The 72,089-nt window shown below is 45.1% G+C and overlaps 2 protein-coding genes, 1 long non-coding RNA gene and 3 pseudogenes across 3 annotated transcripts; 1 reads left to right on the top strand and 5 right to left on the bottom strand.

The window, feature by feature from the left end:
* Window positions 1-43,237: 43,237 nt before the first annotated feature.
* Window positions 43,238-45,591, bottom strand: LOC125516364 (uncharacterized; annotated as a pseudogene).
* Window positions 45,592-45,648: 57 nt separating this feature from the next.
* LOC125512519 (uncharacterized) lies at window positions 45,649-46,633 on the bottom strand. Its single transcript, XR_015614951.1, has 3 exons — window positions 46,356-46,633; window positions 46,118-46,271; window positions 45,649-46,018 (listed from the first exon to the last, which is right to left on the bottom strand). It is a non-coding gene; the product is annotated as an uncharacterized LOC125512519 (long non-coding RNA).
* A 2,995-nt stretch (window positions 46,634-49,628) lies between these two features.
* Window positions 49,629-51,421, bottom strand: LOC147983274 (uncharacterized; annotated as a pseudogene).
* Window positions 51,422-58,087: 6,666 nt separating this feature from the next.
* On the bottom strand, window positions 58,088-60,413 carry LOC147983273 (disease resistance protein Pik-2-like). Its single transcript, XM_087539475.1, has one exon. It carries the CDS (start codon window positions 60,411-60,413, stop codon window positions 58,257-58,259), a length of 2,157 nt encoding a protein of 718 aa, XP_087395601.1. The 3' UTR covers window positions 58,088-58,256.
* On the bottom strand, window positions 58,088-60,881 carry LOC125535287 (disease resistance protein PIK6-NP). The gene has a single exon (XM_048698343.2). The coding sequence runs from the start codon at window positions 60,879-60,881 to the stop codon at window positions 60,594-60,596; it is 288 nt and encodes a 95-aa protein (XP_048554300.2). The 3' UTR covers window positions 58,088-60,593.
* A 1,512-nt stretch (window positions 60,882-62,393) lies between these two features.
* LOC147983272 (L-lactate dehydrogenase B pseudogene) lies at window positions 62,394-66,498 on the top strand (annotated as a pseudogene).
* Window positions 66,499-72,089: the final 5,591 nt, after the last annotated feature.

Here is a 72,089-nt window from a genome sequence, read left to right as displayed (position 1 = left end):
CTACTTTCCAATAAGGGAGAAGGTACAATTACCTTATCAAGTTTTCTAGTTTCCTCCCACTCACTTCTTTCGAGAGAAACTCCTTCTCTAGAAAGGATCCATTCTTAGCAACGAATGTCTTGCCTTCGGATCTGTGATAGAAGGTGTACCCAACATTTTTCTTTTTGGGTATCCTATGAAGACGCACTTCTCCGATTTGGGTTTGAGCTTATCAGGTTGAAACTTTTTCACATAAGCATTGCAACCTCAAACTTTTAAGAAACGACAACTTAGGTTTCTTGCCAAACCATAGTTCATACGGTGTCGTCTCAACGGATTTAGATGGTGCCCTATTTAACGTGAATGCAGCTGTCTCTAATGCATAACCCCAAAACAATAGTGGTAGATTGGTAAGAGACATCATAGATTGCACCATATCTAATAAAGTATGGTTATGACGTTCGGACACATCATTATGTTGTGGTGTTCCAGGTGGCATGAGTTTGTGAAACTATTCCACATTGTTTTAATTGAAGACCAAACTCGTAACTCAAATATTCGTCTCTGCGATCAGATCGTAGAAACTTTATTTTCTTGTCACGATGATTTTCCACTTCACTCTGAAATACTTTGAACTTTTCAGACTTATGTTTCATCAAGTAGATATACTCATATCTGCTTAAATCATCTGTGAAGGTCAGAAAATAATGATACTTGTCGCGAGCTTTAATATTCATCGGACTACATTGTTCCTCGCTCCATTGTTTCGGAGAACGGAGTCTTTAGTCATCTTGCCCATAAGGCATGGTTCGCAAGCACCAAGTGATTCATAATCAAGTGATTCCAAAATCCCATCAACATGGAGTTTCTTCATGTGCTTTACATCAATATGATCTAAACGGCAGTGCCACAAATAAGTTGCACTATCATTATTAACTTTGCATCTTTTGGTTTCAATATTATGAAAATGTGTATCACTATGATCGAGATCCAATGAACCATTTTCATTGGGTATGTAACCATATAAGGTTTTATTCATGTAAACAGAACAACAATTTATTCTCTTACTTAAATGAATAACCGTATTACAATAAACATGATCAAATCATATTCATGCTCAACGCAAACACCAAATAACACTTATTTACGTTCAACACTAATCCCGAAAGTATAGGGAGTGTCCGATGATGATCATATCAATCTTGGAACCAATTCCAACACACATCGTCACTTCACCCTTAACTAGTCTCTGTTTATTCTGCAACTCCCATTTCGAGTTACTAATCTTAGCAACTGAACTAGTATCTAATACTGAGGGGTTGCTATAAACACTATTAAAGTACACATCAATAACATGTATATCAAATATACTTATGTTCACTTTGCCATCCTTCTTATCCGACAATCACTTGGGGTAGTTTCGCTTCCAGTGACCAGTCCCTTTGCAGTAGAAGCACTTAGTCTCAGGCTTAGGATCAGACTTGGGCTTCTTCACTTGAGCAGCAACTTGCTTGCAGTTTTTCTTGAAGTTCCCCTTTTTTTCCTTTGCCCTTTTCTTGAAACTAGTGATCTTGTCAACCACCAACACTTGATGCTCTTTCTTGATTTCTACCTTCATCGATTTCATCATCATGAAAAGCTCGGGAGTCGTTTTCATCATCCCTTTCATACTATAGTTCATCATGAAGTTCTACTAACTTGGTGATGGTGACTAGAGAATTTTGTCAATCACTATCTTATCTAGAAGATTAACTCCCACTTGATTCAAGCGATTGTAGTACCCAGACTATCTGAGCACTTGCTCACTAGTTGAGCGATTCTCCTCCATCTTTTAGCTATAGAACTTGTTGGAGACTTCATATCTTTCAACTCGGGTATTTGCTTGAAATATTAACTTCAACTCCTAGAACATCTCATATGGTCCATGACGTTCAAAACGTCTTTGAAGTCCCGATTCTAAGCCATTAAGCATGGTGCACTAAACTATCAAGTAGTCATCATATTGAGCTAGCAAACGTTCATAACGTCTGCATCTGCTCCTCCAATAGGTCTGTCACCTAGCGGTGCATCAAGGACATAATTCTTCTGTGCAGCAATGAGGATAAACCTCAGATCGTGGATCCAATCCGCATCATTGCTACTAACATTTTTCAACACGATTTTCTCTAGGAACATATCAAAATAAACACAGGGAAGCAACAACGCGAGCTATTGATCTACAACATAATTTGCAAAATACTACCAGGACTAAGTTCATGATAAATTTAAGTTCAATTAATCATATTACTTAAGAACTCACACTTAGATAGACATCCCTCTAATCCTCTAAGTGATCACGTGATCCAAATCAACTAAACCATGTCCGATCATCACGTGAGATGGAGTAGTTTCATTGGTGAACATCACTATGTTGATCATATCTACTATATGATTCACGCTCAACCTTTCGGTCTCCGTGTTCCAAGGCCATATCTGTATATGCTTGGCTCGTCAAGTATAACCTGAGTATTCCGCGTGTGCAACTGTTTTGCACCCGTTGTATTTGAACGTAGAGCCTATCACACCCGATCATCACGTGGTGTCTCAGCACGAAGAACTTTCGCAACGGTGCATACTCAGGGAGAACACTTCTTGATAATTAGTGAGAGATCATCTTATAATGCTACCGTCAATCAAAGCAAGATAAGATGCATAAAAGATAAACATCACATGCAATCAATATAAGTGATATGATATGGCCATCATCATCTTGTGCTTGTGATCTCCATCTTCGAAGCACCGTCGTGATCACCATCGTCACCGGCGCGACACCTTGATCTCCATCGTAGCATCGTTGTCGTCTCGCCAATTTTATGCTTCCACGACTATCGCTACCGCTTAGTGATAAAGTAAAGCATTACAGCGCGATTGCATTGCATACAATAAAGCGACAACCATATGGCTCCTGCCAGTTGCCGATAACTCGGTTACAAAACATGATCATCTCATACAATAAAATTTAGCATCATGTCTTGACCATATCACATCACAACATGCCCTGGAAAAACAAGTTAGACATCCTCTACTTTGTTGTTTGCAAGTTTTACGTGGCTGCTACGGGCTTAAGCAAGAACCAATCTTACCTATGCATCAAAACCACAACGGTAGTTTGTCAAGTTGGTGCTGTTTTAACCTTCGCAAGGACTGTGCGTAGCCATACTCGGTTCAACTAAAGTTGGAGAAACTATCACCCGCAAGCCACCTATGTGCAAAGCACGTCGGGAGAACCGGTCTTGCGTAAGCGTACGCGTAATGTCGGTCCGGGCCGCTTCGTCCAACAATACCGCCGAACCAAAGTATGACATGCTGGTAAGCAGTATGACTTATATCGCCCACAACTCACTTGTGTTCTACTCGTGCATATAACATCAACATATAAAACCTAGGCTCGGATGCCACTGTTGGGGAACGTAGTAATTTCAAAAAAATTCCTACGCACACGCAATATCATGGTGATGCATAGCAATGAGAGGGGAGAGTGTGATCAACGTACCCTTGTAGACCGACAGCGGAAGCGTTAGCACAACGCGGTTGATGTAGTCGTACGTCTTCACGGCCCGACCGATCAAGCACCGAAACTACGACACCTGCGAGTTTTAGCACACGTTCAGCTCGATGACGATCCCCGGACTCCGATCCAGCAAAGTGTCGGGGAAGAGTTCCGTCAGCACGATGGCATGGTGACGATCTTGATGTTCTACCATCGCAGGGCTTCGCCTAAGCACCGCTACAATATTATCGAGGATTATGGTGGAAGGGGGCACCGCACACGGCTAAGAATATGATCACGTGGATCAACTTGTGTGTCTAGGGGTGCCCCCTGCCCCCGTATATAAAGGATCAAGGGGAGGAGGCTGGCCCTAGGAGGGGCGCGCCAGGGAGTAGGATTCCTACTCCTAGTTGGAGTAGGTTTCCTCCTTTCCTAGTCCAACTAGGAGAAGGGGGGAAGAGGGGAAGGAAGGGAGAGAGGGGCCGCGCCCCAAACCCCTTGTCCAATTCGGACTGGGCTTGGGAGGGGCGCGCGCCACCTCCTGGTCCTGTCCACTAAGGCCCATTAAGGCCCATTGCTTCTTCCTCGTATTCCCGTAACTCCCCGATACCTCCGAAAATACCCGAATCACTCGGAACCTTTCCGATGTCCGAATATAGTCGTCCAATATATCGATTTTTACATCTCAACCATTTCGAGACTCCTCGTCATGTCCCCGATCTCATCCGGGACTCCGAACTCCTTCGGTACATCAAAACTCATAAACTCATAATATAACTGTCATCAAAACCTTAAGTGTGCGGACCCTACGGGTTCGAGAACAATGTAGACATGACCGAGACACGTCTCCGGTCAATAACCAATAGCGGAACCTGGATGCTCATATTGGCTCCCACATATTCTATGAAGATCTTTATCGGTCAGACCGCATAACAACATACGTTGTTCCCTTTGTCATCGGTATGTTACTTGCCCGAGATTCGATCGTCGGTATCTTAATACCTAGTTCAATCTCGTTATCGGCAAGTCTCTTTACTCGTTTCATAATACATCATCTTGCAACTAACTTATTAGTTGTAATGCTTGCAAGGCTTATGTGATGTTCATTACCGAGAGGGCCCAGAGATACCTCTCCGACAATCGGAGTGACAAATCGTAATCTCGAAATACGCCAACCCAACATTCACCTTTGGAGACACCTGTAGAGCTCCTTTATAATCACCCAGTTACGTTGTGACGTTTGGTAGCACACAAAGTGTTCCTCCGGTAAACGGGAGTTGCATAATCTCATAGTCATAGGAACATGTATAAGTCATGAAGAAAGCAATAGCAACATACTAAACGATCGAGTGCTAAGCTAACGGAATGGGTCAAGTCAATCACATCATTCTTCTAATGATGTGATCCCGTTAATCAAATAACAACTCTTTTGTTCATGGTTAGGAAACATAACCATCTTCGATTAACGAGCTAGTCTAGTAGAGGCATACTAGTGACACTCTGTTTGTCTATGTATTCACACATGTAGTATGTTTCCGGTTAATACAATTCTAGCATGAATAATAAACATTTATCATGATATAAGGAAATAAATAATAACTTTATTATTGCCTCTAGGGAATATTTCCTTCAACACGCTCTTCAGAATCCATCATCTGGCTGCTACGTGCTCTGGCTTGTTTGGTGGAAGCTATCTTCCCTGGTCTCTTCCTCTCCTTTTTCTTGGGAACACCTTCCAGACCCTTCCTTAACCCCTGCCCCAGTGTTCCCAGGCTAAGCACTGTACGACCCACAGATAGTTGAGCCCGTGTTGAGGCGGCATCTTCAGGCATGTCCTGTGAGGATTTCATGAAGAGATTCTTTTTGCAATCCCTGCTACGACCTTCCTTCCCGGGCAGATCATCCATATCCTCATTAGCATGCTGATAGCCCGATTCGTCATATGGTTGACTCATCATATCTATGTCACAATCATACGCGTTTGTATTGAGGAAACCCATTGGGTCGACCTCCGTCTCATCATCCATTATATGTTCTACAGGACCGATTACATCAGCCAGTACTATTGCACCCCCTTCATCACATCGTCTGCCGCTCTCACCTGACACTACAGGAGCTGATAATTGCGTAGGCGGGGTGGTGGTCTCCGCACATGGTTGTTGATGTGTGGTTATTGGTGTGCTCTCGGCCGGCTCCAGACGAATAAGATTCTTCGGCCATAGCAGCACCCAACCCTTGCAGTTTCCAATCCGCGGCGGGGTCTTGTCATCCTCTCCCACGGGCTTTACTGGAGGAGGCAAATGCTCGTGCCCCGATTTCACGTTGGACAAGTTAACTCTGAAGTGCCCAGCGAGGATCGGGTGGTTGTGGAACGTGTGTTGCAAGGGGTTCCTTATCATCCCCTTTCGCACGTCCACCTTCCGGCCTTTGATCAAGTAGAGTATGGTGCACGGGGTTTCTTCGGCCTGCAAACACATGTCTGTGTCGTAAAACATCCGAAAGGCAACGAAAATGGAATATTCTATGTTTGTGCGACATGTAATTACTGTGATGGCGTCGAGCTCAGCCAAAGGCGAAGGCCCACCTAGGATGCCAGAGACTGAAGACGGGCTGCTATGAGCGGGAGTGACTGCGAGAGGAGACCCGGTTGCGTGAGCTAGTGATGGTGTGGTGGTGTAGTTGTTCAGGGAGTTGCTCCCGACAAAACTTGGCAACGAGAAATCATGTACCATCTTGTCTGGATTTCCTTCGTCCAGTTGATGATAGCTGGAACCAAGTTAGTAGCGAAATCATTTCTGCAGGCAGTTATAGCTGCATTGACTGCATGCAGTAGCAACTCATTTTTCTCAACCGCAAGCTTCACCTTCTCATCGATGTCCGCCTGACTAAACTTCTTTTTCTGCTTCTTGGCCTCCGGGCCCTCGTTGTAAAACACCTTCCACGTGGCGCCGTCTCCAGCGTCGTGCATACGACCATATTGTGGTCGCTGGACCAAAGGGAGTCCCTTAGGTTCGTTCAAGGCCCGGTTGAGAGGGGTGTCCCACTTGGACCTCATCGAAAAAGTAGGGCTTTCGGCTGCAAGCTGGTGTTGCTTCTCCTGCAGAAGGAGCGTGAACCGTTTAGAAATGTGTAGTCGACTAGATCTGGAGGTAAATGTAAGGTGGTAAAAGAATAATTACCATTAGTCTAATCAATTTCCTCATGCTCTGGTCCGTGTAAAAAACTTTCTTTTCCTTGTCCCACTTGTAGCGGGCCCTGATGAAGTCACGCTCCAAGGGGTTGGTGAACTTCGCGAAGGGGTCTGGGATACCCGCACTTCACGTTCCGCGTCCTCCTTAACCCATATGGGCCTTTTACCGAGGTAGCCATGGCTTCTGAGGCGATGCTTCCCCGTGTTCCTTTGCTGAAGTCTCTTGAATTTTGCAGCCTTAGACTTGGCTGCCTTGGTAGCGCAAGTGTCCTTGAACTTTTCGAACTCCTCTACCGTAAGTGTCGGATTTTCTTCTAGAATCTTGGACAGGGGTTCCTCAGCCTCAATAGCTCGTTTCACCCTCCCTTTCCAGGAGGCCAAATCATTGTTGAACATGCCGATGGCATGATTGTTAATATTTTTCATCTTCGGATCATCCCACGGTTCTTCTATGTTATCAACCAGGTCTGGGAACTTGAATCTCTTGAGAAACTTCGTCAGGAGCAACTGCGTCAAATGTTCTTCACTCCTTAAGTCATCGTCGTTGATGCTCGCGCATTCCCATAGGATGCGTCCTACTTGGTTCCATAGCACTGGCGAGGTTCTTTCGACTCTAACGGCTCAAACTTTCCAGGTGCCATCTTTGTGATCACCAGTCGTCCAATCCCTAGTTTGTTAGGTTTTCCTATCCTCTGCTTCTTCTATTCGGTAGCGGCATCGGCGCGATACCTTCCCAGTCGGTATCTTCCTCGCTGGTACCTTCCCCGCCGGTCTCAGCGCCGCCATCGGTGTCGGGGTCGTCGGTGTCGATGTCGGTGTCAGTACCACCATCGAGGCCGACCTGCAAACCTTGACTTTGCATTTTCTTAGCAGTCAAATAGTCGAGGTACTCTTCTTCACCCTCATAATCCATCTCGTCTGCATCTTGGTCAGAAGGCCCAGTTTCTTCGTTGTTCGACATGTTTCCTATGATTAAGTCTCCTCGTTTAATTCTAAAACTATGAGAAAATGAGAAGTGAGATAAAAAAGAAATCTATGTTTGCCGGAATGTTGTTTCCGAGCATTCGATATGCCAACTATCTAGCATAGATCATGCCAAAATTCACGGAAAATTTCGGCATGACCTTTGCTAAAAAATGGACATATCGAGTGCCTGAAATTCACCAGAACGGAAATGAATCAACATTCCGGTGTAACATAGGCCACTCGGATCATTTATCCTGCACATAATTATCATGTCCAAATGACATGTCCAAATTTCCAAATATGACATGTCCAAAACATCACATGTCCACATATATACCTAATTAACCACCTGCCCTAACTAAAACCTAACTAAATTAACCAAAAAACCTAGCTACCAGAGAGAGGAGGAGAGATGGGGGGCTTACAGAGGGTGGAGGCCCGACGACGGCCGAGGTTGGGAGGGGTCGGGGTCGGGGTCGAGCGTCGGGGCCGGAGCCGGGGTCGGGGTCGGGGCCGGGGCCCTGGGCGAGCTCCGGGGTCGGGGTCGGGGGCCGTGGGCGAGCGCCGGGGTCGGGGTCGGGGGCCGAAGCCGGCGTGGGGGTCGGTCGGCGTCGGGGTCGGGGACGAGCGCAGAGGCGCGGCGATGGCTCCGGCTGCGCGACGGGGGAAGAGAGAGTGTGGGGATTTGGGGGAAAAGAGGCAGGATGAAGAGAGGAGTGGGGATTTTCGGGGTTAAGTGGGCATAGTAGTGGCGCGTTTAGGCAAAACGCGCTATAGCTACTCGAGGTAGCTATAGCGGTTTCATGTAGAAACCGCTACTGCTACCTTGACTAGCTGTAGCTCTTTTCTAAAAAACGCGCTGCTGCTATAACCAGTAACAATTTTTCGTCCGTTTTCCTTTTTTCTCACTTTTTTTCCGAGAGCAGTTAACTAAGTATGTGTACAAAATAGGAACATATATATTACATCATCTGCCCTAACATACGGTTGCTCAGCGTTGAAGTTTTCGTTTTTGAGTCAGCTTCTTTCGCTTCTTGTTTGTTGAAGAATAATTGAGCACCTCATTGTGACTTTGCCTTTTCCATGGAGTACAATTTTTCTTAGGTAATGCAGTATTGATTCTTGTTTTGACATATACTTCATCATCATCATCATCTTCCCTCATTGGTTGTTGTACCGATCGTAGTTTTCCTCATTGGCGACTCTGTCCGTTCCAATGAAGTTCCTTTTGCCTCTTCTCACGACAACATGGCTGGGATTGCGCGGGTCGGTTATGAAGAAGCATTGTCTCACGTGCTTAGCGTGTACCCATGGCTCATTTTTTGCGATAGCATTCACGGTAGCGCTCTTGGCGTCGGGTATAGTCATGGTAGTGAAATTCCGGTTTTCTCTTTTGACATTCTTAGCCCATCTTACACGGAACATCGTCGTGTTGTGTAGTCCAGAGTAGTCAAGCTCCCAGATCTCCTCGACCCTTTCGTAAAATCTTTTAGTTGCGCCGTTGTTGCTGCCGGTCATGCATTCCATCGTCAATCCCTGAGTTCTGATCATCACTGTCCATATCTCTGGCCTCCGTGTAGAACGTGTATCTGTTGATATCGTACGCCTGATAGGTTAGGAGGTTGGGCGTGGGGGCATGTGTCAAGGCGTATATGAGCAATCTGTCCTTAGATGCACCATCACGTCGAAGAACGCGGGCGAGAAGTACATCTCAAGCTCATTCAGTATCATAACGACATCTTCCTGTAGCCTTCGGACCTGCTTCGGACTGGTCGACTTTCGAGATATGATGTCGAAAAAGATGCAGAGACCAATAAGCGTGTCACGGACGTGCTTGTCCATTATCCCTCTAAGGGCAACAGGTAGTATCTGCGTCATCATCACATGACAGTCATGGGACTTCATCTCGCTGAACCTTTTCTTGTTCGTGTCTAGATATCTGCTTATCATGCCACTGTAACCGGAACTAACTTTGACTCCGGTAAGGCACTTAAAGAATTGATCGATCTCAGCCTGACTTAAGATGAAGCAAGAAGGGGGGCAATAATCCTCTTTCTTTATTTTCTTGCCCTTCTTGTCCTGTGCCTCTGTCTCCATCTCCGTCTCGTCTGACTGTTTACGGGGCGGCATGTGCAGATCTTCCCTGATTTTCAAATCTTGCAAGTCTTTTCTGTCCTTCGGCCCATCGTTGGTCTTATCCGGCATGTTCATCAGTGTCGCGAGCAAACTCTCAAGGACATTCTTACAGATGTGCATTTGATCAAGGCAATGAGGTGTATCGAGTTTGTGCCAGTACTCCAAGTCCAAGAACACATACCTCGTCTTCCATATCTTCAGCAGCGGCTCTGGCGCCTTTTTCATCATCTTTCTCGGCGCGGGGCACTCCTTCCAGTTTCTCAACAACTCATCGATTTCGGCACCGCTCCGCTTACGTGGAGGTCCTCCTTGCTCAGAATGACCATTGAACAGATCTCCACGGTTTCTCCATAGGTCGTCCTGTTCGAGCCATCTTTGATGCCCCATGTACACGATTTTCCCAGACCCGCCATCTTTCCTTGACGTTAACTGCTGAGACGTCGTATCATCCATGCACCGCATGCATCCGCAATATCCATGGCACACCTGGCTTGCGACATATCCGTAACCAAGATAATGGTGCACCGTCGTGATCAGCGCGGCTCTCATGTAGAAATACTTGCCTTTGCTGGCGTCCCATGTCTTGGCCGGTGTTTTCCATAAAGTGTCTAACTCCTCTTGAAGTAGCCTCAGATACAAATTATTATTATTTCCTGGTTGTTTCGGCCCATGAATAAGCATGCTCATGTGAATGTACTTCAACTTCATGCACAACCAGGGGGGAGGTTGTACAACCATACAAACACGGGCCATGTGCTATGGTTGGTGCTCTGGTTGCCAAACGGATTCATGCCATCGGTACACGCGCCAAGCACGATGTTCCTTGCATCACTTTCAAAATACCGATAGAAGTTGTTCAACGCTCTCCACTGGCTTCCATCCTTGATGTGTCTTAGCTTCAGATCATCTCCATCGTCGGGCTTCTTCCTCTCCACGTGCCAGCGCATTAGCTTTGCTTCCTTGGGATCTATGAAATACCGCTGGAGACGGGGAGTGATCGGTAAGTACCATACAACTTTAGGGGACATTTCTTCCCGGCCTTCTTGTATCGAGAAGCATTGCACACCGGACAGCTTGTTTTTTTCGCGTGGACCTTCTGATAAATTATGCAATCGTTGATGCATGCATGGTATCTAACATGCGGCAGATCAAGAGGGCACACGATCTTCTTGGCCTCATGAACACTAGTAGGACATAGATTCCCCGCGGGAAGAACATCCTTTAGGTAGTTGAGATGCTCATCGAGGCTAGCGTCGGTCCATTTGTTTTTAGCCTTCGTCTTCAGGAGTTGGAGCGTGAAACTCAAGCAGGTCACCTCAGGATTGCAACCATCATACAATGGAGTGTTCGAGTCTACCACCAGTTGCCCCAGCTTAGCCTCCTCTCTAGAAGCAGCTCTTTGAGTACTCGTCTCGATTAAACTTAGTACCGACGAACTCTACTGCGTGGAGTCCACATTCTCTCCGCCGCCATGTCCGGCCCATTCTACTCCGCCTTGTCCGGCCCTTCTCCGCCGCCATGTCCGGCCCCTTCTCCGCCGCCATGTCCGGCCTCTTCCCCGCCACCATTATCGATCATCTCTTCGTCTTGCCCCGTGTCGTCATCGCCTGCCCCATCGGCGTCCTCAACATCGTCATCCTCATCTTCAATTATCCATTGAGTATAGCCATCCATGAAACCAGTCATGAGCAGGTGCGCTCCAACACGACCATCATCATAGGGGTCGAGCCAAACTGTTCCTTTGCATTTTGGACACGGACATAAAACCTCTGTCCGGTTATTTTCTTTCATGTCCTGCACCGCCGACCGCAACCACCTGTCCTCCATCGTTCCACTAACCATCATGAACGTCTGCACGGTAATAATAAACAAATTGATTATAAAATGCATGCATGCATCAAAGTCATACAAAAATTCGGCACGACCTTCCCTAAAAATAGGACATATACACATCTAGAGTTTGCCCGGAATTCGCCGAAACGGAAATAAATCGACATTTTGGCAAAACATAGGCAACTCAAAAGCACAATTTGGCGTCAACACATGCCACACACACAGTTTCCATCATATTGCCCACTTATCATATCACACACACATACACATGTTTCCATTTTGCAAAAGCATGAAATTTTAATAACCTCTATCTCAAGATCGAGCACACGGTGGAGATGATGATGTAGGGAGATCAAAAGTGCACACAGCTCTTCTTGACAAAGATAGATCTAGTTAGGGGGAAAATAGGTCACTTAACTAAGTGCTACATCTACCTAGCTAGCTAATTTTGGAGGAGACAACTTCAACTAGTGGAGGGGGAAGGAAAAAGAGAAAGAAGATGCATTAATAGAGGTGGTGTAGTTAGCTAGGAGTAATGAAGAGAGAGAAAGGTAGGTAGAAGAGGGAGAGTAATAGGGGGAGAAGTATTGAGGAATAAGAAGAGTGAGAGAGGAGGATGTGGGAGGTAGGGGAAAGGGAGGAGAGGAGATGGGGGAGGGGAGGAGTGGTGGAAAAAGGTGGTGGGGCTGCGTCTTAGCAGTAGCGCGGGAGGAAAAACACGCTACTGCTAAGAGCATAGCAGCAGCGCGCTTTCCTCACACGCACTACTGCTAAACGGGCCAACCGTGTGCGCAATTTCAAAATTAGCAGTAGCGACATGAGTAAAAAGCGCGCTACTACTATTGCATTAGCATTAGGGCGCTTCGTGACGCCGCGCTGCTGGTAAACTTAGGTCGGTGTGTACTGTCGGTCGATTTTTGTAGCAGCGCGGTTTAGATATCACGCGCTACTGCTAAATATACATCAGTAGCGCGGTTTTCCTAAGCTCGCTACTGCTAATTAGCAGTAGCCTCTTTTTGTGTCGTGCTGCTGCTAAGGTTCTGTGTATAAGGTTTTTCCTAGTAGTGATGGCCAAATCAAGCTCAGAGTTCACATATTATTGTGCTAGTAAAGACCTTGATCTCATTCCTATTTGAAGGAAGTTCTAAAAATATGTGTCAAAGGATTGTAAAATTCATGTATTTTTCCAATATAATTGTTATTAGAGGAATTTTCATCCATTTAATCTACCCTATGTTCCATTGAACCAAAGGGATGAATAATGTCACTTTTCATATGAATGTGGGAAATACACCTTGACATGCATGACACATGCTACTGCAAACTGAAAATAATTAAACAACTGAACTTTGCGAGTAGCTTTCCACGTCTATATTAGACACAACCTACAACGTCACAAGCTCCGCAGGAAGGAATTATATGCCTACTGTTGCTAATAATCTCTCGCTAAACTCTAGCCATAAATTTTGTAAGCATCCAACTATTGAAATAATTTGGTTGATATTGGTCATGTAGAACCTCACCACTTCCAATCTGCAAACTGTTAGGATATGTATTGGAGTGATCTAATCAAAGTACTATATTCCAGGTACAAATTTTGGGTGCATGTTTCTAAAATGGCAAAATAACAGTAAGTAGTTAGCTGATTCGGTAACTGTTTGGCAGTACACTTGCATATGATACTAAGTCCAAAAGGTTATTGGTTGAATATTCATGATATCAATATGATTAACGGTCGAGTATTTATGCAGGATGAGGATGTATATTTTTTTTCTAAAAAAGCACAATGACTAAAAGAAAACATGTCGGTAACGGTTATTCTTCTAACGATTTGGATGAAAATTGAATCTATGTTGAAATTAGTTCAACACGATGACCACCCTAGTCTTTGATAAATGTGGTGTATGGGTGGTGGTGGTGGTGGTGGTTTACACGTCGTATATAGTGTTTGTGTTTGCAAAAGAATTTTTTTCCTCCAAAACGAAATGCCCTGAGGAAGTCAAGGTCATAGATGTGTTGCATATTCAAAAAACAAAAACCATCAACGCTAACATGTTATGGTCTTCATGTCGGACAATATTGGGTCACTCGTGGCATTCAGATAGATTAAGCTAGTATGTATCTAAAACATCACAGTCAAATTAATTGTGTGATATCCACATAACCGATGGCTACATTTTTTTCAAGGATTTTCTACCTTATTTATCTTCTTTCCTCCATGACATGTTGCACCTAGCATGTCAGATATCGTAGCAAGTTGACCACATATGAAATGGGGAAGTATGGAGTAGACAGTACTGTCCGAAGAAGAGAGGGATTTGGTGGAATAGTTGTATATATTGCTTGAGCCTCGTGGGCAATATATAGGAGTACATGATCTACTTGGAGTACAAGGGAAGCCAGAATATTTCCTAGTCTAACCTATATTTCCTAATACAATCACGTTACTCAACATCCCCCCGGAGTCATAATGGTAGCGACGCAGACGGTGAGACTGGAGAAGAATCCGAAGGCAAGCCGACGGACAACCCCCCACAGTCGTAACGGTCGACGCATCACGGAGTCGTGGCTGGAGTAAAAACCGACGAGGTTGCTCAAGCAAGGCGATAGCCCTTTGTGCCGTTTGTCGATGTAGCCAAGAGCCGAGGGTGGTGTCGCCGTGGTCGAGGTAGCCGCGCGAAGATTGTCGTGGTCGATGTCGAGTTGGGTAGCCGGTGTCCAGGTTGTCATCGTCGAGCCGCGGGCACAAGGAGGCGCCGAGTTAGCATCGGCGCATTGGTGTCGAAGTGGTGGTGCGCCGGGAAGAAGATGTTGTTGACGACGCGTCGCGGCGGGTTTGCCAAGCCCGGGGACACATCATAGACGAAGGCACACATCGGTGTTGCCAGCACCGGGCATGCGTAGACGGACGAAGACGAAGTTGACGAAGTGCCCCACCAGGCTTGCCACGCCCGGGGACACACTAGTGCATAACCAGGCTTTAGCGCCGGTTCGTAAGGGCCTTTAGTGTCGGTTCCACAACCGGCACTAAAGAGTGGGGACTAAAGGTCCCCCCTTTAGTACCGGTTCATCACGAACCGGCACTAAAGTGCCACCATGTGGCACGAGCCAGGTCCGGGTGCATGTAGGACATTAGTACCAGTTGGTAACACCAATCGACACTAAATGTTTGGGGTGGTTTTGGTTTTATTATTTATTTTTCCATTAATTTTGTGTGTTCCATTTAATTCTTTTTTGTTTGCTGGTATTTTACGATACTACGTATTGTACACGTTTTGCATATATATAAATAGATTTTATCGTAGAACCGATCATATATATATATATATATATATATATATATATATATATATATATATCATTGAATGTCTCACAACTACCATTAATTATTCACACATACACATGTATATATATATATACAATTTCTCCTACATATTGCCTTGGTGCCTTCGGAGCATGATAACAAGTTGTTCATGGGGGCGGTAGCGGGTAATAGTATTCTCCTTTGGGATCTATGACCTGGTCGAGCAAAAATCCCGCTATTTCCTCTTGAAGTGCTAGTATGCGCTCCGTTGTTAGGAGCTTCTCCCGCACCTCTTTGAAATTTTAATAAATAGATCAATATGCATGTGTATTAGTTGTGTGACTAGATATCGATAATGATGTAAATATTGTGAATAGTGTTCTGGCAAATGTACCCATTCCTGTTTTTGAGATTTGCTCCGTTCGGACGCCATCATGTGAATATTCTCGCAAACGTAGTATGCACACAAATTATTCCCCGGAGCCTGCCTCAGGGCCTTTACAAGAACGGAATTTAATCATGTAATAATTAATCAAGCATGATAATTAATTAATCGTATTGAAACAAGACTTAAAGAGATGGTAAGCTAGCTAGTAATACTTAATTACTTACCTTGGGTCGATACCAATACATCTTTTGTCGCCATTTGCCTGGAGTCACCTTGATGAACTTTGCCCAAGCCCTGCCCGCCAGCAAAGAAAATGAATAAAGGGGTTATTAAATAGTTGATATCAGGAAATGACGAACTAATTAAATAGGCCGAGATATAGTTAATAATGATTGAAATTACCTGCCGACTATCCCCTTCGGGGTGGCGAAGTCACTTTTATGTCTTAAGTAGTGAGTCCAATACTTCAACTGTTCCTTTATCAACTTTAATGATTAACAAGATCCAGTGGAAACTGCATGCGCACACGTTTGCATGTCTTAATTAAGCGGGCATGTGCACAACACTAATCAACTAGCCTAAACCCTATACACTTAATTATTAACATATAGCTAGCTAGTAAGCAAAAACAGAATTTGTAGTACAAGACAGTATGACTCAAAGGAAGTTGTAAGGAAGTAGTATATCTTCATTGCTATTGAGGCGCTTGAAGAACTCTAGCATGCTTTCCTCTAAACTTGCTCGACAACTTTAAATATTCCATGTGTACTCATTAACCGTATTAGGGTTAATGAACCCAATGCCATAGCGTCCAGATTTTTCATTTAATACATCTTCATCCTGCATAATACCATAGAAAAGAATATAGTAAGGATAATTACAGGTTATGATTGATAAAAATGATCACTACAGCTAGCTTGAGCCTTAAATTACAGAAAAAATCACTTACAGACAATAGCAACTGACGAGAGATTTGTCGAGTGCGTCTTGATTGTATAACTGAAATAGTTCTGAATACTCAACGGAAATAGCTTTCTCATGGTAGTAATGCTCCTCCTAGACATTTACCATGAGGGACTCTTGATTGGAAATCTTGGTAATGTTCATGTACCACTGATGCAATTCATACATTCTAGTTGGGAGGTTCTTGACCTCCTCGGGCTTGACCAAAGGTTGGCCGCGGACATATTGCCGTTTTATTTCCTCCTCTCTAAGAGGAGACATGGGCTCGATGTCGAGGAGTTGTCCAACACTGATACCGAGCATTTTAGCCTGCCTTAAATGCTCCTTGGTTATTACCATACTGTTCAGCTGGGGAACAGTTTGCCCACAATAATATACGGTACGCGTACTCTCATGTGTTGTTGGCACAACAAGCGGGGGGATCGATTGCGCCGCCTGTTCTCCCAGCTGGGGAACGGTTTTCCCGCATTTTTTGGCAGCTGCTTGTTGGCTCGAACTCGAGCTCGCTTCCCTCTGTAGTCGTGCTCGATGTGCCTTCCTGAGTTGGCGCTCGTAGTCAGAGTCAACAGGCTTGGGAGCTGGTGCTCTAGCCATACAAATGAAGTGGTCAATCTTTTCCTCAGGCACTTTCTCCCTTGGCGGCGGTGCCGGTTTCAGTCCAAAATGGGCGTCCACTTGGGCCTTCACTATGGCTTTGTTTTGCTCCTCGGTCATGTCGTAAGGCCTCTGAGGAAGAGGAGCGAGGCTACTTGTACCATATTTATATCGCTTGCCTCTGCCTATACTTCCTATACTACCTCAACTCGTATCGCTATGCGCCATAGCTGCGGCGTGTCTCTTCTGCGATTGCTGTGGCGGCAGGGACGGCTGGCGTGGCTGAGTTGGAGCAGGAGTCTGCTCACGCATTGGTGGGCTTGAGGAGCGGGAGTCTGCTGACATGGTGGCGGACTTCGAGGAGGAGTCGGCCAAACACCCGGAGTAGTGCGACGACTGGATTACATGTCAACACATCAGGACTTTCAGCAGTTGGTTGGAAACACGTCTCAGAGGTGACAACACTGTTTGTGATGAGTTGTACTTGTTGTCCAGGGGACCATCTTTGACTGTATTGACTTACAAAGGATACGAGATAAATGGGAATACATTTTACACGATTGCCCAAGATCAAAAGAGCACCAACCAAAACAGCGGTGTCCGCTTTGATGCAGCAACCGAGAGCGGAAAGGACACATATTATGGTTACATAGTGGACATATGGGAACTTGACTACGGACCTGATTTTAAGGTCCCTTTGTTTAAGTGCAAATGGGTCAATCTGTTAGGCGGCGGGGTACAGGTAGACCCACAGTATGGAATGACAACAGTGGATCTGAAAAATCTTGGGTACACTGACGAACCGTTCGTCCTAGCCAATGATGTGGCACAGGTTATCTATGTGAAGGACATGTCTACCAAACCGAGAAAACGAAAAGATAAGGAAGCGAATACATCATACGATGGGCCAAAGCGCGACATAGTTCTTTCAGGAAAAAGGGACATCCTGATAGTGGACGGCAAGACAGACATGTCTGAAGATTATGAAAAGTTTCATGAAATTCCTTCCTTCAATGTCAAGGCTGACCCAAGCATCCTGATAAACAATGAAGATTATCCATGGTTACGGCGCAATAAGCAAATGACACAACCGAAGAAAAAGTGAAGACTTTCTCCCGCAACTATTATGATGATACCATGCCAAATTAGTAACAGACGAACATGCTACCATTGTCCGTTTTGTACATGCACATGCTATGTGGGTGAAATTATGATACCATCCCAACTTTCAACTTTTTCAGAGTTCATTTGAAATGCTTTCCTGTCTTATGGTTCGAAACTTTGATACTTCGAAAGTGATTGTCCATTTTGTACACGAAGTGCATCAAGTTTTTGTCATAACCCTCTCTACTGTTTGGAACATGCTATGTGGGTGAAATGATGATACCATGCCAACTTTCAACCTTTTCAGAGTTCATTTTGAAATGCTTTCCAATTTCAGAGTCATTTAGCTCAAAGAATGAATTAATAGCAAACAGAATGAACTACAAAACTTTTATGAAAATAAAAACAATCAATTAAAATAATATGTCATGATCAACTAAAATAAAACTATAATATTCTTCAATAGCAAAAAGAATATAATTTTTGTGACCTAAAATCAAACTATAAGTATTTAATTGTAAGTATAAATAAAAAATAAATAGCAAAGAAGAAAAAAATTCTATTTTTATAGTAAAGTTATTCATAAACTAGTGATTCACACAAATTTTTAAAAATTCAAATTTAAACTATTCAAAATTTAAAACTAATGGCACTAACAGAAAGTTTATAATTTTTGTGACCTAAAATCAAAAAGAAATCACTAAAAAACTATAAGTATTTAGTTGTAAGTATAAATAAAAAATAAATAGAAAATAATTCTATTTTTCTAGTAAAGTTATTCATAAACTAGTGATTCACACAAATTTTTAAAAATTCAAATTTAAACTATTCAAAATTTAAAACTAATGGCACTAACAGAAAGTTTATAATTTTTGTGACCTAAAAGGAAAAAGAAATCACTAAAAAACTGTAAGTATTTAGTTGTAAGTAGAAATAAAAAAATAAAAAACCAAAAAAATGTAGAAATAAAAAAGAAAAAACCAAAAAAAATAGCTCCTACTGGGCCTCCACGTCCTGAATACGACTAGAAACCCTACATGGGCCAGGATTCAGGCCCGCAGAAGGCCCAATAGGCCCACAGGCAGTAGCAAGTTTAGGCCCGAAAGCCTGCATTAGAGAGGAGCTCAAATGGGGAGGCACACCCGCGCTTATAAACCAGTGCCGGCGCCCTTCAGCTAGCGATGTGGGACTAAACTTTTGAGCGCAGGACAGCAAAGGCCATTGGTCCCGGTTGGTAGCACCAACCGGGACTAAAGGGGGCATTGGTCCCGGTTCGTGCCACGAACCGGGACCAATGCCCCCTTTAGTCCCGGTTGGTGCCACCAACCGGGACCACAGGCCGCCGCTTCCCGCCCTTTCGGCTGTTGAAAATTGGCCTTTGGTCCCGGTTCGTGGCACCAACCGGGACCAAAGAGGGGCATTCGTCCCGGTTGGTGTCACGAACCGGGACCATTGCTCTGGCTATATAAGCCAACACTTTGGCCAACCGCTCCCATTCGCCCCCAGGCCGTTCGTCGTCGTCGTCGTCGCCGCCCCGAGCCCGTCGTCGCCCCGCGCCGCCCCTTCCCTGACCCCGTCGCCGTCACCGTCGCCCCGCGTCCGCCGCCGTCGCCCCGCCCCGTCCCTGAGCCCGTCGTCGAGCCCGTCGTCGCCCCGCCACGTCCCCGAGCCTGCCCCGCCCCGTCCCCGAGCCCGCCCCGTCCCCGCGCCGTCGCCCCGCCCCGTCCCCGCGTCGTCGCCCCGCCCCGTCCCCGAGCCCGTCGTCGCCCCGCCCCGTCCCCGAGCCCGCCCCGCCCCGCGCCCGCCGCGCGCCGCCCCTTCCCTGACCCCGTCGCCGTCGCCGCGCGTGCCGCCCCTTCCCCAACCCCGTCGCCGTCGCCCCGACCACACGCCGCCACTTTCGGTCCGGCCGCCGGCGCCCTTTTTATCACTGATTTTAGGTTGATGATATGATGATGTTTTTTTTCTGTTGATGATATGATGATGTTTTTTTCTGTTGATGATATGATGATGTTTTTTTTCATATATGCATTTTTTCATATATGTACTAATTTTTTTAAGTTGTTAGTAGATATCGATTTTAGGTTAGTGCATTTTATCACTGATTTTAGGTTAGTTGATCGATTTAGTGCATTTTATGTTTGTTGCATTTTAGGTTAGTGCATTTTATGTTAGCGGAGAGGAAGAAGGAGAAGACGAGGAGAGGAAGAAAAGGAAGAGGAGAAGAAGAAAGGAATAGAGGAGAAGAAGAAAAAATAGAAAAAATTTCTATTTTTTCTTCTTCTCCTCTAATTTCTATTTTTTCTTCTTCTCCTCTATTCCTTTCTTCTTCTCCTCTTTTTTTTCTTCTTTTTTTCTTCGATCTTCTCCCCCTCCCGATAGGAAAGTTTTATATAGAAAGTTACAATTTTAGAAGAGTTTTATATATGCAAAAGTTACAATTTTAGAAAAAGAAGGATAGGAAAGAAGAAAATAAGAAGAGGAAAGAAGAAGAAGAGGAGAGGAAAAGAAGAGGAGAAATAAATAAGAAGAAGAAAAAAGAAGAAAAAGAAGAGGAGAAGAAGAAAGGAATAGTGGAGAAGAAGAGAAAATAGAATAGGGGCCGTCTAGGGGTCGAGGGTTCCAGGGTCGTCGAGGGTTCGAGGGGTCGAGGATCGCCGAGGGGTCGAGAGAGGTTTCCTAGTGTCAAAGTATTGAAGAAATCCATGCCTTCATCATTAGCCGGAAGTAATCAGGGCATGTTGGTACGAAGTTCTGCAAAGTTGTTCTGGAATGGAGTCCCGGATAGAATAATCCGCCTTTTGGTACGAATTCAGCAAAGGCCTTCCAAATAGCGATATTCGGAAGGCTCTTTCTGAACTTTGTACCAAAAAGCGAATTATCCTATCTGGGACTCCGTTCTGGAACAACTTTGAAGAGATTCGTACCATCATGCACATGTTACTTTCGCCTAATGATGAAGACATGGTTTTGTTGAATCCTTTGACACTAGGCAACCTCCCGACCCCTCGGCGATCCTCTCGAACATGAGAGGAAGAAGAGGATAAAAAAAGAAGAGGGACAAGAAAAAAAAGAGGAGAAGAAAGAATAGAGGAGATTCTTCTCCTCTATTCTTTCTTCTCCTCTTTTTTTTCTTCTTCTTCCTCTTTTTTTTATCGGGAACGAGGGTCGTCGAGGGACATAGATGTAGTGTCGTCGTTGTCGATATATACCCCCTCCCGATAGCTTACTATGATTAGGTAGCTAGTTCTACGTTTGGCACTAATATATCCATCTGTCATGTTTGAATAATAATTGCCATGTTGTAAATATTTGTAGAAACTATGGACACCGCCCTAGACGAAGCAACAAAAGAAGCGTTGTTGAGGGACATAATCGCAGAAGGAAGTGATGCCATCTCGTTGTTTCTCAATGAAACCGATGGTCTGGAAGGAGAGGGTGAACAAGCTAGCTACGGTGACCTAATGCCGGTGCAAGAAGAAGAACATGAGGACGGCTCCGGTGACCCAATGCCGGTGCAAGAAGGAGACCGTGATGATGGCTCCGATGACCGAACCGAGTCCGGCCAGGTATATATATTATTTAATCCTATGCTGACTAGCTGATTGATGCATTCATTGTTTTGGTATGTACACATATTAATTAAGTCTTTGTTCTTTTTTCTAGCCCTCCGAATCGAGCACAACTTCGGTAAAGAGACGAGGCCCGAAGAAAAAGTTGAGCTCGGATGAAAAGTTTGAGATCATAGCAATCGCGCCCGACGGCCAACCTATTGAACCCCTCCGGACAAAGAGCGCATTTTTTGCTCAGTGCGGGGTTCTGGTTAGGGGCAAGATCCCGATAAGCATCCAACAATGGTTTAAGCCGGCTACAGAAGACCCTAAGGTGTCTTATGTCAATGATATGCAGAAAAAAGATCTTTGGACTGAGCTGAAGTCAAATTTCACCCTACCGCCTGAGGATAATCCAGAGAACCCAGTTAAAGAGAAATTAATCAAGTCTTTTGCTCTGAAGAGGATGGCAGAACTATTCAGGAGGTGGAAGAAAGAGCTGAATAAGTTTGTCGAAAATAATGAGACACCAGAATTCAAGGGCAGATATGAGAAGATCAGAGATCACTGGCCCGCATTTGTGGCCCACAAGACATCAGAAAAGAGTAAGAAGATGTCGGCGACAAACAAGCAAAATGCTGCGAAGAAGAAGCTTCACCATCGCACGGGGTCAGGTGGCTACCTCGTAGCCCGGCCTAAGTGGTCCAAGACTGAGAATGATCTGGTTCATAAAGGGATGGAACCAGAGACAATTAACTGGCCAGACCGTTGCCGGACTTGGTTCTTCGGGGCTGGCGGAACCCTGGACCCTGTAACAGGGAAGTGCATTTGGACGAACGATCAAATGGACATACCAGTCAGTAAGCTTAAGCAGTATATCGAAGCAGCGCAGGAAGGGACGTTCTTTCCAGACAGAGAGAACGACGAGCTCACAATGGCCCTCGGGAATCCGGAGCACCCTGGACGGACACGAGGCACGCCAGGCTCCATTCCGTGGAAGGTTGGGTTTCCGGATGCAGGCGGTTACAAATCCCATGAGAGGAGGAAAAAAGTGCAGCAGACCCAAATACAGGCGCTGCAAGCAAGGGTAGACGCGATAGAGGAACGAGAAGCAAATCGCAGCAAACGTACTGCCGAAGCCTCCCCCAAAGCTACCCCGCCATCTCAGCGCAGAAGCAGCGTGACTTCCACCGAGCTGCTTCAGCTGGAGCATGCCTTGACGGCTCCTGCCAGCTATCCCGTGGATGCTATAACGGAGTCTCAAAATTGCCACCTTATGACGCAATGGATGAATTTGAAGGTCAAGGCGGCTGTTGGCTCTGTTTATCCTACTGAAGCCGGCGCAACTTTTCACTGCCGACCGATTCCAGAAGGATATGCTAGGGTGATGGTGGATGAGATAACAGAGGGATTTGAGGACCTCCAGCTTGACCACCCTACCGGTGAAGGGGAGACTCGGCTGGGGTCTTCTCTGAAGACTCCATGCCTATGGCGGAAGGAGCTCATCAACCTTCCGAACTGGACGCCACCGCCTCCTCCTCCTCCTCCGGCGAGTCAGGGCACTCCGCCTCCACCGCCTCCTCCTCCGGCGAGTGACGATCAGGGCCCTCGGCCGGCTCCTTCTCCGGCGCGTGGCGGCACTCCGCCTACTTCTCCGCCTGCGCCGACGCGCCCGAGCAGCCAGCCTCCTCCTTCTCCGCCTCGTCAGCAAGGGCGGAAGAGACCTGCCGCCGCTCCAGCTGCTCCGGCGCGTCGTAGTCCTTCTCCTCCGCCTCTTAAGCAAGTAAAGAAAACAACCGCTCCGTCTTCTCGGTCGGCGTCTAGCAGTACAACCGGAGGCGGGAGGACATACAGATTCGGTCCTTCTCTGAAGACTCCAGAGAAGTTACCATACGAGAGGACCCAGGAGGAGAACGCCGAGATCGCGCGAGAAGAAGTGAAGAAATTCTTTGAAGGGGTGAAAGCAAAGAAACATCCACCTCCGGAGGAGAAGGTAGATCGGGTGAAAGTGAAGCGCACTCTGGCTGCCCTGACAAAACCACCGAAGTCTGATTCGCCGAAAGGAAACTATGACCGCATTATTGGAAAGGAATTTGCCGAAGCGGAGCGGTCGGGAAGTACTGTCAGTGATCAAAGGCTGAAACAACGACGAGCTGGGAAACAAATTGCCCAGCTCAGCGAACAAGCGAAGCAATCGTGCCCCCCGCTCAAGGTGCCTAGCCACAACGTCGATAATGATCCGAGGATGGTGCCCGGTTATAGCAATCCTGCAGATTACCTGCCCGACGAAGTACATTATGACCCCATGGACGTGCAGGTACAAAGATACGAGTATGGGAAGCCTCTCGTCAAAGATGAAAGATCTCTATCAACGATGATGCGAAGATTGCATGATTGGTACTTGAAAATCTGCAGAGACTCTGGGGGAGGAGTACTTTGTATGTGAAAGTTAAAAAGGAGTATGACCTCGTTGGAATTGATCTGTTGCCTGTTCCATTTGAGGAGTTCTATCAGTTTTTCAATCAATTGTCCCTCGATAAAACAACGGTCGCCTGCTACTGTCTGTAAGTAGTACTACTTCTGTCATTAAGTTTCTCTATATAGCTTAGCTCTTTCATTGCATGTATTTATAATCATCCTCACTATATTATGCAGATTGAAGATCGCCGAATTGAAGAAAAGACAAGTCGGTGATATTGGGTTCATTAACACAAATCTCATAGATGCAACTCAGGTTAAACTTCATGCCGCAGCTACCGAGGCCAACTTGCTACGATCGTTCGTAATAAATCAAAACAAAGATATAATACTCTTTCCTTACAACTTCAGGTGAGTGTTACTGTCTTGTGCGTATTCGGTTTCCCTTATATATTAGTCAAGGTTATAGTAATGTAATTCATAAGTTATGCATGTGTGTGCAGTTTCCACTATATTCTCCTAGAGATTAAGCTTGAGCAGGGAGTAGTAACCGTCTTGGACTCTAAACGAAAAGATCCCCAGGAGTATGCGGACATGACTGAAATCCTCAAGAAGTAAGTTAAATCGATCATTATCCACCATATCAGCAACTTTGTTCATTTCCTGATATCAAGTAATTGTTTTCTTTGTCCGGCAGGGTTTGGAGAAAATTCACCAAAACAGTTTCGGGACTGCCGAAGGAGCTGGAATTTAGACACCCGAAAGTAAGTACTATAGTAGCATGTTCCGCGCATCTCCTAGTGATTCAAGCGCTAGTTTCATCAATACCATTTAGCATTCTTGCTTATCAGTTTGATTGACCTCTATTTCTTGTAAAGTGGTTGTGGCAGCAACAAGGGAATGATTTCTGTGGATACTACATCTGTGAGTCCATCCGCCACACGACCTGTGAGCGGGGCGGGTACTCTAACGAACAATATGAAGTACGTAAATAACAACATTCACAATTTTATTTTATTACCATCATTTGTGTTGAGTTTCATTCATTTATATATATATATATATATATATATATGTATTGACCCACTTCTTCAAATTAGATGTTTCGGAAGCGGGATGAACTCCTAGCACCAGCTCGCATGCGAGCAATTCAAGAGGAATTGGCGGCATTCTTTCTTGACCACGTGATCCCTGAAGACGGAGAATTCTATGTGGACCCTGAGTCCGTATGATTATATTTGTAAGAGATAATTATTGTATATATGTAGCCGGTAGTGTCAGATAGATATACGAGAACTTGTTGTTCGACCAATCTCTCGGAAAAGGAGAGGTGGTCGATATCACTTCTCTTTGTATGCATATATGTTCATGACGATCTTCTGTTTCCTTCGTTTGCTTACTAGCTAGCTAGCGTGTCTAGTCCTCTCTATACGTATGTATAGTACGTAGCGTCGACCAAGCACGGACATAACAGAGGACACTTCTCTCTATTAATTATAGCTATCTAACACAATATATGAAACACCTAAATTAAACCCCCAAAACCCCCAACCCCCCCCCCCTTTCGAAAAAAAAAACAAAAACCCCAGCCACAGAAGTGCTGACGCGTGGATGCCTATTGGTCCCGGTTGGTGCCACCAACCGGGACCAAAGGGTCTCCTGACTGGGCTCTGCGCACTGCCCACGTGGAGGGCCTTTAGTCCCGGTTCTGGATTGAACCGGGACTAAAGGGGGGAGGTATTAGTACCGACACTTTAGTCCCGGTTCCGGAACCGGGACTATAGGCCCTTTTTCTACCAGTGTATATTGCTTCACTAACTCTGATGCGCGTACATATCTGAATACATAGTCTAGAATGAACTAGATAAATGATGTTTTAGAAGTTTTTTGACTGCCAGAGAATTAGTATATGTTTCCCGAGCTGCTTTGGTATGCAGAAAAACCATCGAGCCTGGCTGGTCAGGAGAAGTTAGGGCAATCTTGTTCTGTGTGCAGAAAAAACACCCTGCATGCTAGCTGGACCTTACAATCGGGACCAATCGGTCAGAACGCTCACAAATTTTTAAATGGGGTAAATTGCGGCAACACTTTTGCTAAATGGGGTAAAACGGATGAACTCCCGCTAAATGGGGTAATTAGTGTAAAAATGTCAAAATAGAAGGTAAAAACCAGAATTCTCTCGCAAATGAACATCAACATAAACAAAGTTTGTAGTGGATTTCCCCTTTAAAGTTGCATAAAAACTTCCTTAACAGAGTTTGAAAACATTGCCTAGAGTCAACGCCAGGATCTCAAAGCTTAGTATTATTGTGCGGAAGTACTGTACATATGACAGTTGAGCTAATGATTCTAATATGATATTTCATTCCGTGGTCTCCTTTGCTTTGTCTTAATGCATCAAAGGCTTCTGTGGAACATCATACTAAAACCGTACTGAATATATCATATGCATAGCAGGGCTCTTTATTGTGCATACGAGCCATTTGCCTCCTGTCCTCCAACTTGAACTTCCCCATTGCAGTGATAGAACAGAAGCTTAGTTCATTTTTCATGCAAACTGACCAGTAACAGAACTAAGCTAGTAGGTACAGAACAGATCATCATATGACATAGTTTTGGATCACAATATCTAAGAGGCTATTAGGAGCCAGGACTCGGTCAGAGTTAAACAGAGTGCAGGGCCAAAGATTCACCTTTGCTAATTGTTTGTTCGTGTTCTGAATCAGACTTGCAACTTCTTTTGTACAACACAGAGACATATTGGGTTACAGCAGTTGTTCGGATTCCGAGTTTATTGACTATTGTTAAGGAGAGTTTATTGAAGTTTTCATATAGCAAAGTTAACTTTACTAGTTTTCAGCTCAGCACAAAGAAACTCGTGTTGCATAATCTTTCTTCTTTGTAGGCAGTTTGAGGCATCCACATTTTGTTGTCTGAACTAAACTCTAATGTTGCTCATTCTGAAAATTATGTTCAGACACACTTAATTTCTGAATTACATTTCGACTGCACCATTACTCTTTTGAAAATGATCGTGCCTTTGATCTTGGTCTAGTCATGTACGGCTGATGACGAGTTATACTAGATTTAGGCAAATGATAATCAAGGTAGCCGCTGATTAGGAGTCAAAGTTGTTGGAACTAATCTTGTTATGAGTGCTAAAAGTAGTTGATTAGATCATGCATGCATGTAGTTGAGATGTGACACTAAAAGCTGCGGCTGTGTACCAACATATGGATGTGATCACGTGTACATGGAAAGCTAGTAGTGTTGGTTAGTGCATGCAAGATTGCCCAAGTCGTGTTGTTAGTTAGTGGCCGAGAAAAGGTCTTAGTGGTAGTTGAGTCCTGAGTGCATAGCCAGATTCTGTGGCTGTTGGAGGTTGCGCAAGTGCTGGTTGTGGGCATGCATGTAGCTAGTAATTAGTTTGTGGGCAGGTCATGGTATTCGTGGCCGGCGTCCAGCTTGTGCGTACATGAGTCTCTTGTACTGCTATATAAGTTGAGCTAATGAATAAGAAGGAAGCCGTGAGGGCTGGGAAAAAATGTAGCATTCATGTCACCACGGAGGAGAGCAAAGCTGGTGCTGGTTTCTTCCTTGGCGTGTGTGTGTGTATGTGTCGAGTCGTCCAATTCCGGTATGTGTTCTTGGGTGAGACAAACCATTAGAGGGAGAGATTGGGAGGTAGAGGAAGAGGTGCTGCGAGAAGCCAGCGCCAACAAAAGTTGTACGTGACCAATAATCTTAAACTCCCACGTGTGTGGACTCTTTGTGTCCAGTACAGATAGAACAAGATCGGTTAGGTAGTACGTGTTGGTTTTGTAATCAAAATTCTATTATGTTTAGCTTTCCTGCTATGTTTGCTAGGCCAGGGTATGTGTGTGTGTATATACACATGCACACAGGGTCAAAGTTTGTAACCGTGGAGAAAAATAGAAAAATAAAGAGGCACGCGCACCCGATGAACGCATGAGTAAAGTAACCGGCAGCTTTCATCTTTTTTTTTTGAAAGGCAGTTGCTGTCATCTTTAAATAGTAAAGATGCTTCCTAGTTTTAAGTAGGTCCAACTCTTACTCGGTAAGCCGTGTGGGACTAAACTGATTCACTGTGAGCTCACGCGCCAGAATTGTTTCGACTTGAAGTCGGCTTATTCAGGATTGAGTTTGAGTCACGCGCATCAGCGTCTTTCTCATGCATGGGCGCCGCAGCAGCTCGGCCGCCGGCTGCCCTCACGACACAAGCCGCAGCAGCTCAGCCACTGGCCTGCCGTAACACACCAGCCGCTCTACAGGCCAGCCTGCAGCTGCTCGTCGCCCTGAGCGACCGTCCCTTTGCGCGGCCACCGCTGCAACAGCCAACCTACGCCTATACCATTCGTCGAAACGCCTTCTAAAATCTAATACAGGGAGGCCCAATTCAAAATTCCGCCAAAAGGATCCACGGCGTTCAGCTAATGCGTCTCTGTATGTACGACGGAACCACGGAGTTTTGTAGTTTTGCCACTGTTGAATCTCGGTTTTGATGCGTTCTTCTAAAACGCCTCAAATACTCTGCTCTTTTAAGGCAATTTTTGAAAACGCCTCCGGACTGCAAAGTAACAATGCATTTTAGAAAATGCCACCATCATGACGCCTCTAATTAAGCACCGTGTTGTAGTGGTGGACAGTAGTGATGGGCGGAACTTACCACACGCCACTCGTAGTTTGTTTACAAATTTAGCAGTGAGATAAAGAAGTAGTGGCGGGTGACAAACTTGTGCCCCCACTGTTTTTTCATGCATCACTGGTGGGCACGAAGGTTGCCCGCCGGCAATAATTTGGTGACCCTGACCAATTTCCAAAAGTTAGCAACGGCCGACATACTTGACCACCCGCAACACATATAGTAAGTAAAAAATTGTTGAAAAAAAATTATATAATAATCTCAGAATAGTCTACAATTTGAGCATGCCACTTCCGACTTTGTGTACTAACATAGAAAAAGTTTGAACTGGAATTGATGTGTATAAACTGAGTCATGTGCGATAGGTGGTGGTTTCTGTTCGAAATTACGATACATCACCCAAGAGTGTGTCTAGTTTGTACACATAGTGCATTAAATTTTTGTTGTAAAGCTCTCAAAATTTTATTAAATCCTACAGGGTTCATATCAAGAGAACTTGCCAACTCTCATCCAGATCTGAGCAGGTTTGCACACTATTTTGAACCGAAAACCTTTTTGCCCTCCTTAATGGCCCAAAAATTAATTAATGTCCTTTTAGCAAACCAACTCAAAAAGTCATCAAATTTTGAGCATAGTACTTCCAATGGTAACACAACAAAAATTGGAATGAGAAATGATGTAAGAATACTGAGTTTTGTTTGGTAGGTGGTGGTTTTCATTTGAAAACCCTGATACTTTGGCAAAGAGTGTTCAATTTGTAGACGAAATGCATCAAGGTTTTGCTGTAACACCCTCAAATTTTTACCACACCCTACAAGGATCCTATAAAGAAGCCATGCCAAGTTTTATTCTCTTCCGAGCTAACTTACATGTTATTTCGAACCCAAGAGCGTTTTTTCATGTTAAATGTCTAGAAAATCAATTAATTTATAAAAATAGCAAACCAACTCAAAAGGTGCAAAATTTGAGCTTGATTTTACTTACGGACCGTAGGCACTTTGCCGGGTGTTTTTCCCCGGGTGCTTGAGAAAGTTGTGACCCCGGTCATTCTAAAAAAAGAAAATGGAAAATAATTGATGAGTTTCCGTTAGCCAAAACCGGGCAAACATGGATGGCCGGCCGTCAGGTCTCTGTCGCTCTACCGCTCTTCCCACGCCGTCCAACATTGAAATGGTTCGGCAAAAGAAGACCACCTCTGCTATGCTCACGTCGGAGCACCGGTTCCACATTGAGCAGGAGATCCGGGCGACGCGCGCTGTATGCATCGTGGCCGGCTTGCCTCCGGACTCGCCGGAGTGGGAGGAGGCGGGGTAGCCGGAGGCAGAGGAGGAAGAGGAGCAGTAGCCGGCTCCGATGGAGGTGGCAGATTCGGAGGAGGCAAAGCAGCCGGAGGAGCTGGCACCGGCTCTGGGCTTCAAAATGGAGGACATGGAGGCAGAGTTCGCGGTCGCCCAAGCGGCTAAGATGGCGAAGTAGTAGGCCATCCTAGAGTCCATCCAGGATGAGGCCTGTCCAAAGGCCAACCGACAGTTCATCGGGCAGGAATGGGCGGCGACCAACGCACTCTTCGACGAGGTTGAAGCGGAGATGGATGCGAAGGAGCCGCAGGAGCTGGAGCTGCGATTGCTGCCCATGTACCGGGAGCCAGACGCTGAGGAGCAGCAAGAGTCAGAGTTGCGACCGCCGCCCATGTACCCAAAGCCGGGCATGGATATAGTGGACATCTCCGACAAGGATTAGAGTAGTATAGGTTATTTGTTCTACGTAGTATGTGGATTTCATCGTTTGCTTGCTTTTGTATGGATCTATGGTTTGTAGCATGAGGTATCCGGATGTAGAGGAGCGAATTTGAGCCATCACCGATCACTATCCGCCGACGCGCCCGGGGCGCGTCCGCATGTGTTTGAGGCATTGGATTTGCTGTCCGCGGTTGTAGATACTCTTACTTATTTATTTCCTTTTAAGGGTATTATAAGCGTATCAGTTCTCTTAAGGCCCTGCGTTCCTTATTTACCAAGTCATCAATGTAAAACATATTTAAGGAATCTTGTATTTATTATCAAATATACATCTTCATGAAGCTATGTTCGCTGTGAAATCGTGAACCTTCAAGCCTGGCCTAGTCGTGCATACGGGCGATTTGTCTCATGTCCTCCCATTTAAATCTGTCATAGCACTGATAGAATAGGAGATATTATTACCGCATTATGTGTTCATCCAAAACCTGAGCCAAAATGCAATTCATGGGTAGATTGGAACTCTCAAACGCCATAGAACTCTTTGTCACTTCAAACTTTCTAGTAGGATGTTATGGTTCTATAGAAGTGAAACAGAATCCTCAGCTGAAGATTCAGATATGAGGATCACCATCATCGTCGTGGTCCGTCATCATCGTCATTAGAGCTATTGCGGAAAAAATGTATATGTGGTACAAAAGGCATACATAAATCTTGACATATTCATACAACTTCTTTTTTTTACAAAGGGACTATATTAATATCACGGAGATACGGATTACACCCAACTTATGCAACAACGCAATGTCCTAAAAACATTACGGATGCACACAACCCAAAAATGAAAAGAAGAAGAAGAAAAACAAAATATCCTGCTATAGTGAGCAATTCCTTGTAACAACAGCACAAACCACCACCAAGACAACACACGAAGTCCAAATTCACCATAACGGATGCCTCCGACAAAGAAATAGTCCATAAGTGTCGTTGTCGGCTGGTCATAGGTCTTAGGTTTTCACCCTGAAGAAAATCCACGCACTCAAAAACAATGCCTTTAACAGAACCACTGTCATGCACAACCAATTAAGGTCGGACCATGGGTTTTCACCCTGCAAGCTAAGACACTATACTCCTCCTATGCTGCCGCCCACACTTACTGATGCCGGTGCTACAAGTCATGAAACACCAAGCAAAGTCTTCATCACCTGCAATACTCGATCTGCCATTACTAGGTCTCAGACCTTAGCCACCATAACCTTCTCCATGATTGTCTTTAACATGGAAATCAAAGTACCGACATATCCCATAATGTCAACAGACAATGAAGCTTCACGTCACGCCCTCCTGAAGCCAAACACGCTAAAATACAGGCGCACACGACCAAATCCCATGCGATTTAGCAATCTACATGTGTCAAGCACCCAAAGGAGATCTTCGCGGAGCCTGCCGAAACTCATCAACGACCAAATTGAAGAGGGTCGGCATCAAGCATAACACCGTCTTGGCGCTAGAAGAACTCTAGGACCGCCTCCATTATTGAAGCAAAATCAGCAGGCACCCACGCCATCGGTCAGAAACAGCGGAGGAGAAGGGAACAGTGGTGCCGTATGCGTGGACAAGCTAATCGCCCCTTCCTGGCCACGATCTCCTGATGGCAACCTAAAAACAGCGGTGGGGCCACTAAGCTCCTCTGCCAGATCGTCGCCATGAGGACCTCCTACGACAAACCTGAGCTAGGAAACCCGTGATCCAACCCTCCTCGGCGCCGCCACAAGGAGCAGCCTCCAGTCCCATCGTCCCCGTAGGAGGTGACGGCATCACCGCCATGTCCGGAGCCGCCGCTCCGGGATCCTCGCGCTGCAGATCGGTTGACGCCCCATGTCGAAGCCGCCCTCCACGGCGCGCCGCCAGGAAAAGCACCCGAAGGAAGAGGCCATGCAGCCGACCCGATGTGCCACCATGTGTTGGCCCTCCCAACCATGCCATGGCCGCGAGGCACTAGGGGCCCACTGTCCCCTTCACCGGTGGCCCATGGGATTTCCCGACGGCCTCCTGGGACAACGAGGGGAGGGAGAGGATGGAGTAGGTGGTGGCTAGGATTTCTCCCATGGTCACCCAGGGGGAGGCGACACGAGGGGAGTCTCAGGATTGCTTTTTCCAATCGTGTACGCCGAGTATTTCGCTATTTGCCCAGTGTAAATCGATGGGTACCTGGCAGACAGTGTGGTTGGCGAGTACTATCACTAGTAGAAAAAGGGTCAAATGTGCGACACATTAGTCCCGGTTTGTAACAGAACCGGCACTAATGTGTCCATTAGTGCCGGTTCCAACGGCTAGGCGGGAGGAGCTCTTTAGTACCGGTTCGTGGCGAACCTTTAGCACCGGTTCCTGCCACGAACCGGTACTAATGAGAGTGGTGGCAGGATGTTGTCAAAGTGGGGCCCCTCCAGCACCTTTAGTACTGGTTCGTGCCACGAACCGGTACTAAAGGTCGTCCTATATAAACCCTTCGTCCACCAGCACTCTGTTCTTCCCCCTTTCCCCTCTCCCTCTCCTCTGCTCTTCCCTTCTTCCTCTCGAGTTCATCACAAAATTTGCCCCAAATTTGTCAAGATTTGCAGGCCCCCATGCATTCAAATGATCACAAAGGTTAGCAACTTTGTCCTTTCATCTCTCATTGCTAGATTAGCTCTTGCATTGGTTTATATAGTGATTAATTGTGGGTTTTTGTAATTTGGGAGGAATTATATGTGGTAGTATTTGATTTATATGCAAATTGAGGTCAAAATAACACTTAGTTTGCATATGTAGGTGTGGTTTACTTAGTGCCTTCTAAATCTCCGTCGTAACCACTGTCGATCGCCCGCACCGTCCCGTCACCGGCACCACCTTGTGGTGAGCCTCTTGTTCATGAAATTTTATATAAAAAATTGATGTTTGTGTGATTTGGATATATAGTTACTCGTATAATTATCTTACCCATACGTTGTTTGTTATACATAGTGCCATCGTTTTGATATCTGTCCCCGTTGGCCCTCGCCCTTGTTATGATTCGGATGTGTATATTCTCTTTTAAAACTATTTGTTGGATTTCGTGTTTATGAAAAATTATGCCCATCAAGATGACATAGATATTTGTATGTAGGAGGTAGTTGAACCGGAAATTCCAACCGACCCTATTGTCGAGAGGTTAAATTTAGTTGAAAGAGAAAACGAGGATTTGAAAGAAAAATTGAAAAGAATTGAGGGGGAGAAGATGGAAATGTTGCCGATGTCGTCGATGATCACAAGATTAATATGGAGAAAATGCGCTTGAATATTAGAAAGATTAGAAAGTATGCCGTTCATAGTGAGGCTTGGTATCATTATGCTGTTGGATCAATTGTTACCTTAGTTGCAATCTTGATCGCATTTGTTGTTGCATTTAAATTCTTTAGCTAGAGAGTTATTTGTTTGTTGCATTTAAGTGTTGTATGAACTTTATGTATGAACTTTATGTATTTTATTAATTTGGTGTTTTCGGTGCTGTGTATTGAAGATGACCGTGAAATTGTTAAGGGTGTGCATACTTTTCTGCTTGCGGCTGAGGCAAATAAGCGGGCGGATGGTTTTATGCCTTGTCCATGTGCTGGCTGTAAGAATGGTCACAATTACTCTACGTCAAGAACCATTCACGTCCACCTGTTTGAGTCCGGTTTCATGCCCCACTATAATGTTTGGACCAAGCACGGAGAAAGAGGGGTTATGATGGAAGACAATGAAGAAGAAGAGGACGACGACAGCTATATATCCTGGCCATGGGTTCCCTGAATACGATGATACAACAATGAGGGAAGAAGCTGAGCCGGTAATGCGGGAAGAAGCTGAGCCGGCAATGCGGGAAGAAGCTGAAGAAGAGGAATCGGATGAGCCCTTTGATGATCTAGGTCGGGCCATTGCCGATGCAAAGAGAAACTGCGCAAGTGATTTGGAGAAGAATAAGTTGCAGCGCATGTTAGAGGATCACAAAAAAAATGTTGTACTCGAATTGTGTAGGTGAGAAGAAAAAGCTGGGCACCACACGGGAATTGCTACAATGGAAGGCAGAGAATGATGTGTCTGACAAGGGATTTGGAAAGTTGCCGGTAATGATAAAGAATATGCTTCCAAAGGACAACGAATTGCCCGAGAGTACGTACGAAGCAAAGAAGGCTGTCTGCCCTCTAGGGTTAGAGGTGCAGAAGATACATGCATGCCCTAATGATTGTATCCTCTACCGCGGTGAGTATGAGGATTTGAACGCTTGCCCGGTATGCGGTGCATTGCGCTATAAGATCAGCCGCGATGACCCTGGTGATGTCGAGGGCGAGCACCCCAGGAAGAAGATTCCTGCCAAGGTGATGTGGTATGCTCCTATAATACCATGGTTGAAACGTTTGTTCCAAAACAAAGAGCATGCCAAGGCGATGCGATGGCATAGAGAAGACCGTAAGAAAGACGGAAAGTTGAGAGTACCCGCTGACGGGTCGCAGTGGAGAAAAATCGAAAGAAAGTACAGGATGAAGTTTGTAGATGACGCAAGGAACGTATGGTTTGGTCTAAGCGCAGATGGCATTAATCCTTTTGAGAAGCAGAGTAGCAACCATAGCACCTGGCCTATGACTATATGTTTGTATAACCTTCCTCCTTGGTTGTGCATGAAGCGGAAGTTCATTATGATGCCAGTGATCATCCAAGGCCCTAAGCAACCCGGCAACGACATTGATGTGTACCTAAGGCCATTAGTTGAAGAACTCTTACAACTGTGGAATGGAACAGGTGTACGTGCATGGGATGAGCACATGGGGGAAGAATTTGACCTAAAGGCATTGCTGTTCGTGACCATCAATGATTGGCCTGCTCTCAGTAACCTTTCAGGACAGACAAACAAGGGATATCGCGCATGCACGCACTGTTTGGACGATACCGACAGTATATATTTGGCTAATTGTAAGAAGAATGTGTACCTGGGACATCGTCGATTTCTTCCGAGCAGGCATCCCGTAAGAAAGAAAGGCAAGCATTTCAAAGGTGAGGCAGATCACCGGACGAAGCCTCGCCACCGTACTGGTGCTGATGTACATGATATGGTCAAGGATTTGAAGGTGGTCTTTGGAAAGGGTCCTGGCGGACAACCTGTTCCGAATGACGCTGACGGACGCGCACCCATGTGGAAGAAGAAATCTATATTTTGGGACCTTCCCTATTGGAAAGATCTAGAGGTCCGCTCCGCAATCGACGTGATGCACGTGACAAAGAATCTTTGTGTGACCCTGCTTGGCTTCTTGGGCGTGTATGGGAAGACAAAAGATACACCTGAGGCACGGGAGGACGAGCAACGTATGCACGGAAAAGACGGCATACATCAGGGTCATGCAAGCTACGCTCTTACCAAAGAAGAGAAGGAAATCTTCTTTGAATGCCTGCTCAATATTAAGGTACCGTCTGGCTTCTCGTCGAATATAAAGGGAATAATAAACATGGCAGAGAAAAAGTTCCAGAACCTAAAGTCCCATGACTGCCACGTGATTATGACGCAACTGCTTCCGGTTGCATTGAGGGGGATTCTACCGGAAAACGTTTGATTAGCCATTGTGAAGCTATGTGCATTCCTCAATGCAATCTCTCAGAAGGTAATCGATCCAGAAATCATACCAAGGTTAGAGAATGATTTGGTGCAATGTCTTGTTAGTTTCGAGTTGGTGTTCCAACCATCCTTCTTCAACATCATGACGCACATCCTAGTTTACCTATGCGAAGAGATTAACGTTTTGGGTCCTGTATTTCTACACAATATGTTCCCCTTTGAGAGGTTCATGGGAGTCTTAAAGAAATATGTTCATAACCGTGCTAGGCCAGAAGGAAGCATCTCCTAGGGCCATGAAAATGAGGAGGTCATTGAGTTTTGTATTGACTTTATTCCTGACCTTAAGCCGATTGGTGTTCCTGAATTGCGGCATAAGGGCAGACTGGATGGAAAAGGCACGCTAGAAGGGGAAGAAATAATATGTATGGACGGACATTCTCTCACTGAAGCACACTACACAGTTCTACAGAATTTCGCCTTGGTGGCTCCGTATATGGATGAACACAAGAATTTGCTATGCTCCAAACACCCGGAGTGGTCTGATGACTGGATTACACGTGAACAAACCAGGAGTTTCGCCAGCTGGTTGCAGGCACGTACCATGCATGACGCCTCTATTGAAGATGACATGTACTTGTTGTCCTAGTTAGCATCTTCGAATATAATGAATTTCAAAGGATACAAGATAAATGGTAATACATTTTACACGATCGCCCAAGATAAGAAGAGCACCAACCAAAACAGTGGTGTCCACTTTGATGCAGAAAACAAGACGGGAAAGGAAACATATTATGGTTATATATAGGACATATGGAAACTTGACTATCGACGTGGTTTGAAGGTCCTTTTGTTTCGGTGCAAATGGGTCAATATGACACGAGGCGGGGTAACGGAAGACCCGTAGTACGGAATGACAACAGTGGATCTCAACAATCTTGCGTATGCAGACGAACCATTCGTCCTAGCCAATGATGTGGCACAGGTTTTCTATGTGAAGGACATGTCTACCAAGCTGAGAAAAAGAAAAGATAAGGAAGAGAATGCATCGTACGATGAGCCAAAGCGGCACATAGTTCTTTCTGGGAAGAGAAACATCGTGGGAGTGGATGACAAGACAGACATGTCAGGAGATTATGAAAAGTTTGATGAAATTGCTCCATTCACAGTGAATATTGACCGAGCATCCAGTTAAATGATGAAGATTTTCCATGGCTACGGCGCAAAGGGACACACGCAAAGAAAAAGTTTCACACCCAAAGATCTGGGATGTGATCGGCTTCACTATCATCACTTTCTTCTGTGTTTCACACCCAGGAGGGAATCTCTGTAATAGTTAGGGTAGCTAGTTATGTGTTTTGGCACTTGAAACACGAAGAAATTTTATATGCAAACAAACTAGATGCACTTCGTGAACAAAATGGATAATCTCTTTCGAAGTATCAGGGTTTCAAACGAAAACTCATCTGTTACAAAGGCATTTCATTTTTTAAATAACCTAAGCATTACCAAATTGAATATAATGATAAAACACACTAATATTAAATATAAGAAAAAAGAATCACTGAAAAATCTATTTTCAAAGTTAAGTTATTCACAAACTAGTGATTTACAGAAATTTCAAATATTTCAAAATTTAAACTATTCAAATTTGAAAACTACAGGCACTAACAGAAAGTTTGTAATTTTTTGTACCTAAAGAAAAAATATTCACAAAGAAATTCTAAATACAGCAAATAACAACTCAAAAATAAATAAAACAAAAATAAATAAAGCAAAAAAACAAGAAAATAAAAAAGCCCACCTACTGGGCCAAAGCGGCCTGCATACGACTAGAAACCCAACGTGTTGTTGGGCCAGGATACAGGCCCGCAAAGGCCCTGTAGGCCCACAGGACAGCACAAAACAGGTAGGCCCAGTAGGCCTGCTTTCGAGAGGAGCTCGAGAGAGCTACCGCACTAGGGCTTATAAACCAGTGGGGACGCCCCTCGGCTAGCGAGGTGGGACTAAACTTGCCGCACCGCACCTGCACCAGCACACCCCCTTTAGTACCGGGTCGTGGCTCCAACCGGTACTAAAGGGGGGTCTTTAGTACCGGTTGGTGCCACCACCCGGTACTAAAGGGGTGCCGTTCCCGCCGCTTGGCCTAGCCAAAACAGACCTTTAGTACCGGTTGGTGGCTTCAACTGGTACTAAAGGTTGTTATATATGAAAACACTTCAAAAAAATTGTCAGTTTCTCATCTCCCTCTGCTTCTTTCTCCTCTGCCCCGTCGCCGCCGCCCCTCGCCGCCGCCCCCGTCGCCGTCCATCGTCGTCCCCGTCCCCGTCATCCCCGTCGCCGCGCCGCGCCCCGTCGTCGCGCCCCGCCCCGTCCTCCCGTCGTCCCCGCCCGGCCCGTCCACGTCCCCGTCATCGCCGCCCCGTCCCCATCCCCGTCGTCACCGCCCGTCTCCGTTCCCTTCGCTGCCCCCCGTCGTCGCGCCTCGCCGGTGAGCTCCTGCCCCGGCCGCACACACACACACACTGTGTTATAGAAATATTAGAAATGTTAGTTATATAGAAATGTTTTTTAGTTATAGAAATATTAAAAATGTTAGTTATATAGAAATATTAGAAATGTTAGTTATATAGAAATGTTAGTTATATTAGAAATGTTTTTTAGTTATAGAAATATTAGAAATGTTAGTTTTAGTTATAGAAATATTAGAAATGTTAGTTTTAGTTATAAAATTTAGAATTTGCATATATGAAATCATAATCCATCATTTTAAAACTGTTACTTTACTTTTGCGGCATATAGTATTTGTTGCCGACGATGCCCGGCCCGCATCCTCGCCGTCGACCCGTTCGCGACGACGTCCTGCTTCAGAGGACCCATGTCCAGGACTGGGCTCCGCCGGGCTGGCACTGGGAGGTGCTACCTTTAGGGGCACGACGCTTGGTGAGGAACCTGGCCCCGGGTCCCGTCGTCGACCCTGATCTCCTTTGGTGGCGTTCGCGTGGGCCACTTCGGTGCGGAGGGAGCCGGCCCCGCCGGAGGTGGTACGTCACCGTGTCAGGGAGGAGGACGAGCACGTCTATCTCTACATGGCTGCTATGGACGTCAGGTTCTCCAATACCTGGCAGGTTCTTTGGGGAGATCACCCGAGCTATGATCCAGTGATGGTTCCGTCACTTTGGTTGTCCACCGCCTAGATTACTCTTTAGTATTCAATCTTTATTAGCTAGCTAGCTAGCTAGTGATGTATTCGATATATAATATTCAAGACATTGTATTCGAGATTATATCTATTATTTGAGACGATGTATTCGAGATTATATTTATTATTCGAGATGACGTATTCGAGATTATATTCAATGATGCTTATTATGTACTATGATTGATTCAGTTTTTCCTTATTAATTGATTGCATCCATGCATTATAATTTGAATATATTTCTTTTGGATTAGTTAAATAAAACCTATGGCGGACAATACTGGCAGTGAGGGAGAAGAGGCCCTATTCAATATCATATGCAATCCTCGCGGGCTAGATGATGATCAGAATGACGAAGATTATGACTGCTCCGAATATTTAAACAACACCGGGGAGGGTGATATGATATTCGATCGCGACGACCGAATTGATGAAGTCATGAACTATGAACATGACAAAGAAAATGTGGATCTTGAAACAACAAAGACCGGCGAGGTATATATATTTATATAAGCAGGCATCTAGTGATCATCACATGTTTTAAATGACTCGAAGATATATTAGCGAATCGATCTTTCTTCTTTCAGCCATCCGGATCGAACTAATCTTCAGGCAACAGGAAACGAGGCCCGAACAAAAAGTTGAAGGAGGGCGTAAAGTACAATATCGAGGCCATCAAACCTAATGGCGAACCATTAGTGCCTAAGAAGATTGCGGACAAGTTCATTCGTCAGTGCGGAGTTCTTGTGAAGGACCAAGTCCCGATCTCCCTTCAAGAATGGAGAGAGCCAGCAAAGCCACGTCCAGAAGTTACTTTTGTCGACGACAGAGAAAAACTTCTGCTTTGGAAAACGCTCATGGAACATTTCACCCTACCAAATCGTTTCACAGATGCAGATGTGGAGAATGTGTTTTTTGCGCGCGGCGCGGCCGGCGCCTGTTGGAGATGCTATCAAGAAAATAAGCTTCGCGTCATCTGTTTGCTCTGATCATGGTGGGCTGGGAGGAATAAGGCGAACCATAATCAGCAGTGTCTCACAGTCGAAGCCTTTACTGCCAAGGTTGGACATACTCTGGGGTGGTCTCAGTTCATGAGGGGTAATCCCACTACGGACCAAACCTCCTCGCCGAAATGGTCTCGCCCTCCGCCTGGCTTCGCTATAATGAACTTTGATGCTTCTTTCGACACGGGTACGGGTTATGGTGGTTGGGGTGTGATCGCCCGGGCTGCTGATGGTGATGTTGCCCTGGCGGCGGCTGGAGTTCTATCAAATCGAGGATCTGTTATAGGCCATAAAGCTGGTAGAACAACATAGTATGGGCCTAGTCATTTTTGAAACAGATACCTGGCGCTGCAGCAAGCATGTTCCTCGTCCTCTGCTGATTGAGGACCCCTAGGAGTGCTGTTCCGTGAGGCAAGGTTCCAATTGAGGGCTGGGTTCATTGACTATAGAGTTATGTATTGCGCCAAGGTATCTAATGAGGCAGCACATGTGCTTGCTTCCCATGGTGCTAGAGGTAACCGGAAAGGCCATGTGTTGCATGGGGACCTCCCAAATGACATATCTCGTGCTGTGACCGCCGATTTGATTGGTCCATCGTAATATTGGAATGCAAGGTGTTTCACTCAAAAAACAAAAGAAGAGAGGGGATTAAAAGGGAGCCTAGTAAAATTGCTCGAGGGTCGACGTAACGCCACTGATTGCATGATAGTCGTCAATGGGATTAAGAATTATATTGAAGGAAATCACACCAGGGAGCGTATCATAAAGGATATTAATGACACCAGGAGAGGGTTTTATTAATGCAATTTTATTCATGAAGGCCCATCTTTTAATTTTCAACCTCATCACTTCGCTACGTTTGTGATTCACCTAAATGCTGGCCGTTATATTCGGCTTTGATAGCCTCATGATCATGTGGCCGGCCGTCCCTGTAATCATTATTAATTGATGAATAAAGGGTTGGTTTTCTAAAATTGAAAACGTAAATGGTAAATGTATGTTGTGCTAGAACTTTGAGGCGCTAGTAAATGTATAGGCTTTTTTGACGTATAATGTGCTGCCTAGTCTCTTCCATCAGATCGGTCTTTTGGTTACATTGGCTAGACCATGCACTTCTACATGGAATAAGAGCCAAGAGGTCTTGAGTTCAAGACCCGACTAGCGCAATTAAATTGCAGCCTACTTTCTTCCCACGTTTAGGCCTGAGGAAGCCAGATTTCATTGGCTAGAGCATGCACTTCTACACTTTTTTTTAAGGGAGGGGGGGGCGAATTTGGTTCCTAATGGCTATCAATATGATCTTTGGCACACTGAACTATTCTCTGGAGGAAAAAAAATATAAACTGTGTACCTAATACACTCGGCTTATGTCGACCGGAATTTGCTTTACATATAAACCGAAGAAAACTCCCGACTTATAGTACACGGCTTACACTGGACCGGCTTATTAGGTATAAGCCGGGTGCCATCGCAAAAAAAACATGGTTTGTACCTAAGCCAACTGTTCACACAAGACACTCGATTTAATAAAGTAACATGACGGCTAGCCGAACGTTGACAACCACGTGTCACCGTCTGTATAAACCAAGGGCCGAGATGAGCCACATGGTTTATACATAAACCGAGGGCTGAGGTGACCAGGCCGGTTTATATATAAACCAAGGGCTGCGATGGGCCACCCGGTTTATATATAAACCGAGGGCTGTGGTGAGCCGCCCGGTTTATACATAAACCGGGGGCTGTGGTGGGCCACCAACCGTATATATCTGCAAAAAATTAGGTCTCTGTTAATTAAGAATTTCCATAATATTTTGAGATTTGCTCGGTCTTGTATATTTTTCTTTCCAGATATGTACTTTATTATCTTTTTTTGTTCTTTCGCTTGATTTCTTTGAGTTTTTTTTTGCATCAGGTATCTGTTCCTCTATGCTTTCTTTTTCTTTTTGGATTACCTTATGGGTTTCAGTCCGTGCTCTTTTTTGCTTTTCTCCAGTTCGATCTCCTGCGTGTGCCCTTGTTGCTTCTTCTTTTTGGTTCTTCGTCGCTCTCTCTTTTCTCTTTCTAATTTCCATCCTCCTCACCTTATGGTCATCCATTGTTCGTGATGATCTTCTATCATGGTGCCACAAATTGTACCTGCTCGAGACTACCGTGCGTGTAAACCTAGGCATCTTCCAACATGTTAGAAATAATGGCATCTTCCAAGATGTCAATGTAGGCTGAATCATATGGTATGGTCCCATAATGGCGGCACAACTTATGCCCTCGAGGGTATAATGTTTCAATAATAAGAAGTTATTTCAGGGCAACATATTTGCCCTAAATTTAGTTACATGAAGTGATGTCAAGATGGACTGCGCACCACACAAATTGGGTTCAGCACCTTAAGCTCGAAGTTGTCACACACTCACAGAAGAACCACTACAACTATCTATACATACTGGAAAAAACATAACCTGGATTAAATAGCGAAAGGAAGGAAACTGAATTACATATACTTTGATCTGACCTCTCGAGCTCCGAAACAATGGCATGCATCTATGGCTGACCCGACAGCTACTCTCTGGCAGATTCAAGCATCATGCAGTATCAATCATGGCCTAAATTGAAACAGTGTCGTACTCTAATTGTTGAACTATGTTAGAATAATTCCGAGGCATACCGTTGATCGTTCGAGGACCAAGCGATCACACCTGCACGACACCGAGATTTGTTAACGAGGTTCACTATCATGGCTACATCCCCGGGGCTTGACTACGGGCGCTCCTCCCCGTGACACCGTCACAATACTGCACACCGGCCACCCGGGCGCCAGCACACGCCGCCGGCTCCCCCTTGCGCGCCTGTGCTATTATGTTGGCATAGGTTACATCGTGTGTCTAGCCCCGCTATATATGAGAGGCCTAGGATACAAATGTCCTATTAGGACACAACTCCACATCCTATCTAAACACAATACAACTACAAGTCCAACTGTAACCTACCTTGTACACTATATTCGACACAACTCCAACAAACTTCACCTTGGCGAATATTCTCCACCAGGGCCGAGCCGGCAAAATCGGAGGCCCTGTGCGAAACTCTAAAATGGGCCTTATCTCACTAAGAAAAACACTACATAAACATAACTATAATAATATAAAGTTCATAATATCTTAGATACCAACTGGAAAATATAAAAATTGTACCTATTATTGATTGTATGGTCTTCGGTCTTCACTTAAACAACATCATTCTTTTAGTGTTCTTTGTAATAAAATCCTCAATAATATCGTCATAATCAATCTTGTCCAATAGATTACTCTCCAGTGCTATTGTGCCAAATCAGTGAGCCTTTGTTGTGTCATGGTAGTGCGCATATAGGACTTCAATAGCTTCAATTTAGAAAAGCTTCGTTCTGCCGAAGCAACAGTCACAGGGATAGTCAACGGAACTCTATATGCAATACATGCATTGGGGAAACAATCATGCCGCTTCAAAAACTTTAGAATTTCAACTGGCCTAATATTTTCCTTTGGCATGAAATTTTGAAGAAACATCAACTCCACATAAAGTTCATTAGCATCAATGTCAGACTTCCCATCCTTTTTAAGAGCAACCTCAAGATTGTCACAAGAAGTTTTCAAGCTATTCTTATCCAATGACTGCAATGTTTCAGAGGTAAACAAGAAACCAAATATTTTCTGGTAACCCTGATATTGGTCAAATCTGCTTGTAAGCGAGAGAATTGCTTGATCAACAATACGTAAAAAATAGTTGACTTTGAATGATTCCTCTGCAGACTGTGTGGCAACATTTGCATCATCCGGGTTCTCATCAAAATGTCTCTTTCTTTTAATTTCACGTCTTTTACGAAATGTTGTACCAATATCCATCTCAAGTGCAATTACTTTGGCTGTCTCCAATGCTTCTAAAAAACCAGTGTCCCTGTAACCCTTGAAGAAAGAAAGCAATCCTTGCACTTTCTCAATAGCAACATCAATAAGCATATCCTTTTCTTGCAAGTGTTTGCTTACTAAATTAACAGCATACAATACCTCATACCAAATGACTATCGCCACTATAAATTCATACTCTCCAAGTTCATTATTTGCCAAATCTTTAGCCTCACTGCTCGTTTTTGTATCATTATCAGTCTCAGATACCTGAAATGAAAATAAAGAAAATATATGTTATAGTTAGAGAAAACTAAAGAATTACATCATAACAATATGAAAATATTGGGTACCTGAAGTAGGGCCTCCCGAATGTCTGCATATTGAAGTCGAATAGCTTTAACACTGTCAACACGACTCTCCCAGCGTGTAGTTGACACTGACTTGGGAGTTAATCTTGTTATGTTATTTTTCAGAATCTGCCATTTCTTAGTAGAATTAGCAAAAGTCGTATATATGCGTTGGATGATTCCAAAGAAGTCTTTAGCTTTACCGCAAGTCTTAGCCATATCACAAAGTGTCAAATTAAGGCTATGACAACCACAAGCAGAATAGAATGCTCTAGGATTTACATTCAAAAGTCTCCTTTGGACACCTTGCTGGTTTCCTTTCATATTTGACCCGTTATTATAACCTTGTCCTCTCACATCATCTATATCAAGATCAAGAGGATTTAGTTCATTCTCTAGCACTTCAAAAAGCCCTTGCCCAGTCGTCTCATTTACATCTAGAAATCCTAGAAAGGATTCTTCTATGCAAACATGACTAGAAGATGAATCAACATAACTTATGATTATAGACATTTGTTCTTGATGGCTTGCATCTGGGGTACAATCAAGTATGACAGAGAAGTACTTTGCACTCTTTATTTTCTTAACAATCTCATACCTAATAGCGGAAGCAAGCAGGTGTATCAACTCATTCTGAATTAAAATCAAGATAATGAGTATGAGTTTCTTCATTTGTAATACGACGGACATGCTCTTGAATAACCTGGTCAAATTCAGCCAACATCTCAACCAAACCCAAGAAATTGCCATTGCTATCTTCATACAATTTGCTGTTAGTACCACGAAAGGCTAGATTATGCCTGGCAAGAAATTTTACAATGCAAACGATTCTGGACAGAACTTTTCTCCAGTGCTCCTTTTCACTCTCAAGTTGTCGTTGAGCAGCTTTATCAATTGTTTCATGCTTTTGTAATCTAGTACGCAACTCATACCAAGTTGTCATATTCAAAACATGATCTGCACTTGTCTCATGCTCTTTAAGTCTAGTGCCAAGATGTGTCCAATCATTATACCCCTCATTTGCCAAATTACCTTTTCGATACCCTTTTGCGAATAATTTACAACCGAAGCAAAACACTTTATCGAGTTCCTCAGAATAGACAAGCCAATCCCTATTGCAATGCTCTCCATTCGATAGAATTCTAGTGTAGAATAGTGCAGAAAACCTCCTTTTATATTTATCCTTATGACCTTTCTTAAATGACATGTTCCTTTGAGGGCCCTTTTGTGCTAAAATATTGATTTTCTTAGAATTAAGGGAATCCCAATTTCTTGGATCAAATATGTCAAACTGAAAAGAATCACCAACGTCTACAGTAGGTGAAGTATTCAAGTTACCATCAGTATTACTAGCCCCGATGTCATCACAATTTTCTTCACTCTCAACATTATTTTCTATCTTTGTCTCGGCATCTCTAGGGCTAGGATCATTGTCAACATTATTATCCGGAGCATGCTCTCTATCAAGTGACTGATTATCGGGAGACACTTGTGGTATTCTTATGACAAAATTATCCATATCTCCTTTTTGAGACAGAGTTAAATCCTCTTTTTTTGTTTCTTCAAACGCTTTTTGTAACCAGATTCATGTTTTCTAAATGCAGACATGACTTGGATCTTGCAATACTAGACACCTAATAGATGAAAAGAATATTAAAATTAACTGTAAGATTTTGGAAGAATCAAACAGCTGGCAGAAATCAAAATTTCAAAGTAAAGGCCAAAGGGCTCACAGGATGTCAGGATTACTAGGTATTGACGTGACGACGCTTAAAAAATGAAGATCGGGAGATTGGCCTGAACTTTCCTTGCCTTTCAGGTGATTCAGTTCAGGTCCTCCCTTCTGCTGGTGTCCGGCCGTTCATGCTGCTCCTGTCCTCTTGAATCCTAAAAAGGGCCTACAGCGCTGGAAGTTGGAACGGAATCATGAGATTTGTAACGAAGGAAAGGAAGGATCGGAAGAACCCTAACCTGCCGCCAGTGCCAGACGAATAGACGAAGAGACACCTCGTTGCTTCGCTCGTGTCGATGACGATTGATCGCTGATTTTTTTTTTCTTTTTTCATTGGATCGATCCTATGGATGAGGCATAGACTAGTCGGGGCTGCTCCAGGTCCAGGACACCAGGCCAAGAGGCCCAAAAGGTTACATTTTTTAGCTTAGTATATATACTGTTGGGAATAAATTTGGAGGCCCCTGAAAGCGAGGGGGCCCTGTGCAAGCGCACAGGTAGCACACCCTTAGACTCGGGCCTGTTCTCCACCACCTTGAATTCACCAATGCGTCAAACTTTCATGTACATTGGAATTGAGTTTATCCCATGAGTACCGCTGCTACTTCAAAGACTCCATATGACTCCACCCGCAACTTCTAGTCCCTCCTTTTCTTGACCACGGTCAACACTCGAGCAAAATTAAGTTCCTTGTTACTCTAGTTTGTGCTCCCAACTTCCAGAGTATCAGTCCAACGCCATCACACACTGATCACTGACCTGCGTGAAAGTGAACAACTCACATATTGGGTGTCACACATAAGAGTTACCTGAACTCAACATCACCGCTCCTTTCTTGACCGCCTGTCTGAAACTTGAAGGAATTTCATCATTGCTTGTAGTCACCCCGAGTCAAATTCGCAGTTGTCTCACCACATGTATAACCACCAGAGCCCTGGCCCGTCTCCATCTCCCGTGCATACCGCACGCCTCACCGCTATTATCGTGTCGAGCCTCCGCTGTCCTGGTCGAGTCTCAAGGGTCGCAAAACCACACCACTCAACCCCCACTGCAGAGTACCACCGATCATCACCGATCGATGACGAGTTTCACGCATCCATCAGACCACTGGGCTTCAGTCCGAACTACGTGTCCCTCGCTTTTTCTGCTGAATAGGCTTCGACTCTCTGTGCACTTACGCCGCAACCCCTCAATCAGCACCGAGTGAAGTCCTACAGACTCCAGCTCCGACTTCAACATGACTTCATGGTAGATAATCAGTCCACCCTTGCGCCTCATCGACTTCAAGCTCCGTGTATACACCACCTTGAATCAATCCCGCTTCATAGTCTTGTCGAAGCCGCACAAGCCCTCGGGCCTGCGCACCATGTGTTTCCACGCCCAGAAGTCGGTCACCATCAGCATCATGCACCTATGTCGCTGTCGCCGATCCCACCACCGTCTTCTATACCAACCGACTTGTGTCGATCCATCAGACTGACAAGTCTGACCCAGCCGAAAAATATCCAACTGCAATCATGCTCCACCCTGCGTCGTGTCTGTCTGCACATCTGTGCATGTCTTAGACGCCATGTGTATGCATGATCCTGTATGACGCACTTATCCACGCGCCTCCGCAGCCTGTCCACGTGTTTCAAGCCATCTCAGCAAACCGACTCAGAAAAAAAACTTCCATGCAAACTGCACAAATCTTCTTTTTTCCTGTCACTAATTGCTTGTTGCTTCTCCGTGCACCTGATAGCAGAAAAATAGATCGAACTTTTTTCTTTTTGAAGGAAATAGATCGAACTTGATCCAACCAAAACTGCTCTTGTACACACACGTGATCCTGGCCGCTCTTTTTTTCCCAACAAACCAATCTCGTGCTCCGCTCGTATCCTTTGTCCGAGACTCCCTCCATAGTGCAAGCAGCTGCCTGCATCGGCCACTCTAATCCACCACGGCTACACAAGGACCTAGGCCTGCAAGAACGCATTACCAGCCCCATTGGGCCAGCCTGCCACGTGCTAGGCCGTTGCCCACGAGAAACCTTGGTCACACGCAACCGAACTCGTCGAGTCGGACAAGCAAGGACTCCTACTACCGCACAAATTCAGCGAGATCCGGCTGGAACAGCTTCCGTACGAACAATTCCTCCTGACTGCTAAACGAACGTAGCAACTCGCCGACACCATCGATTTTTCGATCGGTGCACCCAACCATCGATTTGACGAATTCTTCCACTCCACTTCTTCCTCTAGATCAACATCCGCACCTTAAATCAAACCTTGCTCTGATACCACTTGTTAGAATAATTCTGAGGCATACCATTGATCGTCCGAGGACCAAGCAATCACACCTGCATGACATCGAGATTTGTTAACGAGGTTCACCATCATGGCTACATCCCCGGGGCTTGACTACGGGCGCTCCTCCCCATGACACCGTCACAATACCGCACACCGGCCACCCGGGCGCCGGCACACACCGCCGGCTCCCCCTTGCGTGCCAGTGCTATTATGTTGGCATAGGTTACATCGTGTGTCTAGCCCCGCTATATATGAGAGGCCTAGGATACAAGTGTCCTATTAGGACACAACTCCACATTCTATCTAAACACAATACAACTACAAGTCCAACTGTAACCTACCTTGTACACTATATTCGACACAACTCCAACAAACTATACAAAGCAGGAAGTGTAGACATGAAAATAAGATATATATATATATATATATATATATATATATATATATCCATAACGTGCCTAGCAAGTTAGAATTGTCCATCATTGATAAGAACATTAACAACAAAAGTGACCTACAAACATAACATATTTCGATTATCCAAAATTAATTCAGATGTATTGAATGATAAAGAAGGGTATGAAAGTCATACCGTCAACGGAGAATTGTGTATTTAAGCAAGGTAATTGCTTCTGATTTCTTCCATGGCAAGATTAATGTAATCCTACTAAGAACAAGGAGGAACATGAGTTGCCTTCAGTGGATGGCACCATTGTATTCTTCAAAGGGATTTTGACACAATCTGCTAAAGAAAATCAAACCAATTAAAGGTAAATTTGCAACTTCAAGTATTATTTTGTGATCTCGGGCGTACCTGGTAATACTCTTTGACTAGCAGTATCTCTTATCGTGGCAGCAGATCATGGAGCAATTGTCCGGGAAAACCTTCTCCCGAGTGCCGACCAAGCCATGGCTTCCGCAGACGACTACTACCGCTGACTGAAGCGTGTGGTGGCCAATGTGGATGGTGATGGTAAGACGGGGCAGATAAGTGAAGCGACGGATCGGGTGAAATAGGTAAGCGAAGCGACGGGTGTACAAAGAGTAGGATAGGAGGACATCAGTTACTTATGGAGATCGTGGGAAGATGAAGTGAAGAGTCAATCATCAATGACATGCAACAGAAGGGTTTCTTTGCTTTTTAGTTGAACCGTTTAATTGATAAGAGGAAAGTGTGGGCCATCTAGTTAGTGTCAGCAAGCTAAAAACTACTGAAGAACAATGTGATTACATCACCTCCACACCGAGAAGTTTAGTCAAAATCAGTGAAGTAAATGTGGCTCTGTTAACCTGGGGAAGACGTGGATAAACCGATTTCCCGACCAACGATGAAAAACAGTGGAGCAGAACTACAGCGCCGATGGCCAAAGGGTAGAGTAGAGCAACAACACCGATGGCCAAATGGTGGACGACCTACATCCCAACTGCACCTGGAGGCTTGGAGCAGAGTAGGGGGTGCGCCCAACAAGATAGTGATGTTCCTCAATGACCTGGGGCAGCAGCAACGGGACTGCGCCTTGTCCGCGTCCCAACGCCCAGGAGACGTCGTACCGGCGGCCTCCGGCCGGCTGAAGCAGATGCCAGACAGCGGGCAGCGCACAGTGGTGGACGGGCGGCGCAAGCAAGCGAGCGGGGCGGCCATGGCGCGGTGAGCACCGGCGCTGGCCTAGAGGTGGCGGCAGGACTCGATCTGGCAAAGGAGTAGGCGGTGGAGGCGCGGGGCGGCCATGGCGCGGTGAGCACTGGTACTGGGCTAGAAGTGGGTGGGATCGGCTGGCAGTCGTGCGGGATGCGGCGCAGGAGGAGGCGGTGCAGGCGGTCCGACGAAGGAGGAGTGCGGTGCGGCCATGGCGCGGTGTGCACCGCCGCTGGTCTTGAGGTGGGTGGGATCCGATCTGTGTGGGAGGACCGGCGGCCGTGCTGTCTGCGGTTGAGGGAAAAAGCGGGTCTTTTTTGTCGTGGTGACGTGGCAAATCCCTGACATGGGCAGTGTGCATGATGAGAGAATAAAGAGAAGTGGGGAGAAACTTCTTAAAAATGGTAGATAAGGGTTTGGTAGAGTTCCGGCTGGCTAAAATAGCTTCGATTGTAGCCTCTCTGTTGGAGTGGCTTGTGTAGTGGAGTTGAAGTCGTTTTGATAAATGTTTAGGAAAATAGCTTCTCCTGTCTTCTATGAATGAATGAAATAGATAAAATGTCAATTGTTCCCTTGTTTGTTTTACATTTGTTTCAATTTATGATGTTATGATTTCATATAAAAAAGCTAATAATAAAACTATAGATTAACCAACGATTAATGGGTTATTATGTAGTCAATAATATATGTACCTTTTTTTCTTTTCTTCTATATTTTCATCCTCATCCTTCCACCGTTGTTATCCTTGCGCCAGCACACTCTGGCCTTGCCCGACGCTTCCCTCCGTGCACGCCTTTCTGCTCCGTTCTGCCTACGTCCTGTCGACATAGAGTGAAAAGCCGGACCGGAGATTGAACTGGTCATGCTACTATTTCATCGACGCAACCACTAGTTCACTAGTCAAACAAGTGGTTCATCGTTGTCAATATAATACATATTTCTCATAATTTCAATGAGTAATATGCAAGTTTTATTGCCAAAACATATCTGATGGAATCACATAGAAATAACATAATAGTCTATTATCGAAAGTTCCAAAATCAATATCCAAACATCAAACTGTTCACTGAAAAAATGGTCAACTGGTTCATCAGTTTGACACAAAACCAGCTGGTTCGATCAGTTCACACCAGTTCACACCAGTCCAATTGCATGAGCAATCTTTTGATTGAACTGAACCAGTCTGGTCACCGGTTCACGGTTTTTTAGTTCAATCAGTGAACCGGTTTGGTTTTTTGTTCTATGCCTACCGAGCTACTCCACCGCGCTGCTCAATCCCTCCAGACCCGCACCGCGTCCGCCTCACCCCGGCTGACACTCCCCACTCCTACCTTTCTTGCTTTCCCGCGCCACCAACACCCTCCAGCCGCGCCTGCTCCACCATGCTGTCAGCGCCTCCGAGCCCGCATGCTCCCCTGTGCCCTCCGGCCCCGCACAGAAGGGAAAATCAGGATTTCGGCACCGCAGCTGAGATAAAATCGCAGGAGCCAGTGTTTTTGGCTCCCGTTCCACTGATTTTCTCCAGAGAGCAGATATAGTGGGGCTTCCATGATGGCGCTATTTTGCTCAAGCCCTTTGGTAGGGCTTCACCAGGAGTCGGTTGGGAAGCCCTACCAAAGTCGGCCTAAAAGCTGCCTCTTCTAATCTTTTTTGGCGCTCATTATTGACACCTTTTTATGTCATTCAAGTGGTGTTTTTGGACTAATTCTTATTCTAACCCACCACTTGGCGCATGAAATAACCCATTATTGCATATGTGTTGTAGTTTGGACCATATTCTGTTTTGACAGGAAATACGACGTAGTCAGAGGGTTTTCATGAAGAGCTTAATAGATAATTGGAGGACGGTCATCATGAAGGGCCTACACGTGAAAGAGTAGGACCGGATGGGCGAGAAAGGGCCTAGGCCGGTCGGCCTAGGACCTTATAGGAGATTAGTCTGGCCTATTCCAAGGCCTGTTAAAGCTTCCCTTTTCGTTGGCATGAAGTAAACGATGCATCTAGCATTTTCGCACCGACCATTCATCTAGATCTGCCACCCACGAAGTTCTATAAAAACATCTTGAAGGACCACATCTAAGGAGATGAGGGGAAGAGAGGAAATATGACGCATACACCATCCACCATTGCCACAAGGTTGAAAACGGAGAAAAGATTGGATCTACAGGAGGCCACCCAAGGCAGAGCTTGGGAGGAGGAGAAAACTCCCCAAGCCGAGCTCAGGCCGGTCGGCCTAGGGCTCTCCTGCCGCCATTCGTGTCATGAGGTCCACCTGATCTATAGAGCATCTTTTACCCCCTTTTTGCATCAACATATGTATGATTATGGGATAAAGTCTCTGTTTTTCATTGGGGTTGTATGGAGATCTTGATTTGTAATCTCCCAACCTTTTTTTGAAGATCTATTTGTTATCATTCTCATATTAATGATGCTCTTTCATGTAATGGCTGGGCAGCACTACTTTGAGTTGCTTTGTTGCTTACGTAGAAGAATCATCATGTCGTATTTCCATTGTCCAATAGATAATTATCCTTGCATAGTGACGGTATGCAAGTGGGGATGTGTTGGGCATGGTTCACGTTCATTCATGATAACGCTTAGGTCTCTAGTTTGTACACTCTTGGCGATTGCATTTATAAGCGTTCCTAGATCCATCTGCTTTGATCTAGACTGCTTAGAGCATCTTCAATAGAAGCCCAAAAAACTGGCGTGCTAAAATAATTTTAGAGCGCCATTTTAGTAATTTTAGCACGCCGTGGCCAATTCAGTCCAGCAGAGGCTCAAAAATATAGCGGACAGCGGGCAACAGTCCAACAGACGCACTAAAAATATAAAGCGCAACAAATATATCTACAACAAACAGGTCCCTAAACATTTACAAATAAGTCCATCTAACCAAAACAAAAATGCAATTAGGTCCCCAATTGTTGGAGCAAGCTACCTTGCTGAGCTTGCAAATCATCTTCTGCCAGCCACTGCACGCGAGCTAGCTTCATGTGATCGTTGGAATCGCAAACGCGAGCTTGCTAGCTTTAGCTTCCCTTAATCGTTGGAGCAAGCTAGCCTGCAATCGATTGTAATCGCAAGCTCCGCACGCACCGCTCGCCTCCGGCCACTGCACGCGCTCCCGGATGGCGAGCTCGAGGCGGCGAGCTACAGGAAGGTGGCGACCTGCAGGAAGGCAGCAAGCAGAAGGCAACAACGGCTCCCGGCCGGCACGCGCTCCGGGCCAGCGAACTCGAGGTGGCGAGCTGCAGCCGGTGAGCAGAAGGGCAGCGTCGGCTTCACCCCGTGCAGGGACGAGCAGAGAAGAGCACGCAGAGAAATGGCGGCAGCCGGCAGCGGCGAGCTGCAGGGAATGGCTGCAGCGGCGAGCTCGAAGCGGGACGAGCAGACACTAGGAGAAAAAGGGTCAAACGTGAAGCACATTAGTGCCGGTTTGAATTAGAGCCGGCACTAATGTGTACATTAGTGCCGGTTCGTGACGGCGATCAATAGTACCGGTTCATGGCTGCAGCGGCGAGCTCGAACCGGTACTAAAGAGGCTGTGTCAGCCTGCGGTCAGGTTATGGCCCCACCATCACCATTCAGTGCCGGTTCGTACCACGAACCGGTACTAACGAGGTTATGACAAGCTGTTTTTAGTCCCACCTCGTCAAGAGAGAGGCAGTATGAGCGGTTTATAAGCCGTGAGTGCACAGACAATGACGAAGAGTTGCAATGCTCACCTACACGTTGATTAGCTTCAAGCCTTGCGGAATAGCATAGATTGCACTGAGCTATGTGCAGTGCAGTTTATACTATTCCGAATGGCTTGAAGCAAATTAACCATCATTGCACCTCTTTTTTATTTTTAATAACTTATTTAAACTCCGGACTTCTTTTGTGTTCAGTATGCAGCATTTAAAGCGACGTCATCAATTTCCAACATGTTCTGACATCATTTGTTGTTTTTCGGTCATTTACCTAATTGTTTAGAGAGCTAAATGACCGTGAAATTGAAAATCACTACAAAATAAATCCTGAAAATGTTGAAACTTGGCATGGTATAAACATATCACCCGCATAGCATGCGCGAAAGAGTAGAGAGGGTCACGGCAAAAACTGGACGCACTTCATCTGTTACATGGCCACTTCAATGTTTTTTAAACTTATTTGAACTCCGGACTTCTTTTGTGTTCAGTATCCAGCATTTAAAGCGATGTCATCAATTTCCAACATGTTCTGACATCATTTGTTGTTTTTCGGTCATTTACCTAATTGTTCAGTATGCAACATTCAATTTCCAGAAGAAAATAAATAGAAAAAAATAAATAATGCAGAAAATAAAAAACTATACAAAAAAATTACTCAAAAATAAATAGAAGAAAATAAATAATGCAGAAAATAAAAAACTATATAAATAGAAGAGGTAGCCGCGGCTGGGTTTATAAACCAGTGCGGCTGCCCTTCGCCGGGCGAGGTGGGACTAAACTTTGGGGTGGCAGCGCATGGCCTTTAGTACCGGTTGGTGGCTCCAACCGGTACTAAAGGCCCCCCCTTTAGTACCGGTTGGTGGCTCCAACTGGTACTAAAAGCCTTCGTTTCCCGCCGCTTGGCCTGGCGAAAATAGGCCTTTAGTACCGGTTGGAGCCACGAAACGGTACTAAAGGCCCATCCTATATATATAGCACTTATGAAAATTTCAGTTTCATCTCCCCACTTCGTCTCCAACCTCTCGCGAAACATCGCCGCGCGCGCCACTCGATCCCGTCGTCGCCGCCCGTCGCCCTTCGTCCGTCGTCATCGTCGCTGTCCCCGCCGTCGCCCGTCGTCGTCGTCGTCTCGCGCTGCCGCCCCGAACGCCGCCGCCGTCCGTCGTCATCGCCGCGGCCGTACGTCTCTCTCGCACCCGCGCCACGCGCACCGGCCCGTACGTACGCCGCCGCCCCCGCCCCGTACGCCGGCGTCCCCGCTCGTACGTACGGGGCGGCGGCGTACGGGGCGGCACTGCAGTACACACACACACATACACACACATACATACACACACATACACACACACACATTTTTTACACACACACACACACACATACACACACACACATTTTCTGTTTTCTGTTTTTTAGAAAAGTTAATTAGATGATCGAATATTAGATTAATGTCGAATGTTAGATGAATTAGATAGAAAAGTTAAATATATATTAATGTCAATTGTTAGAGATGAATATAGCTAGATATTAATTAGGTATATGAGATTTGAACTAGTTGAATAATTAATATAACTAGTTTATTTTTAGTAAGAAAATTGTCGAACTAGTTTATTTAGGTATATGAGATTTGAACTAGTTGAATAATTAATATAACTAGTTTATTTTTAGTAAGAAAATTTAGGTATCTGAGATTTGATGATCTAATTAAAATATTATTTGTTAATGAGTTTTTCTGTTTATTTAATTTTTTATATATTTTTAGTTTATATAAATGTTACATTAATGTCGAATGTTAGATGAATTCGATAGAAAAGTTAAATATATAGTAATGTCAATTGTTAGAGATGAATATAGTTAGATATATTAATGTCAAATGTTAGATGAATATATATTTGGCTAGATATAAGTGTTTAATGTTTCACCTATATGAACATAGAAAATGTCATTGATGACGAAAAAGATTTCATTATGTGCGAACACTGTGAAGACCAGCGCGGCCTGTGTGACCAAAATTTCCTTGTTGATGGTAGGCGTTTCAGCATCAAGCTGGATGAGACATTCGAAGTTGATACAGTAAGTCACTTTGTCAATTATTATTTGAATGCAAAACTTATGCTTCATTTGCTTCAACTTATAATTTTAAATTTTCACTATTCTACTAGCGCATCCCCTGCCATGCAAGAATTTTTGTCTTGGATAAGATAGGTTTTAGTGCTATAGATGATATGGAGGTAAAGAGAGTTTACTTGAAGACGGAGCATGGGTATACTTTCAACGTCAAATTATATAATGGAGACACATACACCCATTTTAAATGCAAAACTTGGCAAGCACTATGCAAGGCTTATGCATTTGAGCCTGATATGGTTATCACCTTTGATATTCGTCCGGAAGATGATATTGAAGGTAATATAGACATCTGGGTCGATGTGCAAACGCCTCCAGTTCTACCATTTGGTGAGTTTTTCTCTACCATGCATGCATATGTTTATGTCTTTCATACAGTTTATTCAAAAATAGTTGACAACTAATTTGTATTGTCAGCTTATTTCGGTTCAAGCAAACATGTCCGGCGCTTGGTAGACAGGACCTACTACTGCCCCGGGGCTCAACTAAACTGCGAGGAGATAAGTCATCATGTTTCATGGCTTGAGAATCTTAATACTGTCAAGACAAATTTTTTTCCTAAACTTAGAAATGTTAGTACTCAAAACGTCCGACCAATGGTGATCGTATTGAACTACGGTCACATCTATAATCGAAAGATGGTAAGATTTTAAATATTTGTCCTTAATTAGTGCATCTTTTGCATACATTATTTTTGAAGCTAAACTTTCATTGCTTAGTATATTAATTACTATACGATGTTCTTCAACAGGGACTTCCGATGACAGTTGTGCCTCAGTGGATCGAGACAAAAGGTCGCATGTCAATGGTTAGCTTACGACCAAGATTTCCTACATTGCACATGAGTGCATTCAGGATTTCTGAAAGCGAAGAATGCTTAATAGTGAAAGATTGGAGCAAAATTGTTAACGATCGCAGAGAAGTACTAGGGGGTAGCAAGGAGAAGCGCAACCCAAGATTAGGAGACAGATTCATCTGCATGCTCCAGTATGATGAATCAGGAGAGCTATACATGTTCTATGTTATTCTACCTGAGAGGGAGCAGCAGGATCAGTAGCTACTAGTTCATGCTCTTAATTAGTACTTGTCTCATGTCCGTGTCCTGAACTTCGATGTTGGTGATGATTATGTTGAACTTGATGATATCTTTGCTTCTGTTACAAAGTGAATGTTTCCTCTTTAAGCTAGGCAGCGTTGATGATGATTAGATAGCTAGCGGTAATGACTATGATGATTAAATAGTGGTAATTAAACGACTATGATGATTTTTAGCTAGCTAGAGTTTATTTATTTATTAATATGCGATGATGATGATGATGATGATGATGATGATGACGACGACTACAACTCATTATAACGTAAAACAATCCTAAATTAAATTGATAACACAAATTTAATTGAAAAATACAAAATAAAACAAAAACCCACAACCATTTAGTACCGGTTGGTGTTACCAACCGGTACTAAAGGGCTCCCGGCCCCCGGAGCTGGCTCGTGCCACGTGGATCCCCTTTAGCACCGGTTCGTGCTGAACCGGTACTAAAGGGGGGGGGGGGCTTTAGTGCCGAAACTTTAGTGCCGGTTCCTAAACCGGCACTAAAGGGCCTTACGAACCGGTGCTATTGCCCGGTTCTGCACTAGTGAGAGGGAGCAGAGTAGTTGGTCTTCGCTCGTCGTCTTCAAATTGTCCAGCACACTGTACGCCGACCCGCGTGCGATGCAGAAATTCCCAGCCCGCTGCATGAATTTTGCAGCATGCTGGCTTTTGCAGCATCTGTTGGAAATGCTCCACGCGCTAAATTGATGTTTTTTTCAGTGCGGGCTACTTTTAGCGCCTCTGTTGAAGATGCTCTTAGCTCTTTCGTTAGCACAATCCTCTTCAATACATAGAGCTTTCAGTTACATTAATTACTACTTAGTTTAGTGTGCAAATACCTACAAACTACTCAAGTATCTGTAAGATATATGGGTCGGATAATACTACTTTTCTGCGGGGTGTACATAAATCTTAAAAATTTTCCTTGAAGCATGTGATGTTATAGGGATCCGAAAATGCCAGTACAAGCATGCCAAACCCTAGGCATAGAAAAAACAAATAATTATTTTTTTATTCAAAATCATTGATGTAAGCACATGCACCTATGCAGTGTTCAGTCAAAAGCAGTATATAAAGTATAGAGTCCACATATATTTACTGAGATAATATAATTTGTTTTCAACAACCAACAACATAAATTATTATCATGCATCACTCAATCGGATCATACGTATATACATACATATATATCACACAATCACACACACACACACACGCGACAAATTAAACAGCAAATCGTGACCCAGCACGGTGACTCACCACAAACTTAGTATGCAGCACCCTCACACGGACACTCCAGCTAGCTAGTGCTGGTTGATAACGGCAACCGGAATTGATACGGTAGTATGCCTTGCAGTTTTTGGGACCTCAGTGATCAATTCGTTCCCAACGGGGGCGGTAGAGGACATGTAGCGGATGCGATACCTTGGATCACTTGTAGATTCTGCAGTGTCTTGCACCCAGTCCATGAGTCTCGTTGTGTTGAAGTCGCCTCTAAGCTCAATCGCCTTCAGATTGGGAATGTAGTTGATCCCAACGATGAGGTCCTCCCCATCACGTACCCTGCTGCTGCTGCCTATGGCCCACACAATCTTCTCGAGCGCAGGAGCTGCGTCGGCGGCGAGGAAGGTGACGGTGGTGATGGGGCCACCCTCGAGGACGAGGATCTTGAGAGCTTTGAACTGGACAACCCTGAAGACGAGTTGTTGCTCGGTGAATGCGGCGCCGTTGAGCTTGAGGCAACGCAGGCTTAGGACACTGGCAAGCCTCCTCAGAGCATCTTCTCCACTCAGCTCAGTGTGACGTAGAGTGACATTGGCTAGCTTCTGGGCCTTGGTGATCCATGAAGGCAGGCCGCTGATCTTTCCCTTGATATCTAGGTTCTCGAGGATGAAGCTGGGCCTGGGGGCGGCGCCCATCATCATCTCTTGCGTGGAGGAAGACGAAACCTCGTCGAGAGTCCATCCCTGGGTGGTGACGAAAACTGACAATGAGCGCAGGCATCCAGACAGCGCATGCAGCACTCGACCCAGATGTGCGGTACTGTCAGCATTGCCATGGATGACCACACCGAGCTTCCTCAACTGGCGCAGCTTCGCAACTCCTCGTAGCTCGGTTCCGTACTTGGAGACTTGGACGTGGGATAGTGTCTCCATGCACCTCATCGACCCGATCTTGCGAGGCATTTGCACGGCGATGAGCGACGCCTTCTCGCCTGGCGTGAGGTACCGACCGGTGAGGAAGTGCTTTAGCTTTGGCAGGTTGATCTTCTTCGTGTCATGAGGTCGTATGCTTGTTCCCCTGATGTCCAGGGTCTCCAGCAATGTGAGCTTGTTGATATGACAGGTAGGCAGGTGGGAGACGTCTGTGTTCCGAAGGCTCAGATACTTGAGCCATAGCACATCGCCAAAACTCTTGAGGTGGCGCTTCTTCAGGCCTTTGCAGCCTCCCAAATCCAGCACATTCAGCCGGTATAGCTCAGGGAGTTTCTTGAGGAAATCCACCAGCGCGTCCATGGGATGATCCTCCTCCGGCGAAGCGCTGTCGCTGCAATGGTTATTGCAACAGGGAGGGATGATTTTCCTCCAATGATCCGCCGCTCGTCGTTGCACTTGCTGCGGCGGTTGAAGCCGTTGAACTATCCCTCGGATCTTGAGCTGGCGTTCGAGGTGAGCTGGCAACGAGACCTCGAAGTTCTCGCTTCCAGTGATGCCGAGAATGAAATCGCGGACTGGCTTCTCCATTACACAGCTCTTGACCGTGCCGGCATCGCTGAAGCGAGCAGGACGGATGAAGCCTCGAAATGCAAGCTCAGTGAAGTAGCACTCGCCTTCTTCTTCTGGAGTCGTCCCTCCTCCTCCTGCTCCTCCTCCTCCTCCTGGTTCTTTACCTACGAGCCCTTCGGCGACCCATCGCCTGACCATGCTTGTCCTGCTGATCTCCGTCTCATGGAGGAAAGCAGTTAGATACTGCAGGCAACTCTTCTGGCTCATGGACAGCATGCTGTAGCAGAAGATCATCACTTCCTTCTTGGGATCTTGGGCTCGTCCCTCTAATTTCTCCTTGAGCTTCTCCAGCTCTTGATTTGTGGCATAAGGGTAAGCAAAAAGAGCACAGAGGAACATCTTCTTCGTGCATCTGAATGCTGCTGCATCGTCGACGCCGTCATCCCGAGAACATTTCTTCAGGATGGTGTGCATCGTGGCAGCTTCAGATTGTACGAGAGGAGGAAGCCGACCGACGATCTCTCTGCTGAAAGATATATATCTCAATACAACAGATGGGAGAGCAGCAGGAAGCAGGCCACCCACAGCAGTCGCTCGGCGGAGAGCTGAACGAAGCCGGGCCTGATGCTTGGCCCTCCACCATGCTTTGCTGCCGACGACATCTTGTTGCAGTTCCAGATCCAGTGCGCGTACAAAGGCCTTCCTCTTCTCCTCTTGTTGGCCAGCAGGCGTCATTGGCGCCAGCTTGACGTCCGGACCGGCCGGGACAGTGACGCCGTAGCGCAACCGCCTCTCGCCGACATCGCGCACGCGGGCCTTGAGCTCAGTGATTTGCTTGCCGAGGTTGTGGAGCCGACGAAACTTCTTGGGGTGGAGGAGGAGTAGGTGCGCGATGGCGGCAAGGGCGCCCAGGGATCAACAACAAGCAGCTTCATTCGGGACCATGTCGTGGATGTAGCGCTGGACGCAGTCCTCGGCGACGTAGGCGATCTCGCGCACCTGCTTCATCCATGCGCGGACCTGGTCGTCGTGCTGGCCCTCCGTCTTGGTCAGGTGCAGCAGGAACCCATTCATGCTGTTCATCTCATCCTTGATGAACTGCATGTCGCCGGGGACGCCGCCGATCAGTTGTGCCTCGTCGGTGATCGCCTTGGCCAGGACGCCCAGCAGCCCGTCAATGGCGCCTTGGGTTAGGGCGGCCATCGTCGAGGATCTCTGATGAGCCTGCCTGATTTTAACTCAGTTCATCTTCAATTATATTGTAGCTAGCTTGCTAGGTGGATCGAGAGGGAGGCGCCTTGCTCTTTTGCATGCGAATTGAGGTGTGTTGTCATGGCCGGGCGAGGCAGCATTTATAGTGGTTGTTAGTTGTTACACTACTATTGCTGTAGTGTATACACCACACCATACCACGCGCACAGAGGAAGCAAAGGAGGAAAACCCAGCCGGAGGGCAAAGAGTCGAATATTATACCTTATACTTTTCCAATTGGCAAGCAAGCAATAGCGAATTGATTCTTTATGATTGCCCCACATAGTGATAACCTTTCGTCAATCTTATTTTTTCATTTTTGTCTAACTCGATCTTAGTACATATCCATATCCAACTAGACAAGAACATGAATGAGTTGGAGGACAATTGAGATTTAAAAAGACACGCACTAGCTAGCTCTAATTAAATACCATGCATGGGTTTGGAGATCAATTTAGCAATGTGAAATATTGTTTTGTTTACACACATATGGGCTAGCATTGGACTAGGTTGCCTATTTTATGACCACGGCAGGATGAACCTTCTTTTGAGGGATGGTGGAGCAAGAATCTACAGCAGGGTGCTCTCTTTGGCTGCGATTATCATGTACACCGTGTGAGAACATTTGGAACGACAGGAAAGGGAGGATTTCGAGCATAAATCATTTCTTACTTGGCGTGTGCTTGGGCTAATCGAGAAGCATTAACGTACGCATCAAGGGCGCAGTCTCGTGCAGTCCACGTGTGCAGGAGGTATTCGCGATGTACTGTGTCGATTTCGTCTCGCCCTCCTTCCTTCCCCTCGATGGCCGCCTCCTCCTTTTCCCCTTTCGCTCCCCCCTCCTCATCTATCCCGTCAACACAGCTGTGCCTCCATGGCGGCGATCGGGACGAGGCAGGCGCGGCGGCTGCAGGCGGAAGCAGCAGGGGTTGAAGGAGGCGCGGGGAGGGGCGGATGTGGGCGGGGTCGGCGGTTGAGGGCGAGCGCGGGGCAGGCAGAGGAGGGGATGAGAAGGGGACGCCTGGGGGGCTCGGCTCCACCTCTCCCATCCTTTCTCTCCGGACGCACCCAACCTCTGCCACAAATCTCTCTCTCTCGTTTGGGGACTAGGGTTGCCGTCAGTTCATGCAGCCGTCCTCATGCCTTGGTGTGTGGCGCCGGGCCTCCCCACGCCGGCTAGCACTCCTCCACCAATCTCTGCCCCTGAGATCCACTGCCCCCATCCCCGCCCCGAGCTCCGCCGCCTCCACCATTGGCTCCTCACTGTAGTGCCAGCAGTGGCACACCGCGGCGGCGGCAACTCTCGAGAAGGGCGAGGCGTCGGATGGGGCCGGGGCAGTGGCGGGGTTCACTGTCGTGATGAAGTTCGGCGGGTCGTCGCTGGCGTCGGCCGCATGGATCCGGGAGGTGACCGATCTCATCCTCAGCTTCCCCGAGGAGACGCCCATCGTCGTCCTCTCCGCCATGGGGAAGGCCACCAACAACCTCCTCCTGGTACTACTATTACCATTTTCGCTCGTGGAAAATTTGTATTTTTTTGGTGGCTCCGTTCCGTGCTGAGTTCGCTTGGGTGTGGACTGTGTAGGCTGGGGAGAAGGCGGTGAGCTGCGGCACCCCGAAGGCATCCGAAATCGATGAGCTCGCTGTCATGAAGGAGCTTCATCTTATGTGTGTGCTACTTCTATAAATTTGTCATGCCTTGTTGCTCGAATGCTGGTTTGGAGTGTGCAAATCCCAAACCGTTCGTTGGTGTGTCTGCTTAGACCATTATGAGCCGAGATTGGACAGCTCTATTGTTTCAGGTATGCCACTGTTGCTTTTCTCTTGTTAGTTCAAAGTCTATTTGTTCTGTAAAAAATATCCCCCCAAGTAGAGATCCACCCAATGTCCTGCTGAACTGATAAGCAATTGCAGTTCATCAGCAATTGCATAAAGTAACTGAATCTTTCTTTTGAATGTGCCTGGTATGTGTATTATCAAATTAAACTAGACTTTTTATTTGGCCTGACCTGCAACTAATTTTCTCCTTCAGTGTTCCTCTTCCTGTTTGTGTTCTTGCACACAATCTCTATGTACATCTTCATGTTTATCTGATTATCCCCTCGACCTGCAGCACGCCGCCGCCTTCCTCCCACGCGTCTGCATCGTCTCCAGCACCAACGCCGCCGTCACCAAGAACTACGACCTCGTCATCGTCACGGCCGGGGCTAGGCAAATCCCAGGTGAGAACAGGCTCAACCTGCTGCAAACGAACGTTCCCCTGTATTGCAAGATCGTGTCGTCTGTGGCCAAGCACTCCCCAGAGGCGCTGCTTCTCGTAGTCTCCAACCCCGTCGACATGCTCACCTACGTCGCCTGGAGGCTCTCCGGCTTCCCGGCCAGCCGTGTCATCGGCTGCGGCACCAACCTTGACTCCTACCGCTTCAGGTTCCTCATCGCCAAGCACCTCGACGTCAATGCGCATGACGTACAGATAAATAACTCACTGAATCCTGAATCCATCTCCACCACGCGACAGTGGCGCCGTGGGAGCATGTACCTGTCGTTGACTGGTCTAACCATGTGACAGTGTCGTCAGTGTCCATTAGTAGCTCAGTGTCGACATTCAGTAGTACGTACGGCCAGGCTTGTTGATTACTTTCGGATCATGTGTTTGGTAGATTGAAACCTATACTTACATTGTTCATATGTTTAATTAACTATGGGATGGCTGGGTAAGTGCGGTAGTTGGAAATTTTTGTGACATTTGACACTAGGTAACAACTTTACTAAACTTGGGTTCAGTTCAGTATCGGTTGATGTTTGCTTTCTAGAATTACTAAACATGAATTTTTTTGACGTGGAATCTTTAGTGTTGTTTTTTCGCCGAACAAGCTACACTTTCTTAGTTTGTTTAGTGGGAGGATAATTACTCCGAGATCATGTATTTGGTGATCGATAGCTACTCTGTTCATATTGACATTTGAAACTAAATAACAGATTTACTAAATAGAACCTCTGTTCAGCATGGGTACCATTGTATCTACAAAAGTAAACAAAAGAACCGTATGGCAACATTTTTCATCAGTTTACTTAAGATAGCACTAAATTGATTTACAGGTAACATTAAGTATCAAAGATGACCTACAGGTGAAATCTACTTAAGAACACCACACAAATTTTTTGTTGGAAATGGTCCGTAACTGAAAACATAACAAAAAAATACCAATTTCTAATCTAATTCCTATAGATCAGAAATTGCTATTTTTTATGTTTTGTTTTGGGTGACCAAACCAAATACCATGTGGTCTTGTGGTATTCTGTAAGTTCAATCTTGTTTTGAACACAACGCTCGTGCCCTCTTCATTTCCCGTCCTGATCTGCACCTTCTCCAAGGACAAGGTGACTGGGAAGTCAGGGGCTACATATCCATGCTCTCCTTGATTTTCTCTCCAAAATCTGAGGTATTTTTTTTACAAAATCCCATATATGCTAAATTCTAATGCTTCTAAACATTTCTTGGGTCTTATGTGCCTATTAGCTTTTACTGGAAACCTTTGATGTGCTTGTGCTTTACCCGTGTGAAGTTCAGCGCTATGTCTGCCATTATGTGTTGTGTAATGGTCTGGTGGTCAGGAGTCATGTATGATATAGTTATCATTTCTATGCTTAAAGCTGGCCATTTTGTAGGAATATGCCTGGGTTTTTGTCAAATGCAAGCTGCACTTTATATTTTCTCAAATGGATTTTCTTATCAAATAATTGTCTCTTACGTGGATATACTTTGTGTTAAACCCAAGAAGTAAAAGGTGAATTATCCATGAATATAATCTGGTATTACTTGGAAAATTTTGTGTTTCATGGTATCCTAAAATACGGTCTACTTTTTAGAGTTTATTCCCATTTACTTGTGTTCTTCCAAAAATAATAGTATATTAGTTGTTTATTAGACTTCCTTCTGGTTGTTGAAATTTAAATGTTTGTTGTGGAATAGGACATTTGAGTACAGTAGCCGTTAGCCTGAAAATAATATAGTGAGCCATAGAGAAGATCGTTGCTCTAATTGACTGGTATTTATCGCGCTGATCTCTTTCTCTCGCACCTACAATTGTAAAAATGCCCCTGCTGAATATCTTGAACGATCCTAGAACCTTCTCACTTACAGGTCTAGTGGATCCTTGCAAACTTCTTTCCAACATTGAAGCACAAATTGCAAAAGCAAACGACGAATCCATAACAAAGAAAGATATCATGAAGAGAGTAAACAAATGGCTATTGGCCTGTGATAAAGAGACTTGGCTTGAGGAATATAATCAATCATGTTTATTTTCATGAAAATATGCTAGCACATGGTCCACCAGTTTAATATGATTTCCGCATTTTTCTTCTCTATATTGGCATGCTTGTACTGAATATTCAATTTGGCTGCCAAGCTATGATTTAGGTAATGCCCTCTTTAATGTTTGCATATGCCCTACTGCAGGATGATAACAGGTACAGGCAGGGGTGCCCATTTGAATCTCAAGCGTGTAGAGCAAGCAGGGGTACTTTGTTCAAAAGATTCCAAGTGAGTCTTCGTTTCTTCATTTGCACACTGTAGTGATTTCCGTATAATAATTTTTAAGTAGCTATGCTCCATCATTCATAAGCTCAATATACTTCCTACTTCCAAAAAGATCCACTGTGATCTTTGTTTCTTCGGTTGGTCACTCAGTCGCTCATTTGGTACGTAATATGATCAGAAGCTACATTTGTACAGCTATGATTGACAACTTGATAGACAAGACATTTGCCTGGGAGGATGAAAGCAATACGCCATCATGCAGTAAGTCGCTGAGTTAGCTCACCATGATTATCAGAAAACAAGCACACTAGATCCGATGCACTGAATTTTCATGCGAAGGTTCATATGGTTGCCATTTTGGAAGAGCAAAAACTAAGGAGAGTACAGAAAGAGGAAGATAAGAGACGATATCGGGTATAAATTCCACATCCTCAAGTACTACACTCACAACAAAAGTCATCAGTCTTCTTCACTGACTCTTACCAGAGGACCAGAAGAACCTGCACAATCTATTGCATAAAGAGAATGAGATGATCTTTGGGTCCAAGTCTGTTCCGAGGAAGACACACAGTTTTAACAGGAGGACCAGTGGCCATAATCATGACTTCGATGCCCTGCCGGGTGTCGGCTGACAGTGCAACACCCGAGCTTTTGACACCATGCTCGTACTCTGGATGGTGCAACAATTACTTCAAGGAGAACCCGAGGATGACGGTGGCCCCACTCAACTTCTCGACGGCTTCCAAGGATGACATGTTATCCTTTGCCTCCATTAGCGGCTTGGAGCCTGATTCTCCATTGGTTTTGCACTGAGTATGATATTGCCCAACATTTTGTCATCCTCTTGTTCTTTTGTTAACGTATTTTTTTTCTGTTTTTCTGCAAACAAAAACCTATTTTTCTGTTATTCAGTCATAAGGCAGTGGTGGGGTGGCGGGCTGCACCTGTGCCCATGTTGTCACTGACAATCCACTGGGTCGTTGCTGACTGGGGAGTTGCCGCACGGGAACTACGTGTTAGATTACCACTGTGTGCCGTATGATGCTTTACTTTTGAAACTTCTCATCAGTTCCTTTTGAATTACTATTGTCTTTTGTTATCACTGATCTTAGTGTCCATACTATCACTGTTAGGATCTATGTTGTCACTGTTTATATTGCTTCAGTCAGCAACTTGCACCTGTGATACTTTTATATTACTATCTTGTGCTCTCATGCAAATATAGTATGCAACACTAACAAAGCTTGTATCCAGAAGACTAACACAAAGAATAAAAAAGACGGTGTAAGGGGCGCATCCAATCTGGTACCACCCTAATTTCCTCTCAGGCGGCGCACCAAGGGTGCGCCCCAACCACTAGTGAATGAAAAAGGTGGGGCTGCGCATAGCTGTATGTGGCACCCCAGAGGTGGAGCCTTTTTTTAAGTTTGTTCTCGTGTGTGTGTGTTTACTTTCTTGTGTAACCCTATCAAATTATATGTAAAGACTTGCTTGCCTCCTCCTTAGATGACATAGCAGTGCTCCTGCTTCTTTAAAAAAATAAAAAAGGAGTCGGACGTTTAATTTGTGCCCACAATGGCACGCATGCATACGTCAGAGCTAGATTCTAGGAGTAATACTTGCTACACTGTGCACGTCAATGAAAGCATATGTATACTATAGCGGAACCTCAAAGACTCGAATATTTCCTCTTTTCTTCCCAAGGAGCAGGGAACTGGAATATTTCACCACCTTCTTCTTTAATACAAAGACCGCTTTATTAGGCTGTAAAGCTACTACGGATCGAACAAGCAATCCCCTATTCCTTGTATGTCCGACCTAGTATAAAGACAGCTCTGTTACAGAACAAGCAACCTCCTGTTCCTCACAACGGCCAACACGTCTAGAATCAAGCGAACTGGAAGATATACTCTTCTTGTCTATTTGGGCTCTATAGGAAATAAAAAGGTGGTATAGTTGCTGAGTAAACTGGCAGTTTATCGATTAACTTAATCTAGGAAATAATCATGAACATGGCATTGACATAATTTACGACATATTGATTACGACCTAGATAAGCACGTACTACGCAAACAGTAGACACATCTACACATAATGCTAGTACGGCTAACACAGAAATAAACATGAGCGGGATAAATGATTTATACCCTCCAGTAGGCCAGGCGGAAGCTGCCGCGGCAGCGGTCTCAGCAACAGCGTCCTCGACGGCCTATTGTCGGCGGCTCTGTCGACGTCGATGAATATGGTGACGATGAAGACGATGCAGCAGACGTGGGCGAACGGCGGCGAGTAGTCACGTATGTGACGCTCCCCACCTAATCACCCCTCTCCCATACAGGATCCAAAGAGGTAGGACTTTGGAGGCCTGCTCTCTCGTTGATTGTGTACACGGCGTACGGGATGGGATCACCGGCGGCAGCAGCAGCAATGGAACGACGGGTGTGTGGAGGTAGATGTGATATGTTTCACGTGACGGCTAGGGTTGGCAGATGCCTCACATACATAAGCGCAGCCGCGTGGAGAGACGTGGCATGGACCCACGTCCGAGTCGATAATTGTCCATGATCTGACGCCTCGGATCATCGACCGCATAGGTGTGAGTTTGGCTCGGCTCATTCCCGCAACCCACAACGCATCATGACGAGGCGTGGTGTGGCGAGGTGGGCGGCGGCTGAGGAGCGCGCGGGAACCACTTCTCTTTTTAGGCTCCAATAGCATGTGGAAGGGAATCCCTTATAAGAAGGTCCAACTTCTTCTCTAACTAGTAGTATGGGACTAAACTTCCCACCACATCCATTGTCATTTAACTCACATGGGCCCTTAGAGATTTTTCTGAAATTGTTAGATGGGCCCTAGGCCCACCCTAATATTTCAACAATCCGCGCCAGATCTCGAGGGCCCATATTGTCCTTTGCTACAAACACTGTTTTGATATACCAGTATTTCAGTGGTTGTTAAGGTTGAGCTCCACTAGCGCAAGTAGCCGGCTACACTCATTCTCAACTAAACAATGGACTATACCTCGACTTTTCAGTTTGGCGCAAGTTCACTACATGTCTTACTAGTACTAAACTGCTGAAGGCTGACTCCTCGGGTGGAGCATATTAGTCACACTCCTGGCCTATTCATGAGCTTATTAGAGATCACACCAATCTCAAAGACTGTGACTGGTAGTCGGACTCATATAGGTGTGTTCCTCCAAAGATCGCTATGTACGATAGCATCTTGCTTATATAAGCTTAGGAACACATTAAGACATTAGTCAACCTACCATACGATTTCCGAGAGCATTGCATCTCTAACAGAGTGGGTTAGTGAAGCCACTCTCCTCAGTTCACCACTGGCTTGTTTTTCCAGGTCCTACTTCACAGGATCTCCGATCACATAGGTTGGGTTACCACCACGGCAACTCACGTGGGTCTCGTACACATCTCCCTCGATGCATTATCTATCACAACACGTGATAGCCCTATAGTAAAGGGATCTACCAGATTCTTAGCCGTTTGGGTATAATCCAATGCTATCACTTTGGAGTTTCATAACTTTCTGACAGCTTTTAATCTTATTCTTATGTGTTTGTTGGACTTCATGTTGTCCTTTCAACTCTTTACTTTGAGAATAATGGTTTGATTATCACATTTCATAAGATGACCAGAATCGGCTTCTCAACCAATGGCAAGTCCAGGCAAAAATCTCGAAGCCATTCTGCTTCGACACCAGACGTGTCTAGTGTTGTTAATTCTTGCTCCATTGTCGATCTCGTTAAGATCATTTGCTTGGAAGACTTTTAGGAAACAACACAACCTCCAAGAGTAAACATATACCTAGTAGTGGCCTTCATCTCATCACCATCAGAGATCCAATTCACATCACTATACCCTTTAAGTATCGATGGGTATCCGGTATAGTGAAGTGCATAGTTCATAGTCTCTTTCGGTCACTTATCATCGTCCGCACCTAAATCGACGGATCTATGCCCATTGTTGCCGTATGATTCTATGCACCTGGCCCCAACATTTGTCGTGTTTTGGTGGGATTCAACGGTGACCTAACCGTGTAGCCACCTCAATTGATCTGTGTCGCATTGCGTTATGTCCTCCTCATCTCAGCACTCACATCTGACCTGTTGGTCGACCACCGGCACAATTACATCTGCCCGTCAGCCAGTCTCAGCCCTCGCCAACAACTCATCTGCAAGCCTCTATTGGTCATCAAGTTTGATCACTACTAGCGGCAGGTGTTGTGCCTTGTATACAAGTGTGGAAATGATGAAGTGTGTGCAATTTTCTATAGTTGTTTTTCGATTCATCGCTATTTATAGCTCATTGTCTACTTAAATTTGTATGTAGGTGGGATGCAAGTTTTGGTATTAGGAAGAAAATACAATGATCTACTGATTGGTAGAAATCTGCTAGATGTTGGTGCACTACTTCCTGTGATGAGACTACATATGATGTAATGTCCAAGCTTGAGGAAGCAAAGAAGAAAGAAGTCTGCAAGCTCAATAAGCCTAACATAAAAAAACCCAACAATGTAAGCAATGATGAGATGGAGAATGTATTGGTCGGACTAGCGAGAGCACTTAAGGAAGTAGTGTTTCTATTGAGATCTGTATTTTTTCTTGTAGCTTTCTTTCGATTACTTCTCTTACCGAAGAACTAGTGTAGTATGTTATCAAGATGTCATTTAATGAAATAACTGAGTAGTGAAGTTTAACTCTATGGACCAAAAATAAATGAATTAATGTTTAACAAATGTAGGGGATCAGTTAGTAACCACACTTTTTTAGAGGAGCAAATATAAGGAGTTCAATGATTAATACCTTTGCTACTCTAAATTATACAAGATCGGTTCGACATGCGCTCTTAACCCGGGTAGAAAGTTTTCAATGTTATGGAGCATTTCAATGGCGAATGTCCACATCACTACTCATGGGGTAACATTTTAAGGGTTGATATACACCATATGAGTTTTCTAAGTGCTGAGGGACTGGAAGACCTTGGTAATCCCCAATTAGCTCTCATTTAACAACCTGCGGGTTTGGATCTTAAACTGCGTTTCAAGTGTATACATGGTTACCCAATTCCTCCTAGTCCTACAAAATTATCAAACACTACCATGTGATGGCTACCAGATTTCCTAGCATGGGAAATGGATTACCTAATGCCTAGCAATTCAAATGATACAAACATATACATTTCCCTGACCATGTATATTGCAATAATAGAGATGAACTATTTGTAGGCTTCAAGTAGTCGTCTCTCTCTTGAATTACAAGGACATTACCCATAAATTGAACTTATCATTCAGCAACAAGCATTTACCCATTGACATGGTTTTAGTTGTATGTATCTTTAGATGCAAAAATCAAAGTAGATTTCCTACAACTATCTATGAAAAGAACGTTTAACGCAAGAGCCAAAACTTTCAATAAAAATAGCTTTGAAATATTTGGCCAAGCTTGGCAAAAGGTCGTGTCGATGAGTTCATATTAATTATGAAGAGGGCAGTGGTAACATGCATTGGTAGCAAGTTAGACATCCACCAATCATATCTACTTTGAGGTGACTATGCATATCACGAACAAGGACAACAAATGCTCACTTGCTTACCCCAGGGTGTTCTTTTATTGAAGGAGGGGGCCGCGGCCCTGGGCACCGGCAAGAAAAGGGGCCCCACCCAGGTACTGAGCACGAAGAACCCTTTCCTCAACCATCAGTCTTCCATTAGAGCTCCAGTATCGGTTCTCTTCTCCGCGTCCCTAGACACTGGAAGGATAAAGTTGACTTGTTTTTCCTCTGCCATCTATGCCTTAGGTGTTTTACCGCAACATGTTGTTAAGTGCTGGTTTGGGAGACTAGGTTGGGCTAGGGATCACAATGGGTTCAGTATGAATTATATCATCGTTAGAAACACAAGATTTAGTGTTTTTCTTCTGGTGTCTTTCAATATTTTTTAAAGTTTGAATACATATTATTTCAAATTGATGGTTGATTGTTCTGTCAGCTTTATTTATATAATTTTTCTATATCATGCTCTGGTCTTAATTTGTTCATATCGGTTGATTGTGTTTTTATCTAGTAAGTGATTATAAATTTTGTGCCACGTAGTTTTATCTTTATGCCATCGGTTTCACCATAGAAAAAAAGAAGACTTCCTCTACCTATGCACGTGATTGTAGTTTTTGCAATTAGATGGTAAAGTGATATTGGCTTGATGTCATGCACGATCACCACATTGCTGGTTGCGTGCGACGGGCGCTAGATTTCCAGCGTGCCCTGGTTGGAGACATCACCACCTGCCCCACTTGGAAATGTCAAAAGGCGAGTCACTGATAGAGGGCTCCACCACAGCCACCATTTAGATGACACCATTTCAGAATTTTTGAGAAGGCATGTCTTTAATTACCTTTGTGTTTCAATTATCGTTAGCAGCATTGTGAGGCCCCAAATTGTAATTTCGCCCCAGGCCCCTAAATTCTCGGGACCGGGCCTGGCTTACTTGGGTTTAGTTTATAAGTTTGTGAACATGCTAAATTTATCAAAAAATTATTTACGTCTTTTTGCAATGATTTAAGTAATTTTCATTTTCCTAAGGCCTTTGTGTTTCCTAACTCC

Source organism: Triticum urartu, chromosome 2A (genome assembly GCF_056163025.1).
Source record: "Triticum urartu cultivar PI428250 chromosome 2A, HENAU_Tu73, whole genome shotgun sequence".
In the NCBI taxonomy this organism is placed as follows: Eukaryota; Viridiplantae; Streptophyta; class Magnoliopsida; order Poales; family Poaceae; genus Triticum; species Triticum urartu.
Note: the sequence above shows the minus strand (reverse complement) of the source record. Positions and strands in the feature narration are given on the sequence as shown.

Bases quoted from the DNA above. Each gene is read 5' to 3' on its own strand.
- LOC125535287 (XM_048698343.2), bottom strand. From the start codon at position 60,881: ATGGCCGCCCTAACCCAAGGCGCCATTGACGGGCTGCTGGGCGTCCTG.
- LOC147983273 (XM_087539475.1), bottom strand. From the start codon at position 60,413: ATGACGCCTGCTGGCCAACAAGAGGAGAAGAGGAAGGCCTTTGTACGC.